General features: G+C 41.7%; 4 protein-coding genes and 2 long non-coding RNA genes across 6 annotated transcripts in view; 3 read left to right on the top strand and 3 right to left on the bottom strand.

Moving 5' to 3' along the window:
* LOC134318339 (uncharacterized) overlaps window positions 1–689 on the top strand; it is a 4,422-nt gene extending 3,733 nt beyond the window's left edge. The window contains exons 4-5 of the mRNA XM_062999207.1: window positions 277–441; window positions 542–689. Of these exons, the coding sequence (XP_062855277.1) occupies window positions 277–441; window positions 542–689 (313 nt within the window). The remainder of the gene's footprint in view (window positions 1–276; window positions 442–541) is intronic.
* A 10,894-nt stretch (window positions 690–11,583) lies between these two features.
* LOC134332407 (uncharacterized) lies at window positions 11,584–16,373 on the top strand. The gene is made up of 2 exons (XR_010015250.1): window positions 11,584–12,439; window positions 16,176–16,373. It is a non-coding gene; the product is annotated as an uncharacterized LOC134332407 (long non-coding RNA).
* An 805-nt stretch (window positions 16,374–17,178) lies between these two features.
* LOC134332328 (zinc finger protein 239-like) lies at window positions 17,179–18,215 on the bottom strand (the record flags this gene model as incomplete). Its single annotated transcript, XM_063013966.1, has 1 exon — window positions 17,179–18,215. A coding segment is annotated over one exon (918 nt), but the record flags the coding sequence as incomplete, so codon positions are not given.
* Window positions 18,216–33,202: 14,987 nt separating this feature from the next.
* LOC134332553 (uncharacterized) lies at window positions 33,203–38,365 on the top strand. The gene is made up of 4 exons (XR_010015267.1): window positions 33,203–33,297; window positions 33,956–34,077; window positions 37,147–37,305; window positions 38,262–38,365. It is a non-coding gene; the product is annotated as an uncharacterized LOC134332553 (long non-coding RNA).
* A 1,832-nt stretch (window positions 38,366–40,197) lies between these two features.
* Window positions 40,198–45,669, bottom strand: LOC134331878 (zinc finger protein 501-like). Its single transcript, XM_063013449.1, has 4 exons — window positions 45,638–45,669; window positions 44,852–44,967; window positions 44,248–44,370; window positions 40,198–42,320 (listed from the first exon to the last, which is right to left on the bottom strand). The coding sequence occupies exons 2-4, from the start codon at window positions 44,955–44,957 to the stop codon at window positions 41,086–41,088; spliced, it is 1,464 nt and encodes a 487-aa protein (XP_062869519.1). The 5' UTR covers window positions 44,958–44,967; window positions 45,638–45,669; the 3' UTR covers window positions 40,198–41,085.
* A 3,120-nt stretch (window positions 45,670–48,789) lies between these two features.
* On the bottom strand, window positions 48,790–52,099 carry LOC134331957 (zinc finger protein 239-like). Its single transcript, XM_063013540.1, has 3 exons — window positions 51,995–52,099; window positions 50,616–50,738; window positions 48,790–49,996 (listed from the first exon to the last, which is right to left on the bottom strand). The coding sequence occupies exons 2-3, from the start codon at window positions 50,704–50,706 to the stop codon at window positions 48,930–48,932; spliced, it is 1,158 nt and encodes a 385-aa protein (XP_062869610.1). The 5' UTR covers window positions 50,707–50,738; window positions 51,995–52,099; the 3' UTR covers window positions 48,790–48,929.
* Window positions 52,100–52,700: the final 601 nt, after the last annotated feature.

The following is a 52,700-nucleotide window of genomic DNA, read 5'->3' as shown; positions in this document are numbered from 1 at the left end:
TAAATAAAATATTATTTTATTTATATTTTCCGCATTTGAGTCCTCCTTCTCCCACGTGACAAATTCAGGTAGGCTCTATAACCACAGGCTACACCTTCTGTTAGGATTCGCTCAGCTCTTATTTTTTTACTTTCATTTTCCCCGCTGGTTTGTTTTTATTCTGTTTGGCGTTTTGTTTTCTCCACTCTCGTTTATTTCCCCGTTAGTCCGGTCGGTTTTTGTTCTTGCTAGTGTTTGCGTTTGTCTTTTCCCTGTCTGGCTCCCTTCTCCCCCTAGCGGCTTGGAGCGGTACTGTTCCCGGAGTTCGCTGCGGAAGCCAGCCAATGGATCGGTGGAGGGCGGACTCTACTCACCTGTGCCTCGTTTTCCATCTCATCAACCACTGCATTTAAACGCCGGCTTTTCCTCTGCTCTTCGCCAGATTGTCTGCTTGCCAACACGGTACACAGATGGCCGACTCCTGTCTTAGCACTCATCTGTGAGTAATTAATGCTGTTTTTCCTTTTCACTATTAACGTGCTTCGTTCCTGTCATCGCCTAGATTTGGTTCCTTTGTTCCTGGCATCCTGGTTCCACCGCTCCTGGTTTCCCAGCATTCCTGCCGCCTCCCGGACTTGATTCCTTCGCTCTTCGTATCCTGGTTCCACCGCTCCTGGTTTCCCAGCGTTCCTGCCACCTCCCGGACTTGATTCCTTCGCTCTTCGTATCCTGGTTCCACCGCTCCTGGTTTCCCAGCGTTCCTGCCGCCTCCCGGACTTGATTCCTTCGCTCTTCGTATCCTGGTTCCACCACTCCTGGCGCCCTGGTTCACCGCTCTTGGCTTCCTGTTCTCCTGTCCACCTCGCAGATCCCCTGCACCATCAGTACCGCTCCTGCCGCCTCCCCTGTGTTCTCAGTCGTCTGTTTTGGTTATTTGTTTTTCTTTCTTTGTTCCGTTACTGGTTAATTAAAGGGGTTTTTGACTACTTCTGGTTTTTGGCCTCTTTTTGCATCTGCCTTTGGGTTCCCCTTAGTCTTGGGTGATTTTGCGACCCATAACAGTACAATCTGGCCACATGGAACCCACAGATGCACAAAGGGGTGAGGACCTTACCGTGGGGATGGTCCTGAGCCGCCACAATCAGATGCTGGAGACACTCAGCCAGCAGCTCACGGACCTGACCCAACAGGTAGCTCGTTTGGGACCTCCTAACCCTGTTCCTTCTGCTGTCCCTCAGGTTCTTGTAGTACCGCCCGTGCCTCCGACGGATCCCGTGGTTCCAGGGGCCCCCGTGGAAACGCCCATTCCTAATCCCGAGCCCTTTTATGGAGACCTGGAGAGGTGCCGAGGTTTTCTGTTTCAGTGTCAGTCCATTTTCCGTCAGCGCCCCACTACGTTCGCCACTGAGGCCAGTATGGTGGCCTTTGTCATTGGTCACCTGAGGGGCAGAGCCCTTACCTGGGCAGAGGCGGTACAGTCACAGACGGACCCTCGAGAGGGCTTGTTTTCTGACTTCCTTGCCCGGTTCAGAACAGTGTTCGACCACCCGGATCATTCGGGGAGCACCTCTGCTCGACTGTTTTCCCTGCGTCAGGGCTCCCGGTCCGTTGCTGAGTATTCCATTGAATTTTGGACTTTGGCCGCCGACTCCGGGTGGAACGAGGAGGCCCTTCGGGAGGCTTTCCAGCGAGGCCTCATCGACTCCCTGAGGGATGAGTTGGCGGTAAGGGAGGATAGTCCCGACCTTCACTCCCTGGTTGCCTTAGCCATCCACCTGGACAACCGCCTCCGTAGCCGGCGCCGTGAAAGGGCAGCTAGACCGGGTCCCGCGCCTCCTTCCCCCATGGTCTTGCCGGGTCCCTCAGAGCCCCCTGGTGACTCTGTTTCAACCCCTTCGCCCCTTATACCACAGCCCGAACCCATGCAGCTGTGGCGTGCCCGGCTAACCCCTGAGGAGCAATGTCTTTATTGCGGTCAGGCGGGCCATATTCTGCGGGCGTGCCCTGCCCGGCCAAAAGAGGGGGCCCGTCAGTAGCTGTGGGGGTACTGGCGGGCGACTCTCAGCAATCCCCACTTCCCAGGCAACTCCACCTCTGCATACAGGCCACCCTCTGTTGGCGTGGTTGCTCGGTCCCTCTCCAGGCCTTAGTAGACTCGGGTGCCGAGGACAACCTGTTAGACGAGGGGCTGGTCGCCCAGGTGGGGTGCACCCTGAAAACCCTTGATCCTCCTATCACTGCGCGCGCCCTAGATGGACGGATCATTGCCCGGGTTACCCACTGTACTACACCTCTGACCCTGATCCTCTCAGGAAACCACCGGGAGACCCTCACCTTCGTCGTGATCAAGGCCCCACAGACCCCCCTAGTCCTGGGCTACCCCTGGTTGGCACGCCACAACCCCCACATCGACTGGGCTCTTGGGCGAGTGGTGGCGTGGAGTGACTTCTGCCATGCCAATTGTCTGGTCTCTGCCAATCCACAGGCTGGGGACAGGGCTAGCACCACCCCTTCTGCAGTATCCGTTGACCTGTCCAACCTTCCCCGGGAGTATCATTTCCTCCGTGATGTTTTTTGCAAGGACCGGGCTCAGTCCCTACCCCCTCATCGACCTTATGACTGCGCCATCGATCTGCTGCCGGACACCCCTCTGCCTACCAGTCGGCTTTATAACCTCTCTCGTGCCGAGAGGAACGCTATGGAGAGCTATATTTCTGAGTCCCTCGCCGCCGGGATCATCCGCCCATCGTCCTCTCCCTTGGGGGCGGGGTTCTTTTTCGTGGAGAAAAAGGACAAGACCCTGCGGCCGTGCATTGATTATAGGGGTCTCAACCAAATCACTGTTAAGAACCGTTACCCCCTGCCGTTAATCTCTTCAGCTTTTGAACCTCTGCAGGGAGCCACGGTATTCACCAAGTTGGACCTGCGCAACGCATATCATCTAGTGCGGATCCGGGAGGGCGACGAGTGGAAGACGGCGTTCAACACCCCACTGGGCCACTTTGAGTACCTGGTGATGCCGTTTGGGCTTTGTAACGCCCCCGGAGTTTTCCAAGCGCTGGTGAACGACGTACTCAGGGACTTCCTCAATCGGTTTGTGTTCGTTTACCTAGATGATATCTAGATCTTTTCCAGATCCCAGGAGGAACACAGAGCACATGTCCGCCAAGTCCTCTTACGGCTCTTAGAGAACAGGTTGTTCGTTAAAGCTGAGAAGTGCGAGTTCCATGTTGACTCAGTGGAGTTCCTCGGGGTCATTCTCGAGAGCGGCCGGGTTAGGGCCGATCCCCATAAGGTCCGTGCGGTGACGGAGTGGCCTTCCCCTACCTCGCGGAAGGAGCTCCAACGATTTCTAGGTTTTGCACATTTCTATCGGCGCTTCATTCGAAACTACAGCCAAGTCGCAGCACCCCTCACTCGCCTTACCTCTACCAAGGTTCCTTTTACCTGGCCCCTGGAGGCCGAGGAAGCCTTCCTCCGGCTCAAGGCCTTATTCACTTCCGCCCCCATCCTCACCCAACCCGACCCCGACAAGCAGTTTGTTGTTGAGGTGGACGCCTCTGATTCCGGGGTAGGGGCAGTGCTCTCCCAGCGGGCAGGGCCCGATAACTGTTTGCACCCTTGTGCCTTCTTCTCCCGTCGCCTTTCTCCAGCTGAGGCCAATTATGACGTCGGTGACCGTGAGCTGCTGGCGGTGAAACTGGCCTTGGAGGAGTGGAGGCACTGGCTGGAGGGGGCCGTTCAGCCCTTTGTCGTCTGGACGGATCACAAAAATTTGTCTTACGTCCAGACGGCAAAGAGGCTGAACTCCAGACAGGCTAGGTGGGCACTATTCTTCGCCCGATTCGACTTCACAATGACCTACCGGCCTGGGTCACGGAACGTAAAACCGGACGCCCTCTCTCGCCAGTTCGCCTCTAAAGAAAGCGTCACCTGTCCTGAAACCATCCTCCCGCCCAGTCGAGTTGTTGGGTTACTCACTTGGGACGTTCACCGCATCGTCACCGAGGCCCAGGCCCAGGCCCCAGACCCCAGGACAGGACCCCAAACCCGCCTCTTCGTCCCGGCCACAGCTCGCACGCCCGTCCTACAATGGGCCCATGAGTCCCGCGTCGCCTGCCATCCTGGAACTGGTCGTACCTTATCCCTCGTGAAAAGACAGTTTTGGTGGCCGTCCATGGAAAGGGACGTCAAGGAGTTCGTGGCCGCCTGCACCACCTGTGCACGCAACAAAGCCTCTCATCAGTCCCCTGCGGGATTATTACAGCCTCTCCCGATCCCGGGTCGCCCATGGTCTCACATCGCCCTACATTTCGTCACTGGTCTACCAGAATCCAACGGGAACACAGTAATCCTAACTACAGTAGACCGGTTCTCCAAGGCTGTGCATTTTGCGGCTCTGTCTAAGCTTCCCACAGCCTTCCAAACGGCCGAGCTCCTGGTTAATTTAGTGTTCCGCATGCACGGGATTCCGATGGACATCGTGTCGGACCGAGGGCCCCAGTTTACCTCCCAGGTGTGGAGGGCCTTCTGCAAGGCGTTGGGCGCGACCATCAGTCTCTCGTCCGGCTTCCATCCGCAGTCCAATGGTCAGGCAGAAAGGACTAATCAGGGCCTGGAATCTGCTTTGCGTTGTATGGCTGCTCGCAATCCCAAGGGCTGGAGCTCCCACCTTGCCTGGGTCGAATATGCCCACAATTCCTTGGTGTCTTCCGCCACAGGTCTATCCCCTTTCGAGGCCTCCCTAGGCTACCAACCACCTTTATTCCCTGAGCAAGAGGCCGATGTGGCAGTCCCCTCCGTTGGGCACCACCTCCGCAGGTGCCGAAGACTGTGGAACACCACCAGGACCTCCCTCCTCCGCACTCGAGACGTCAACCGGCAGTCAGCTGACCGCCATCGAAGACCGGGCCCCTCCTACGCTCCCGGTCAAGCAGTATGGCTGTCTACCGCTCACATCCCCCTGCGTTCCGAATCGAAGAAACTCTCCCCCCGCTACATCGGCCCCTACATCATTTAGAAGATCATAAATCCTACGTCAGTACGATTGAAACTCCCCCGCCACATGCGCATCTACCCCACCTTTCATGTCTCTATATTAAAATAAATGATGTGTTTATATGCATGCATCTGACAAAATAAAAATTCAATAATTTCACATATATGGTGTCTATCTATAGACAAGGAACAGGCTAGACAATAATTACATACACAAACCATTTAATACTAAAATCAAGGCAAAAACAGGGTAAATGAGAACAACAAAAATCTCCATACAAAAGAAATATACTAATGCCCTAGAAAACTTTTGCCTTTTTCAAGTCCTTTGTTTTTTTAATAGTAGTTATTATTAATTTTGCAACTGTATCAAACTGAACATACTATACTTTTCAAACAACATGTATGTATGTAATTATGCAATAACAACATCATCCAACATAAAATGTTTGCATAAAATTACATTTTCTGTTTGTAGGACATGTCAAAAGCTTTTTCTTTGGACCGGGATGTCTTAATTTTGGTGGTACGCACGCTGAGACGCTAGCCTAGTTGTTTGTTTGTAGCCTTTAGCTAAATAGCTTTTTATATACGTATGTTTTAAACATATAATTTATACGTTAATCTTCCGTGTGTTGTTGATTTAGTTTTATTTTGTTTATCGTAAAAAAGCGCTTGTGTTTACTAACGTGAATTCGTGCTGTGTTGGAAACTAGGAAACTTCTGCTACCGGCATCCGAACGAAGCCGGTTTTGTTTGTTTTTTGTACTTCAGCGCGTAAACATCTTCATTATCCAGAATTAAAACCGTTTTCGGTCCGCACGAAGCGCGTTTGTGTTTGGTTGTGTTCTGTATTTCAGCTCTTAAAACACCTTTGTTTGTGGGGAGTTATAACCGTTTCTGTTCGTAGGAAGCGCGTTTATTTGTTTTGTACACCAGCGCATAACACCGTTCTCCTTTAGAATTACAGCCGCTTTTGTCCGAACGAAGCGCGTTTGTGTTGGTTTGGTTGGTGGTTTTTGTATTCCAGCTCATCATCGCCTGTTTCATCCGGAATTAAAGCCGTTCTTCTGTGACTACCAGCAGAAGCGCCGGTGAATCCAACATAAACATCATCTCCAACTCATCTTGTAAAGCTAAGTATATTTCTTTGTTATTATGGCCCCAGCAGGAGCATTATATCCATGTTCCGAGTGTAATATGTTCAGTTATTCCTTCTCCGTGTTTAGTGATAACTTTACATGTGATAAGTGTAGATTAGTTGTTAGTCTGACGGAGAAGATCTCAGTGTTAGAAGGGCGCATTCGGGCGTTAGAACAGACTACTACTAGTGAGTGCTTAGATTCAGCTGTAGCAGTCCCGAATGCCAGCAGTTCAGGTGTAGAACCCCAGACTCTGGCATTAGAGCCCTCACAGCGGGGCGACTGGGTGACGTCTCGGCGACATAGTCGTAGGGCAAAGCACCGACCATCTCAGTTGCACGTGTCAAACAGGTTTTCCCCACTCAGTGAGCCACCCGCTGAGAAGCCTGTTAATGTAAGTGCTCTGGTTATAGGAGATTCTCAGCTCCGACACGTGCGTATTGCAACCCCCATAGAGACACCAGCAACCATAGTCACTTGTATTCCGGGGGCCAGGGCGCCTGACATCAGAGCAAACCTGAAAGTGCTGGCTAATGCTAATCGTAGATTTTCGAAGATTGTTATCCACGTCGGCACTAATGATGTTCGTTTACGGCAGTCTGAGGTTACTAAGAGTAATGTTAAAGAGGTGTGTGAGTTAGCTAGGTCGATGTCTGAGGCAGTAGTGTGCTCTGGCCCCTTACCGATTCGACCCAGTGGCGAAACCTACAGCAGGTTGTTGTCGCTGAACCGCTGGATGTCTAAATGGTGCTCAGAAAACAGCATTGATTTTGTAGATAACTGGTCCACCTTTGAGGCAAGGCCTGGTCTTTTAAAGCGGGATGGTGTCCACCCCACGTGGGAGGGTGCTGCTCGCATTTCTTGCAGCATAGGTGACAGGCTTTACCACCGCGTTAGTGTAGCGGCAGATAGTGTTAAATGACTATCCAGAGCCAAGACCAGGCAGCAGACTAACAGGCCTAACCGACTGTCTGCGAGTCGCCATCGGACGTCACCCGGAATCCTTAGGTCACAAACCATTGAGACTGTGTCTGTTTACCGTGGCAGGTGTAAGCCAAAACAAAATCAAAAAGTATGTCATAATAACTTAATTAAAATTAATCTAACAACTAAGTGTGTGGCAACTTCTGCTTGCTTTGTTGTCATTTCTTTCTGAAACTTTAACATTTTTGCCACTTTATTTGGTGTTGGCTTCAGGTCACTGTTCATTTTGGTCAGTTCCTCATAACTGAGAGTCATCTCTACCCGTGTTATCTCATTCCAGCAGTCAATGACAAACTTTGGTTTTTGCACAAGCTCCTTATGAGATAGCTCTTTAAGAATTTCTGGCAGAGTGGTGGCAGTAACTCTCCTCCTGCATTCATAACTGTTAAGAATTTCCAATAGGTCATCAAAATCAACAGAGGAAAAGTCATCTAGAGCTTGACTTAGCATATCTCGATCTTGGCAGCTCACAAACTGTAGAACGTGTGCATTCAGATCACTGAATACAGTACCAAATAAGACCTCTTCAATAAATGGTGGCGCCAGCTTGATTGGTAAATATTTGCAATCTTGAAATCCTTTGACAAGAATTCGCCCAGCTGCTGTCCATTTTGCAGCATTGAAATCATGCCTAAGGAAAGGTACTTTTAAGGTTGTTTCAAGGGTACACCGTTCATAGAATTCCACCCAAAAGCAACTGTAGACATCCCTTAGAACACCGGACCCAGTACCAGCTTCCACTGAGCTGTCAGGAAGAAGGCGTCTTACCGTCATTGATGTTTCCATAATCTCAGGGTCAGAAAAAGCCTCTATCATCTCGTTGAAACTGTTTGAATAGTGTAAGACCAAAATCCTAGTAGACAAAGCAGAAGGGTGGCTTAGAGGTAACTCATCACGTAGATTAAAGTGTCACTGAGAGAGTCATTGTCTACTGTTTGTTGTGCACCAAAAGAGATCTCAGGATCAGACAAATCTGCAACTATGGCATGTGAACTGACCTCTTCAGAAGCATACTCTGGTTCTACAGACAAAGTGATGGAATCACTGATGACACCAACAATTGTGCTTGCAACATGATCAGTCCTAGCAGGGAGTTGTGTATTCCTTATGGATTGTGTGTCCCCTATTTGTTCAGAAAAAATGAACATGTCTGGCAAGGAGTCTTCAGATTCACCTATCTGATCTTGCAGATCTGGTGTGGACATAGATCTTAGCCTGTTACTATGTGCCAAAAAATCAGGCTCTTGGAAGGCAACTTGATCAGGGTTGTTACCAGATTCTTCAGTCAGCGCTGGTTTTGGTTGAGTTGCTATGTAGAAGCGCAACACAGAGAGTTTGACAGTGTTTAAAATCATTTCAACAGAGATGTCCTTCAGAAGAGGATTTTGCTTGAAGTCCCAAACTTCAAAGTCAAAGTTGGATTCGGGACCTTTGCTAGATGTGCCATCTGGAAAAAATAAGGCCTTTCCTTCTTTTAGTATCTCATAATAGCCTGCTTGAATGTTAATTGAAACTTTTCTTGTCCCTCCACCTTGTTTTGCTCTGACCTGTTTTGTGACTTCATTGTCATTGTGAACCCATCCAATTTCAATAATGCGTGTTGACTGTCTTGCTCGACCCCTTGTCTTTTTTGAGGTTTGTGGTTCCCCTTCACCTTTATCTTTTTTTAGTTTAAGTTTCTCCCTTAGCTTTTCAAAAAGACCTAACTTTCGTTTTGCAGAGGGCGTCTGGTGCCTACAAAAATTAAACAGAGCAATCCTGTCTCCATATGATGGGAGGTAATTGGCCAGTTCTGCATCTTCCATTAGCATGACGACATCTCTGTCAATCTGTAAAAAAGTTAAGAAAAATGTGTGTTAAAAATTGTGACTAATAAGAATTATTCATTAATTCATTGTCTGTTTCACCACCACTTTATTCACCCCAGACAGGTATCCAGTCCATATCAGGGCAGACCTTTAAGAAATTCCTTAAAGGCTGGATTGCAGTGTAAAGAGTTTTAATATTGTCTGCAAAGAAGGATCACATAGACAGAGTCTCACACAGAGGCTCTGTGAATGCGATAACAACTGATAAAATAGATGTCTTTTGATACTGTTGTTGGTGACTGATTTTTGGACATCATATAATGCAGTTGACGCACTTGTTATCATGTACACCATGTACACATCCAGTAATATTGTATTGTAGCAGTATTCTTGGAATATGACTACTGGCAAAAATTTCCTAAGCATTCGTACAATTTAGTAGTAATTGATGGTGTATTAATACTTCTAGTGTAAATTAATATTTTTCTGACACACAAACACACTCAGGCAATTTTAGCAGCTTCAGTAGGCCTGATTGCATGCCTTTGGACTCCTGAAAAAACCCTACATGGACTCAGGGAGAACATATAAACTCCATACAAGGACCCTGTTAGGGTGCATATTTCTGTCAGACCTAACATAGCCAATCATTTAGGATGCTTCTAGGTTACATATGACGTAAATCCTGTTATCCAAAGCAACCCATAGATGTTCAGATATAAATTAAATAACCGTATATTGCAATGACAGTGCAAGAGAGTAATGACAGAGTGGAGTCTGAATGTAATTTCCAACACATATACAGTGGATATAAAAATTATACAAACCAAGTAGATCAGATCAAGATAATTATAACCCTTAATGTAACCTATTATATGTGCAAATCAGTTGAAGATTAAACTTAAATTGTTTACTCGGAAAAATAATAAAAGAAAACAATGAAACAACATTGAAACAATTTGATGGCAACATTATGTTTTAGGATTGTTTTTCTTCTGCTGGAACTGGGGCTTTAGTCAAGGTGGAGTGAGTTATAAACAGTTCAAAATAACAGTCAATTCTGGCACGAAAACATTTAGACCTCTGTTCTGAAACTGAGGATAAAAAGAAATTTCACTTTTCAGCACAACAATGCCTCAAAGCAAACCTTAACATCAACAAAACAAAAGTTTCACCACAAGAAGATCAAAGTTTTGGAGATTTGGTATACTATAGGTATACTATAAATAGATTTGGAGTCTATTTGATAGACTCCTACCCAAAATGAATTAATACAGTTATAAAGGCAAAATGTGCTTTGAAAAAGCATTAATTTAGGGATGTACATATTTATGCAACCATATTAATTTAAGCCACCACCTCTCCACCCCATACATTTTCAGGTTTTTTTTTTTTCAATTAATTGTAAAGATTGTAGGTCCTTTACAAGTGGAAAAAGTGCTGAAATAATTCATTTTGGTCTCACTGTTATATCAGAAAATTCTGGCATTGTAACAGGAGTGTGTAGATTTTTTATAATCACAATACATAAGACATAACTACTAACATGTTCATAATAGAGACTAAACTGTGGATGTAATAGATTACAAGAAGCAGCTGATTACCCTGCATTGTGTTGCCAGTTTAATAAGTGCACCTTTAATATAAGCCATTTTATCATATTTTGTAGGTGTATGATTACAGACTTAGGTGTGATTACATGATTACAGTGTTTAGGTGGTGCAAAATATTTTTAAAAGATTGGTCTTTTTGGGTTCATAAGTAAAGGTTATAGTTCTATATAGAACCATGACCACACAAAGAACCATGTGCATGATTAAATGGTTCTTCGTTTTTTTTTTTTTCAGATGGAAAATACATTTGAAAACAGCACCAAAAAGGGTTCTGCTATCATTACAACGTCAAGCTTGTACCAGCAGAGCAACTCTTTTTGTGCATTATTAAACCATTTTGGTTTTATGTTACAGGTTTGTACGATTATTTAATGCATCTCTAAACCTTATAAATAAACCTACTGACCCAATATTATTATAAACAAAGCACTACCTTTTGCTCTTCCATCAAATGAATTGCATCTTCCGAGACACCTCTATCCCTCAAGAAGGTTAATAAATCTGATAGTTTCTCTGCCATTGGGAACTGCAGAATAAACTACAAATACATGTTGGCAAAGGCTACAAGAAACCTCACAAAATCTCGGATTAATAAAACCACTGACGAGCGTTTTTAAAGGGGAATCTAAAACAGCACGAACAAGGTTTTTAGTGTAGCCTAAAATACTAAAACAACATAGTTTAAAAAAGTTTAGTTGGGTCGTTGTTTTAGTACGAGCGACATTATGCTTTGTTTACGTTTACGTTACTTTCTCTCTCTCTCTCTCTCTCTCTCTCTCTTCGTGACAATTTAAGCGGACAATAGCTGCTCAGGTACGGCGTATAGGGTGACATTTCACTCAGATAAACGTGTGTGGCTTAATTACAGCCTCGCATTAAGTTCATTACAGTAGACCAACTCTGATTATAAACTTACGATTTTGCCTGTGTTATGTGTCACGAGTGACTAAATTGTAGGAGTAGCGTGTTAATTGGTGGCACCTGGGAAGGACGCGACTGTTGGAAAGATGATAGGAACGGGCGGACAGCGGAACGATTAAAAAGAGGACGAGTGGATGCGTCGGGAAGAGTGGACGGGACACAGGAAGCCGGGACGGGAGCTGCACGCGGAGAGCTACAAACGAACAGCGCAGAGACAGGGGGAAGCTACGAGAAACAAATTGTTTGGTGAATTGGAGACGTGTGGACTGGTCGTTCATATTGCTGGTTCAAGGGCGAGGTGCACCGACTTCGAGTGGCACGGGATTGGAGCCAGCAGACGGTGACGCGTGTTTGGGATGAGGAAGGGTGAGAACGCTCGCCCTCCCCAAAGTTAAGTGCTTACTCTCTTATATGCGCGAAGAAATAAGCGCTGTGTTTGTGTAGCGTGTCTCCGTTTCCCGTATTTTAAAGTTTTAAATTTAAACCGCCTTATTCGTGACTTTAAAGGTTTTTTAAATGAATTTTTAGCCTTGGTAGCTTAAGTCTAACGAAGCTTGTACTAGTGGATAGGTTTTTCCTTTACATTGTTTTGTGGTAGTGTGATTTATTATTTGTTTGTTTGATAGATTGGAGAGTGCATTATTAATGAGTTATTTTGCATATGATTTGAGTATATTTGCGTGTTATAAAACTGATCCGATTAGTATAGGCTTTTATGTAGACTCAGGCTTCTATGTGTGTATGTTAGTCCCTGACCTAAGTCGTAGTGTAAGGTGGTAGTTTCCTCTCTGTGTCGTCATTAGGAACGTAAATGTGTTCCCTTCTTTCTCTTTTCTTTGTAGTGGCGGTTTTTATGGAATAAATTGGACTGAGTCTGTCGTGACGTGCAATAGGACTTTTGGACAAGCCCATCTTTTCCTACTCCCCCCCACTGGCAGTTCTAAGACTCAAGGGACCATGATGAACTTGATGTTTTAAGTGTTTTGCTTCTGTGGTAATAAAATTTGTAAACTTTATAAATTCCTGACTGTGCATTACTGACTAATCCGCTGCATCCCCAAGTATAACTATACACCCTTGTGTAAGGTGGCTAGTGGGTTTTTCCAACCACCTGGGTTACATTATGTATTAGGTCCAAAATATGACGCTAATAGTACGCTAATCATTGTTAATGCATTGCTTTAACCGGCTATAACATTAATAGAGCATTAAAAAGTACCAGTTTAAGAACGTACCTCTTGACTGATGGTAATTACAGCAGTCCTCGTCACAACTCGTAGGTGAAACCTAGGATGTGTGCTTGCATTCGCGCTTCTCTGAACTGACAAGCCTACGACGTACTACGACCTACTCTTTGGCCATATTATTTCGACTTTAATCTCAGAATAATGTCGACTTTAATCTCAGAATAATATTTACTTTAATCTCAGAATAATATCGACTTTAATCTCAGAATAATGTCGACTTTAATATCAGATTAATGTCGACTTTAATCTCAGAACAAATAAAAAAAAAAAATTTCCTTAGTGGCCCTAATACGCCGTCGTAGGGGAGAGACACCATATATGTGAAATTATTGAATTTTTATTTTGTCAGATGCATGCATATAAACTAGGGCTGTCGAAGTTAACGCGATAATAACGCATTAACGCAACCTCAATTTAACGCGATTTAAAAAAATAGTGCCGTTAACGCAGATTCTAGTTCATGTTGACACTTGACTGGTAGAACAAACATTTTAATGTCGGACTTGCCACCGTTTTTCATTTGCGGTTTGTTAACATAATGTAACCGATCGTCGTAGTGATGTACTTGCTTAATAAAGAAATAAATACACGCTATATTCACAAGTTGTCGGGAGCAGAACACTTTATTACACTTAATTAACTTCTTCTTCTGTACCGAATACCGGAAAGCTGAGTCAAGCACGGTAGTTCATGAACTATGGAAGCCCCAAAGGGTCAAAACACACTCACTTCGTGTAGAAACGTCCATCAAACCATTGTCACGATACAACCACAGAAAAGTCTGTTACAATAACTACGCCTTATCCCATCTAAAGCACCGCTGATCTACAGTGTTTGCTGATGGAGAAATTCTAACCTACAATCTGACATTTACTGCCTAATATGTGAGTGAATAAACTCCCTTACAGTTTTCTCTTGTCCCAGCAGTTTTTAACATCAGTACATTTAGCATAAAATGTGTTCACCATTTTAATTGTAACATTTCACTTAAAAATCCTTGTTTTCTATAACATTTACACAGATTTTTTTTTAATGCGATTAATCGCGATTAACTATATGAAATTCTGAGATTAATCGCGATTAAAAAATTTAATCGTTTGACAGCCCTAATATAAACACATCATTTATTTTAATATAACTACAGACACAATCTATTAGAAAGTAACTTCAGTTCCGAGAACCCACACTGGCTTGGCTCAACTCATCAGTGGTTCCCCATAGCTGGTGTTGAGAAGCTCAGTTCTAGATATTATCTAGTATTTGATTTCTTAAGAGAATGTACAGTTCAGCTGCATGGTATGCATCAACAGGAGCATCCCAGTCATTTTCATCAATAAGAAGAGCACAAAGCTCAAAGACTGTTTCATCACAGGGGAACTGGGATTTTGGGGTGCATTCCTCTTTGCAAACAGTGACCTCTTCTGGAAGCACATATTTGAGTTTGTCCTCCCCTGCACCATAAATCTGTGGCATGCAGTACATTAAAATTGGGCGTCCTCCTGGAATTCCTGGCCTTGGCCTTATTTGATGGGAGTTCCATGTCCTCACAACTTCGTCTAGTTCCTCCTGCATGAACATAAATATGTAAAACTTAGTTCAACTACTGTCCCAACAAAAAATCTGCACAGAACATTTACCTGCATCAATATATGGGACACTTGTCATTCAAAAAGCCTGTGTTGAGTCATAAGTTTAGTTAAACATATACGTCATTAAAATATTATCAAAACTTTATATTGTCAACATCTTATACCTGTCTTAAATGACCAGTTTACCAAGCACACCTACAATTAGTCACCGTGCCTCGTCTCTTGCTCCAAAATTTATCAGCCAACCCCTAACTTGACCATTAGTGGTAAAAGACTGCTGGTACGATGGGATCGCAGCTGATTTGTTGGTAAAGCTATTTTGGTGGTAGAATATTATCATCACAGCAGTGGCACTAACATAGTAGTGTGTTTTGCTGGTACAACTGAATGTGACAGCAATGTTGCTGGACTTTTTTGTAAGTGTGACTTGTGCCTGGAATTGTCTGCCAACAAAATAATACCTTTTGGTGGTGCTATTACATTAATAAATGGTGTAGATTAATAGACAGATTAATTACAGACTATAGTTGTTTCTGATCAAATGTAGTGAAGGTAGCTTAATAAAAAACAATCTGGCAATACATAACTGATGAATATAAATACAGAAGGTGTAGCCTGTGGCTATAGAGCCTACCTGAATTAGGTTAAGGAAGCAGAACCGTATCAGATTTCTGTCCAAGAAGTCACCGGAAAAATGTCCATCATCTCTGAGCGTCTGGAAAATGTCCATCCAAAACTGTCCACTTTGTTTACGCAGAATGCCCCACCACGATTCTATGCGTTGGTTTGCCGTGCTGCATCCATAAATGAAACTTCTCTTTCCTGCGTAAGGGTCCGAGTGATTTCAGCGTAAAAACATCTGCATTTCCCTCACATGCCCATTCTCAGTACCTGGATCGGCACGCAGGCGCTGAGGGCAGCCTCCAATGCGCGTTACTGTGCTTTTCCAATAACCCGCAATTACTTTTGGGTCGTTATTCGTGTTGTACGCCTCCATCCACATGACATGGCGACTAAATCCGTCAATGCAACCATTTATAGCAATGCCATTTATAGCAATGCCATAAGGCTTTAGTTTATCATACGAGTCCATATGCCATAAAGCGTTGGGGCCTCGGTTGCAGTACTGGCGACGGCGCAGACGCCGAGCGCGCCGGAGTTGCACTCCTTCGGGATCGATCATTTTGATGATCATTCTCATCGTCTCCTGTGAAACTACAAACCCTCTTCGAATAGCACGGAGATGTAACCACCGATATCCGCTTCAACAAAAGAGAAGATTTCCTCTAAGTCCGTCTGGTTCTTTCTTCTAAATAAATGCAGTTTACTGCAAATCCGTTTCAGCATCCTTATGCTAATAACAATCCGGTGCTGTTGTGTCAAGAGATTGAGGATTTCTTTATTCGTAAAACCGATGCGAAAGTATAACTTCACCAAATCATGAACATCACTCATTTTAACACGAGGCGGCTGCTATGGCCATATTATTTCGACTTTAATCTCAGAATAATGTCGACTTTAATCTCAGAATAATATTGACTTTAATCTCAGAACAAATGAAAAAAAATTTTTTTCCTTAGTGGCCCTAATACGCTGTCGTATCCGATTACTTTATTCTGGTAAAGGAAACATTTTAGCTTGTATGCTGTAACTGTAGTTTTCAGGTGACTTGTTTAATAATTTGTTAAACAGCCTATGTGAATAATTGGAGACATCTGATGACAAATTTGGATGAATATTAGTTGTGACAGCTGTTTTGTTAGCTGATTACTCATTTGGTTGGTTGACTAATCAGAATGTTATTCAAAATATTAAATGTTGTAAATGTCTCAGTTAATATTTTGTATTGTGATTACACAGTACCTTGTAATGATATTTTTTGTCTTTCTTTTAGGACAGAGAAACAGACGTTTTATGAGTTTTTGCAACCATCTTTAAGAATGGAAAAGAAAAGTTCAAGGAAGATATATTTTGTACATTTACTGTTAAACTGTTTGTAATCTTGTTTTAATGTATTACTTGTCACAAAAAAAATGTTATTTAAACATTTGTAATATTATACAGTAAAATAAAATGGCTACGTTTGTCTTTATTTTACCCATTTTCTTGATTACACATAATCAACACACATTGTGTGTGTTAAGTATCCTAACACGGTGGGTGTGCAAAAACAGGATGACACATTTACTGTTTAAATTAACACAGTATGTGTCGTCTCTGAGCACGTGTTGAAATTCCACACAGTGTATGTCGTTTTTAACACATTTCTTTTTAGAGTGTGCTTACTTTAATAAATGCATCCCTTAGCTTTGGATATGTACCCAAATTTATTAAAATAAAAAGAACCAGGTGCACATGCTAAACATTACAGCTGCTGCTACATTAACAGGAACACTTGGTGATTACTTTGGGAATGTGGTATTAAAAATGCCACATCTGCCACATCACCCCACTGCTGCGTTCTCTTCACTGGCTTCCTGTAGCTGCACACATTCAGTTTAAAACACTGATGCTCGCCTACAAAGCCAAAAATGGAGCAGCCCCAAGCTACCTTCGAGGCCTAATCAAACCCCGCTCTGTACCACACAACCTCCGAGCCACTAGTCTCGCTCGACTTGAGCCTCCACCCAGGACTAAAGGAAGACAAGCATCAAGGCTCTTCTCTGTTCTAGCACCCAAGTGGTGGAATGAACTTCCTCTGTCTGTCCAAACATCTGAGTCTCTTGCTGTCTTTAAAAAACGATTAAAAACCTTCATCACCTTTTTACTAAACACTTAAGCTGACTTGTACCTATTTACTAACATTTTTTTTTTCCATTTCCAAAAAAAAACAAACAAAAAAAAACAACACTTTGGTTCTAACAGGTTTCAGCAGATTTGTGTTCTTTGACTGTTGTTTACTAAAACTTGAGAAATGAAAAGTTTACTATGGAAGCTCTTCTGTAAGTCGCTCTGGATAAGAGCGTCTGCTGAATGCAGAAAACGTAAATGTAAATGTAAAAATCAAACCCTTCTTTTATTCGGTACAACTGAATGTGTCACACTTGTGTTTCTTAAATGTTGTTAAATAAAAAAAACTCTTCCCACACTGTGAGCACTGATACGGTTTCTCTCCGTTGTGAATGCGCTGGTGTTCTTTGAGATTACTCTGTTGATTAAAACTCCTCCCACATTGTGAGCAATAATACGGTTTCTCTCCAGTGTGAATGCGCTGGTGTATTTTGAGATTACTCTGTTGATTAAAACTTTTTCCACACTGTGAGCACTTATACGGTTTCTCTCCAGTGTGAATGCGCTGGTGTATTTTGAGAAGACTCTGACGATTAAAACTCTTCCCACACTGTGTGCACTGATACGGTTTCTCTCCAGTGTGAATGAGCTGGTGATTTTTGAGAACACTCTGTTTACTAAAATTCTTCCCACACTGTGAGCACTGATACGGCTTTTCTCCAGTGTGAATGCGCTGGTGTATTTTGAGAAGACTCTGACGATTAAAACTCCTCCCACACTGTGAGCACTGATATGGTTTCTCTCCAGTGTGAATGCGCTGGTGTTGTTTAAGATGACACTGTTGATTAAAAGTCTTCCCACACTGTGAGCACTGATACGGTTTTTCTCCAGTGTGAATGCGCTGGTGATTTTTGAGAGCAATCCGTGTAGTAAAACCCTTCCCACACTGTGAGCACTGATATGGTTTCTCTCCAGTGTGAATGTGCTGGTGTATTTTAAGATTACCCAGTGTATTAAAACTCTTCCCACACTGTGAGCACTGATATGGTTTCTCTCCTGTGTGAATACGCTGGTGTTGTTCAAGATGACTCTGTCTATTAAAACTCTTTCCACATTGTGAGCACTGAAACAGTTTCTCTCCAGTGTGGATGCGCTGGTGTTTTTTGAGTTCACTCTGGAACCTGAAGCTCTTCCCACACTGTGAGCAGACGTTTCCTTCTTCCTGTGTGGGACTGAGAGAGGTGTTAATGCTGACAGGACCAGAGGACGTTTGCTGATTACTGGAGCTTCTGGTGGGCGTCACATCCTCATGTTCAGTCTTAATCTTCACCAGAGTCTCATATTTATCATGGTTGCAGCTCTTGATGTGATTGTGGAGGTGATTTTGGGTTGTAGAGGAACGTGGAGACGAGGAGCAGGAGGAATCGTCGTTCATTTCTGAAGCAGAAAGAATAAAATATATTTATATAAATAAACATTGTTTAAAATGTTATGTTTGATACTTAAGGATCCTTCCAGGATGTGGTGGAAACAGGCAAATCAATGAGAGAACCCAACAAAAAAAGCTTTAAAATGTAGCTAAGAAACCCAGTACAACAACCCAGTCCAAAGCACTCCAGACTGAACTGAAGACATCTGGAGTTTCAATCCTTACCGTACACCACACACTAAACAAAGCAGGGTTCTATGGAGGAAGGCCAAGAAGAACCACTGCAATGTATACCAGCATTATGTTTACATCTACCTACAGTGAAACATGGTGGTGGATCCATAATGTTGTGGGGCTGCTTTGCTGTAATCTATCATTATTTACATGACATGTAACTTGTTCTTGTGCAGGAAGTTTAATTATTTCCATGTCCTATCAGGTTTATAAGTCCTCCCTAAAGTGTTTAGTCAGACCTTCCAAAGTCAGGGGCTGTATTATTTGGTATGAAAGCACAACATGAACCTCCAATCATTACACAAACGCCCCCTTTTCTGCTTATATCATGTGTAATGCTAAACGCTTCTCCAAAACTGTTTAAAATTAAACTGATAAATTATCAGTGTTCATAAACTTTTGGTGACTTGTTCTCCTCTAGCCTCTGTGTTGCAACAGAGGTTTTTATTTCAGCACTAGTTAACCACGCCCCTGTTTAAACAGGTTTTATGTCCCCACCAGATCCTATCCTATCTGAGCAGCAGATCTAACAAATGGTGGAGAATGCAAGCAAGTCAGTTCAGGTTGTTGTGGAAGAAAAATTAGATTGTCTGTCACTGAAACTCAAACCTTGAATAAGGGTTTTGTTTATACTGTTTAAGCTACAGAATATGTGAAATGAACACGATGAACTAGAACAGAATATTCCACTTCTGCTTGATAGCAAGTTAACAGTTTAACAACATCATTCCTCTTATCTATATGGGGTTGAACCTCTATCTATAAAAAACATTACAAAGAATGAAAATTTGTCCTTCAGCCTGCATACGCTTTGCTGACTGTTTGGATCCTCTGCAGAGAATAACCTATCATCTTCTTACTAACTTCAGCTCTGACTCTAAGTGTCTTATTATAGTGTAATTTTGGAATTCTGTCACCACAATTTGGCGTTGTCGGCAGGATTCCACACCGTCGTGGAGGGACATCTCTGGGGACTGAGGGACTGATCACCCCTTCTTCCCACCTGGCCTCACCAGTTTGAGCAAAGGAACAAAGGAGGACTCCCGCCTCGGCGTGCTGGAATCCAGAAAAGAATCTATGGTGTGACTTCTGCAAACTCCAAAACGGTGAGCTGATCTTGGTCTGATATTGATAGTTTATTGTAAGTACTGTACTAACGTGTGAAGGGTACTTAGGCTAAATTTAGGTCACTCCTAAATTTACTCGGTCGTTCCGAGACAAACGTTAAAGATGGGTCAAGGAAATTCAAAAGGGGGTAAGGGGAAACCTTTTCCACCTCCCATAGTGCATTGCAGCATTCCACCTTATGGTAAATTAATAGATAATATGAAACAAAGGGAACCAGATAGCTATGATAAAGCCATAGAGTACTGTAAAGATAAGAAACTTAAGAAACAGCCTTGGAAGCCGAGTTGGCACGCCTATGGAAAGTGGAGACAGGAAGCACAAAAGGAGTTAGATAAGAAAGAACAGGCGAGAAAAAACACACACCCTAGAAGGAAAACAGTAACCTGTGGTAAGTTTCTGAATTTACAGAAGGATTCCCTGGATGACTTCATCCCGTTTCCTCCTCCACCACCTCCCGTTCACCACGGACCGGGAGGAGCAGAGGGCGGTGTGGACGAAGAGGAAGGAATGGAGAATGTGGAACGAGAAAGAAGCGCAGGAGGGGAACCTGATTCGCCCCAAATGCAGACACGGAAACAGAAAAGGACTGAAAGCGAATTGAGAAAGATGAAAGAGAAGGAGAAGCACTTGAAACAGGAATTCACTAGGCTGGAAGATAAACAGAATAAGTATAGGCTTCCTGAAGAAGCAGCAACGAGAGGGCTGCCGTCGGCACCTTCCTACGACGAAAGCAGGCACGACCCTTTCCAGATGCCCAACATTCAGGTCATGGGACCCAGTGGTCCGGATTATGTTTTCAGACCATGGACTATGGATGACATCAGAACTGTGTGTGAAGATCTTCCACCCATTTCTGAGGGAGGACCAAAGTTCGTGGGAAAACTGAGACTGTTTGTTGAGGGTTGGAAGCCATCCATCAATGAACTGGCTAGAGCATGTGCATGCAAACTCAAGCTGGACTGGACAAAAGTCCAAGGGCCACTACCTCTTACTACTGATATCTTTTATGATGCCACAGTGGGAGGCAGATTTCAGACTGAGTATACAAACCTGTGCAACAGAATCGAAAAAGGATTTCCAGTTAGACTGGATATCACAAAACTGTCTCAAACCAGACAGATGGAAGGGGAGCCTGTCAACGATTTTCTCCACAGACTTGAGGCTGTGCATGAAGCTCATTGCGGGATTGACAAACCAGAGGATTTTACTGGTCTAGTCCTCTCAGCCTGGGAGAGCCACTTGAAGGAACGATTCCTGAGCGGTTTGAGAATTGAGATTCAGAAAAAAGTGAGAGACGACTGTGTAGAAGCAGAAACTGGAAGACTCCAAACAATCTTGGCATTTGCGGTACGTGTTGAAAAGAGACTGAATGAAAAAAAACAGAGAAGTAAGGAAGACAGAGAAAGAAAAGAGCATCAGCTTCAATGCGCAGTTTTAGAAGCTGCAAAAGGTGGTTTCGGACGTGGCCGAGGTCGAGGTCGAGGAAAGGGAAAACAAAAAGGAAAAGGAAAGTCAGGTCCAGATGGCGAAAAGGATTTCTCAAAGTACAAGTGTTACAACTGCAACCAACTTGGGCACATTGCTAGAAACTGCCCGAAAAAGGACAATGTCCGAGACGAACAATTTGAATTGGTGGAATGAGGGGTACAGGGAACATCACATCCACCAGACACCAAGAATCCGGTAAGACTGTTCTAAATTATCAAATGATACTGACAAAACCCTCTGCTTTGCCCACACTCGAGTTAAGAATTGCAGATCAGATTGTCCCATTTCTAGTAGACAGTGGTGCTACTATTTCTGTGTTAAAAACGGGAGCCCTACAGTCTGAGCCGTGATTATCAGGAAGAAAAACATTTGTAGTAGGAGCGGGTGGGATTCCTTTGAGTGAATCTTTCACTGACGAGCTGCTGTGTTACCATGCAGATAGTAACACGACTCTACAACACGCCTTCCTGCTATCGCCAACCTGTCCTGTAAATCTCTTGGCTAGGGACCTAATGTGTAAGTTAGGGTTAAAATTGTCTTGTACGACAGAGGGAATTGATATAACCACGTGGGGTTTACCCGAAATTTACCCGAAAAAATCCCTTCCAGTTCTACACGCGTCTGGATGGGATGGCGTTTAGAATACTCAAATTTCTGGTTATCCATTCTGTGTGAATTAAAGTCAAATTATGACATTGTTAAGCATGTGAATGATCTGCACTGTACTGCGGGTGTTGAACCTTTTCCTGTTGATATGGAACAAATGTGTTTGTTTCAGAACAGAGATAGTGAGTCAATCTCTGTAAAAACATTGTTCGTGGGTGAACAGTGGGCCGGCTGTACAGTATATCTAGCGCCTGATCAGAATAATTGGTTCAAAGGGGATGTGCCTCACATTTCTCTACCAAAGGAAAAACATACACAGTGGAAAGACATGCTGCCTAAAAATGTCTGATTGGCAGCCTTGTGAATTTGATAACTGGGAATATTCAGAAAGCTCTAAAGTACACAAAGTGCTTGTAGATCAAAATTTCTCAGCACAGGCTGAGGTTTCTCTTTTGTCACAGCATGTAAATTTAGTAAATCAAGCTGATTTCTTGGATTCAATCAAACCATGGCTGTGGTCAAAAGATAAATATGACGTAGGTCTCATGAAGGGTGCACCCGAGTTAGTCATATCACCCAAAGGTGATTACAGACCATGCACTGTCCAATATCCTCTAAAGAAAGAGGCCCTTGAAGGTATAACCCCTGTCTTCAACAGTTTGTTGGAGAGAGGGATTATAGTAGAATGTCCAGACTCACCTTGTCGCTCTCCTATCTGGCCAGTAAAAAAAACCCATTATCCCGGGGAAACCTGCTCAGTGGAGATTCGTGCAAGACTTGCAAGCAGTAAACAAGGCCATTCATGCTCGAGCACCAGAAGTTCCAAATCCACACACCATTTTGAGTCAAGTCCCTGAAACCTCAAAATGGTTTTCTGTGATCGATCTTGCAAACGCGTTTTCAGTCTGAAAGTGCACAAAGACTCTCAATTTTGATTTGCTTTTTCTTTTCACGGGAAACTATATACGTTTACTCGTGTTCCACAGTGGTATGCTGAGTCCCCATCGTTCTTCAATGCTGCACTGAAAGATAACCTGTCTAAGTTTTCTTTCTCAGGCTGCAGCGTTCTTCTACAATATGTTGATGATTTATTGATCTGTTCGCCTGACACCTGTGTGACTGATACTATCTCTTTGCTTCATTTTTTAGCCCAGAATGGACACAGAGTGGACAAAGACAAGATGCAGCTTGTGCAATCAACAGTCACATACTTGGGTCACACTCTGTCAGAAAAAGGGAAGTCTTTAAGTGCTAAGAGAATTTCTGCTATTGTACACCGAGACCAACCACAAAGAAGCAATTACTTTCATTTCTCGGTATGACAGGATACTGTACAATGTGGATACCACATTATGCGCAGGTGTCTTCACCGCTGCATCATATGGCACACAAAAATAATTTAGTGGTTTCTTCTAAAGTCCAGTGGACTCCCGAAGGGGAGGAGTCGTTTGTAAATCTAAAAATAGCTCTACAAAACTCTCCTGTCCTGGCTTTGCCAAACCCTGAGAAACCGTTTGAACAATTTGTGGACGAAAAACAAGGATATATGACTTCTGTTCTGTTACAGGAACATGGAAACAAACTGAGGCCTGTGGCTTATTTTAGTGGTAAACTCGACACAGTGGCTCAAGGCTACCCATATTGTTTACGATAGCTGAAAAGGCTATCATATCTTCTAGAGAGATAGTGGGTTATGCTGACATTACCCTTCATGTTCCGCACGCAGTATCTATGATTCTGTTAGAGAAACAGACATCTCATCTTAGTGCAGCAAGATGGCTGCGTTATCACACGCTTCTGACAGAAATGCCAAATGTGACAGTAAAACGATGCACTGTTCTGAACCCAGCTACTCTCCTTCCCACAGAACAGGAAGGCGAACCCCATGACTGTCTGCACACATTGGATCTTGTCTGTTCACCTAGGCCTGATTTAAAAGATGTGCCCCTCGATAATGCTGATTTAATCCTGTATGTTGATGGATCTAGCTACAAGGATCCCATGGGCGTGACTAAAACTGGTTTTGCTGTTGTGACTTTGACTGACTCTTTGATTACAGGTAGCCTGCCTTCTTCTTACTCTGCACAAGCAGCTGAGCTTGTAGCTCTCACGGAGGCGTGTAAATTTGCAGCAGGCCATACCGTAACCATTTACACAGACTCCAGGTACAGTTTTGGGGTTGTTCACAGATTTGGGACATTGTGGAAGCAAAGAAACTTCCTAACGTCATCAGGTAAAGCGATTGCACACCACACTCGTGTCAGCTCTTCTGGATGCCGTTTTACTACCTAAACAAGTTGCAGTGGTACATGTTCGTGCACACACAAACGGCTCGTCCCCTGAAGCACAGGGCAATGCACGAGCTGATGCAGCTGCAAAAAAAGCTGCTAGAGACCCGACTTACTTTTCAATACAAGCCACAGTCATTGAACCTGAGGACGTGACTGCTGATGAGATTCAACAGGCTAGAACAGCCAAGGATGTAAAAGCCTGGCGTAGTTCGGGGTGTACGTTTAATGGGAAGATTTGGAAAGGCCCTGATAATAAGCCATGTCTACCTTCCTATTACTTTCCTTATTTTGCGAAAATGGCCCATGGTGTGGACCATTGTTCGAGGGGAGGAATGGTAGATGCAGTTAAACAACAATGGTTTGTTAAAGGCTTCTCAAATTACTCACAAACTTTGTCAAAAAAGTGTTTAACCTGCCTGAAGGTAAATTCAGCAGGTGCAGTTCAAAAAACCCACACACACGGACATCCAGAACCTGATATGCCATTTGATCACTTACAAATGGATCTCATTGAATTGACACCATGTCAGAAAAAGAAGTATGTGCTTGTGATCGTTGACATGTTCTCCAAATGGGTGGAAGCGTACCCAACAACTCATCAGGACACACTAACGGTAGCAAAAATCATGATGAGAGAGATTATTCCTAGATTTGGTATTCCTAGGAAAATATCCTCGGACAATGGACCCTCCTTTGTGGGAAAAATCCTGACACACATTAGTGATGTAATTGGCATGCCATTGCACAAACACTGCGCTTATCATCCACAGAGCGCAGGTTTGGTAGAGAGAACAAATGGCACAATTAAACAAAAATTGATTAAGGTCTGTCAGGAGACAGGGTTAAATTGGGTTGAAGCCCTTCCATTAGTCTGTATGAGTTTGAGACAGAGAGTGTCATCAAGAACAAAACCCTCGCCGTTTGAAATAATGTTCGGACGGCCACCAAACACGGGATGTGCTCCCAAAAGGGACACATTAGCCCTAGAAGACGATCACATGCAAAGATATTGTGCAATGCTGTGTTCTGTGTTGTCTGATGTGCACAGGAGGGTGAAGGAGTCTTTACCTAGTCCGGCAGTGATGGGACACACTGTACAACCAGGAGACTGGATCCTGACTAAGGTCTACAAGAGGGCTAACTGGAAAGCTGATCGCTGGCAAGGACCATTCCAGGTGTTGTTGGTTACTCACACTGCAGTAAAGATTGCTGAGAGGGACACCCAGTCTGGGTGGTACACTTCTTTGGGGCTTCTCCACACCGTAACTCTCCCAGATGTGGGGAAAACAGTAAAGGTGGACTCATCAGAGAACAATACGTTTCACATTGTCCACAGGCCAAGATTTGCGCTCCTTGCACCATTGAAACCGACGTCTGGCATTGGCACGAGTGACCAAAGGTTTGGCTATAGCAGCCCGGCCGTGTATATTGACCCTGTGGAGCTCCCGACGGACAGTTCTGGTGGAAACAGGAGAGTTGAGGTGCACATTTAATTCTGCCGTGATTTGGGCAGCCGTGGTTTTATGTTTTTTGGATACAATCCGGGTTAGCACCCGAACATCCCTTTCAGACAGCTTCCTCTTGCGTCCACAGTTAATCCTGTTGGATGTGGTTTGTCCTTCTTGGTGGTATGCTGACATTACCCTGGATACCGTGGCCCTTGATACATCACAAAGACTTGCTGTCTTGGTCACAGATGCGCCAGCAAGACGTGCACCAACAATTTGTCCTCTTTTGAACTCTGGTATGTCACCCATAATGTTGTGTGCATTGCAATATTTTGAGCAAAACTGTGCTCTTACCCTGCTAATTGAACCTTCACACTCTGCTCTTACTGGTGCAATGTGCAATTAATGAAGATTGGCCACAAGACTGGTCCAATTTAGCCATGAAACCTCCCACACTAAAATGACAGATGTTTCAGTTATTTTGAACCCCTGTAGATTCTGTGTCGATTTGACTCTGTTATTGTAAGTCAGACAGTAAAAACAGAATGTATTGAGTCTTTCTCAAGGACAAACAACTAAACCTAAGTTGTATCTTGATTTATATATTGTAAATACTGCTTGTACTTTTGAAGTGAAGGTGACTGATTAGTTCTGATTTACATCTTGCTATCAACACTTGCTTGAATAATATACATGCAGATGATGCTCAGGTTATGCGTTTACAATCAGGCATAACTGACACGAGTGTGGAGTACTTTCAGAAGCATGTGTGAGAATTAGAAGGTGCTGGAGCATTTCCTGTTAAGTGTACTAATCCCTCTGCTGTGTCTGTTTCTTGTGTGCAGGATGCTTCATGGGAAACAATCAGGAGGAATGGTAGAAAGGGATTTTTTTTTTATGTGGAAAAACTTGGTCATTATGAACGTGAGTGTTATAAAAACAGTGTGAACAGGGTACAGGTTCTGAATATGGTAAACAGTACCAGCAGGGCAAAGGTAAAAACAAGAATGGCAAACAAAAGGGCACAGCAGTCTCCTCCTTCAAACAACCCTCAGTGGACTCCTGGTCCCACCCAGTGGGCTCCTATGCTAATGATGGTATACCAGGTCAATCCCAAAGCTCCTCCTAATTCATGATAAAGATGCCCACACACCAGAGACCCTGAGGTGCAAATAGATTGATCCTGCTAGACTACCACCCTGTCTGACAAGTTTTCTACTTCACCTTTATTGTCTTTACAGGTAGAGGATGAAGTTTATGACTTTCTTGTGGACACTGGTGCCACATGTTGTTCCTTAAGTAGTCGTCAGTACAATAGTCCAGTCTCTAACAACAAATTAAGGTCTGTGGATATAGAAGGGGTCTCAACCAACTGTCCACCTTCTGTTATCTGTTGATACGGTTTTACAACCATTTCCTTTACTCATCGATTTGTGGTAATTACTAACTTACTTTTTAATTTGGGATGCGATTTAATGCATAAACTGGGCGTCACTATTTCCTTATTCTGAGTAACACTAATTCTGAGGCTTGTGTTTTCTCTGTTTCAAACTATCATCCACAGTTACAGGATGTACAATGCTCTTATGCTCGTTCCTATTTCATTGTAGACCACCCACAAGAACGAGGCCGGTCTTATTCCGTGTAATCATTTAAAGACACAGGAGCCAGTATTTGTAAAACAATATCCCCTGTCTGTTGATAAGGAGAGCGGAATACAACCTTCCATCTTATCATGTTTAGCTCAGGGCATCATTGTTCCTGCTGTTTCTGCCTATAACAGACCTGTGAACCCAGTTTTAAAGGCAGATGTAATCACAATACTTCTTACCTGTCTCTTACTAACGGTACACAGTTGTTGATATTTGCTTTTTTCTCTATTCCTGTACATCCTGACACACAACCTATCTTTGCTTTTACCTTTAAAAATTCCCAATCCACATGGACCCACATGCCACAAGGATTCGTTGTCAGTCCAGCAGTTTTCTCTGCTGTGGTCAGACATGCTTTGGAAGGCCTTATCTTACCTGTGGGCTCTACACTTATCAACTATGCTGACGACCTGCTGGTTGCTGCCAAGGATGAAGACACCTACTATCAAGCATCCCCACTACTTCTTCAGCACCTAGCACCAAGTGGATTTAAGGTATCACTACACAAACTACAGTATTGCAAAGACTCTGTTCAATATCTTGGCTTTACTCTCAACAAAGGCTGTAGAGGTCTCTCCAATGCAAGAATGTTGCTGAATGTTATCAGCAACATCCCTAAGCCAAAGACTGTACGTACGATGCTCAGTTTTCTGGGACTGGTGAATTACTGTAGGCAGTGGGTTCCTGATATTTCATACTACGATCAAATTCTACGTGTTCCACATGAAATTCTTAGCATTAAATTGCTGTCCTGACCCTGACCACTTCTAGTATTAGGCCAGATTTGTCACCTACTTCTCACCAAATATTACCAAATATTGTGGTTGAGGCTTCTTCTCTCCCTTACAAGTCTGAACAGGCAGCTGAACTTGTAGCATTGACACGAGCCTGCATCATTTTCTTTGGACAGGACCATTTTCACAGACTCAAGGTAGGCGTATGGGGTTGCACATGATTTTGGGAAAATGTGGTCAGAAAGAGAATTTATTTCTGCTGATAGTAAGCTCATTGCCAATTCACAGTTATTTTAACCTGTCCAATTCTGAAATTGCCAAAGGTAACGCTCTAGCTGATGCTACAGACAAACAGGCTGCTCAAGGTCTGATGGTTACAGACAATCTCTCCTTTCCTTCTACTGATGTGTTTACCCCAATGGAGCATCCACTCTTGACACACTTTTTGGATATTGCCTACCTGCAGGCACATCCTATGCAAAATGACTTGACCTTTTGGGCCAAACATAACTGCTCTCCTGGCCCTGATTGCATTATTCGTAATTCTAAGTCGCGTATTGCATTACCTTCCTCTGTTATGCCATTTCTCGTGCAACACTTTCATGGAGTGTTGCACGTGTCGAAGAGGGGAGAAGTAGGGCTGATCAAACAGCAGTTCATCCACATATTTGCTTGTAAGTTTAGGTCTTACAGGTACTTGTGCCAGAACAATACAACCACGGGCGGTAAACATGATTTCTTAGAACAGCCTTTACCAGAACAGTCTTTTACACACTTACAACTGTGGACAGCTGAAGTATTGAGCCTATTCATAGTTCATAGTAAATAAACAACGATTTAATCATTCTGTCTCGAGGAGTGACAGTCCAGTGTTTAGTCTCTATGTTAATGGTTTAACGCCTGCAGCATCTGTGAATTTCAATATTTGGGTGCAACTTTTTCAAAACCGTATCTTATTTAGTTTGCTCAGTAGAAGTGTTTCCTTATCTCATTAGTAGCTTGTGGGTGAGCCTTTTATGCCTTATGTGACACCACATGTATATTATTTGGCCTCATTGGCTGGGTTATAGTAGTGTTGGTTGTTTTCCTACAGTTGAGTTGCATGTGTCCCAATCTTATTGCCATCTCTTCCGTATGTAAATTCTTACTGTTGCTCTGATGTCTGTTGCTGGGATGGGGCATTCCATAATTCTAGTTTCAAGAGTCTTTGTTTCGTCACTCCATCAGATCAGAGGTATTTTTTACTGGAATCTGAATCCCTTGGCATTGATTGTTGACTACCATCTCAGCTGCAACAGGTTTATTTCACTTAGATCCTTCTATGTAACTGAGGATGTTGAAAGGATATTTATTTATTGTTCTCAGAAATTGCTGTTAGTATGTGAGCGGGTGGTCACTGCTTTTTTGGTGAGCTGTGATACCCAGGAATATTCTCACTTTCCTGAGATCCCATGGTGGGATGGCACGGTTGTTCTTTCTTTTCATTGTTTGCAGAATCAGCTTGTTTATGTTGCTGGGTGGTAGAAATTTGGGTTATTGTGCTCCTCCACTTGTTTGGGTACTGAGGTAATTACAGCTTCTCTTTTTGAAGCTGGAATATTTACAGACTCCCACATGCTGCTGAAGTGTTTTATGGTGATGGTGGAGAAGGTAGTAGTAAAATGGTGATGGTGGTGGGGTAGGTAGTAGTAGTGGTTGTAGTAAAAATGGTGGTGGTGTTAGTAATAGTTGTAGTGACAGTGGAAGTAATAATAGTTGTGATTGGAATCTTAGTAGTTTTAGTGGTGGCAGGGGTAATGGTAGTGGTAATAGTTGTGGTGGTTATGGTGGAGGTATTAGTAGTGTTGGTTATGGTGGAGGTACTAGTAGCAGGACTAGTGATACAATTTAAATTCCTGGAGAAAAAATAAGGTCACAAAATAAAACTTTATTAAATGAAAATGTCATTTTGCTCAAGATAAAAAAAAAAAAGTCTTACTAAGTTCATCTGTATCTTCAGGTTCTTCCTTCTTTACAGGCTTCATCTGGAAACCTCCACACTGTTGGTCCACTGAGGAGAAGAGTTCCATGACTTGTTCCACAGGGATTAAAGATCCTTCACCTGAAATTCCATCAACATGTGAAGAAGAACGTCAACAACTGGAGGAAATGTAAAATTGTGGGTTTGGTTTTCCAATCACAAATAAATCCTAGTTAGATTTGAACCTTAAATCCAGACTGGAGTGGAGCAGCACTTCTCCACAGGACAGTACGGTACAGTACAGGTTCTAATCCCACTATCCACATTCTCTTATTATTTCTACTGATTAGTGACCCCAATACTAACCACACTGTACTGTACCACACTGTACTGTACTACACTGCACTGTACCACACTGTACTGTACCATACTGTACTGTACTGTACCACACTGTACTGTACTACACTGCACTGTACCACACTGTACTGTACCATACTGTACTGTACCATACTGTACTGTACCACACTGTACTGTACCATACTGTACTGTACCGTACTGTACCACACTGTACTGTACCACACTGTACTGTACCACACTGTACTGTACTACACTGCACTGTACCACACTGTACTGTACCATACTGTACTGTACCATACTCAGGGCTCTAGAGTGCGACCTAATTTCTCAATGGTGCGACTAAAAAAAATCTCAGGTCGCACCGGTGCGACCAGGCATCCAAGGAAAAAAAAAACAACAGACACACATTAGGCCAATAACATGGTCTAAACCAATCAGAGATAGTGAAGGGCGGGACAATATTCTAGCGGCGATATGTAAGCAACATTCAGCTCAGCCAATCAGAATGCAGCACCAGGTTTATACATGTGCGTTCGGATGTTCTGCAGTTAGTTTAGTTTTGTATGAGACTCGCCGGATGTCCCCAGAATGGAAGTTCGGTTTCTGGAGCTAGGCGGTCTAAAGTGTTGTAATGCTCACCGAAGTCCTGACTAAACAGTTAAAGTGACTCTACCCTGTCGTGTGCCTTCATTCCCACACCTCCACCACCGCACAGCAAAAGACCCGTTACATCCCCACCGGACAGCGGCTAGGTGAGCGATAAAGTGCGACGATAGCGAAAGTAAAAACACGACAATATTTTCGTTAATAAAATATAAAAATAACTAAAAGACCATAATATATTAGAGTACATGTAGTCAAAATACACAGTGAGTGCACCGCAAGCATTAAAGCAGATAATATAATGCACTGCATTTAAGATTACACACTAACACTCTAGAGCCCCATACACACACACACACACACACACAAACCCACACATATATATACATATAATTTTAAATATACACACATATAGATATACACACATACATACACATTTACTCTATTATTATTTTTATAATTTTTATAAAAAATTATTGCTATAATTAGACTATAATACTATAATTAACTGTAAAGAGCATGGGAAGACCATGGCCGGCAATAGTGTATTTGTGACTGGTTCTAATACATTTTAAATTGAAAGGCTGAAAAAACCCAATGCATCTATAAAACACATTACATGCGGCGATAAATGCACTGCCCGAGTGTCCCCCTCTCACCACTGCCTTTCAGCGGCAGGCAGTAGCAAACAGATCATCAGACGAGGCCATGTTGACCAGATTGTTAGTTAATTACAAGTCAATATTGCCTGTATGAACAGTGATAAAAAAAAAGAAAAAAAAAAGTGAACCTGTAAAACTGCGGTGTTAAACGCGATGCAGTCGAAAATTTGGGTGCACCTAACTTTTGTGCTGGTGCACCCAAGAACAAAAGTTAGGCGCACCAGTGCAACCAGTGCAAAAAAATAGTCTAGAGCCCTGATACTGTACTGTACTACACTGTACTGTACCACACTGTACTGTACCATACTGTACTGTACCACACTGTACTGTACCATACTGTACTGTACCACACTATACTGTTCCACACTGTACTGTACCATACTGTACTGTACCACACTGTACTGTACCATACTGTACTGTACCACACTGTACTGTACCATACTGTACTGTACCACACTATACTGTTCCACACTGTACTGTACTGTACCACACTGTACTGTACCACACTGTACTGTACCATACTGTACTGTACCACACTATACTGTTCCACACTGTACTGTACCACACTGTACTGTACTGTACCACACTGTACTGTACTGTACCACACTGTCTGGTGGAGAAATGGCTCATTGCTCCATATTTACTTACAGAAGAAATCATCGTCCTCATCTTCATCTTCTTCCTTTTTTATTGGTTTCTTCTGGAATCCTTCATGTTGTAGATCCTCCGGGGTGACGTGTCCCTCTTCTGCTGACTGCATTATTAAAGATCTAATACAAAGATAGATAGATGTACTTATTTCTCCTTTAAGGAATATTCTGCCTAATTCTTTTAGACTCTTTTAATTGGCTATTGTTTATTCTGTGAGGCTCTAAACACGGTGAGAACGTTACAACTATTGTGGGCAGCATCTGGCAGAAAAGATCTCCAATAGAACTTCTTACATCTTCAGTAAAATAAAGATTGAAGAGAATGAACACATCACACATTCTTCTTTTTACTGGGTTTGAGCTTTGTACCATTTGTCTGAATAACTAAATGTAAAATAATAAATGTGTTTTAAATCATTGATGGATTTATCTAAAACTACTTACAATCAATCACATTTATAGCAATTATAACAGAGAACAAAGAACTGAACTGGTAGCTCAGTGGTGGAGATACTGGTCTAGTAATTGCTTACTGGTTCTATCCACACTCTTCTAAGTTACCACTGTTTACATTGTTTGATTGGATTAAAACATCATCGAAAGTCACTTTGGGTAAAAATGTCCACTAAATATCATAAATGTAAATAAAAATAGAACTCGATGTGTTTCTATAAAAATGTTAGATTTAGTTCTGATAAACTGATTCAATTTGCTGGATCGGTTCAAATGAATCGGTTCATCAGTACTGAATCATGTGAGATGCTAACAGTTAGCGGAGAAGCTAGTAGTTTGTGTGAAAAGGAAGTTAAAGCTCCTCAAATCCTCACAGTGATATTTTATTATAAACTCTAGTTTTGTTATTAATTAGAATGTAGTTAATAATTAAAGTGTAATAAATAAATAAATAAATCAATATTTTACTTACAGATGATTCACTTCAGTACAAACACACCAGCTGCTGCAGCTTCTTCTTCTTCTTCTGTTTGAATTGAGGTGGTTGATCTACAACGTTCAGGTTTATTAGCGCCCCTACTGGACTGCAGTGTAAGTACTGATAGTAACTCCTTCATTCAGCTTTATTAAGCCTGATCAAGGTCGTGGTGATCTTTTTATTTTAATTTACTTTATTTATGCTAACACAATTCAGTGTGGTCAGTCATATTGAGAACATTAACATTTACCTCAGACATAATGGCAGATAACTAATAATGGTTTTTATTGAGCTACAATGACAGAATTTAGACTTAGCATGTATGCTAACACAATTCAGTGTGGTCAGACACACTAGTAACAGTAACATTTAAGAGGCTGTAATTCTAGTGTGTTTATTTGATATGAAGTTTCACAAGTTATTCAGGTCATTTAGGGTTTGTTTTAGGGCGTCCAAACACAACAGAACTCGTATGTTTACAGTTGAAGGAACTAAGTAGACAGGATCTTAAAGTTTACCTTAAAACCCTCAACATCAAGTTGAAAGCTTAACTGTAAACTGAAGAAGTCACAGTAACTGTTATTTAATGTTTTTTAAGTTTGTGGCATTGTCTCCTAATTACTCAATACTGATTATGATTAAATACAGCTGCTGACATCTTTGTGTTCATATAAATAGGACTAGTTTGACTGTATCCATTAAGTACATGGAACAGTGGTCTCTTTTTAAAGGTTTATAAAAGAGTCCCAAACTGTTTTCTTCTGCTGACAGAACACTTCATCAGGGCAACCACCAACAAACTGGTCTGCCATGAGTTAGAAGCTGCTGAAACATGGCTGACACTGTCCACAATCAAGCAAGCTTTACATCATCATGGACTCAGATGTTATTAGGTAAGAAAGTAGCTGCAGCTTTAAATTGGCACCTTAAAGCTGGACTGAAGCTGGTTGTGGGTCAGATAGTCTCTTCAGTTGTGATAAATATAAGGATCATTTCTGTAATGCACTTCGGGATCTTGTCCTGTCTTGATCATCCTCCTCTATCACACCAACCACCTGCATTCCTCCCTCACCACATCCTAAAACCTCTTCTTTGGTGTTCGTCTCCTACTCCTGCCTGGTGGCTCCATGCTCACAACTCTTCTCCTCATAACTTTTATTTCTCCTCTGAACATCTCAAACTCACCTTACTAATTTTGTCTCTGAAATATCCTTCCTGTGCTGTACCTCTATTAAACTTGTTCTTCATCTCTGCAGCATCTTCATCTCTGCCACCTCAAACTCCATCTTCTGTATTTTAGTCAGTGCCACTGCCTCCAAGTCCTACACCGTACCAGGCCTCACCAGTCATGTAGTCTGCTCCAGTGTGATTTCAGCAATCTGAAAGAGCCTGACGCCTTCACCAGCCAGAAACGTATGCTTAGCCTAAGTCTGTGTGCTAGCACCGCTACAGTTAGGCTAAAGCATTTTTATTTTATAGCCACATTTATAGAGAAGTGACACTAATAACAGCAACATCGAATAATTCTTTATTAAAATAAAACTCATGTTATTACTTTTACATGTAGAATTTTAAAGGAAAACTTTCACTCACTCACAAGAAGGATTTATATCAGTCAGTCCACATACTGGTATGTTTTTGGGAGGTGTGAGGAAACCATGCTAAGCCACTGTACCACCCGACTGCAGAGACTGTGGGTTCATTTATTAAAATAAACAGAAACAGGTGCACATGCTAAACATTACAGCTGCTGCTACATTAACAGGAACACTTGGTGATTACTTTGGGAATGTGGTATTAGAAATCAAACCCTTCGTTTATTTGGTACAATTGAATGTGTCACACTTGTGTTTCTTAAATGTTAATAAATAAGCAAAGCAGTTCCCACACTGTGAGCAACAATACGGTTTCTCTCCAGAGTGAATGCGCTGGTGCATGTTAAGATTACCCTGTGTATTAAAACTCTTTTCACACTGTGAGCACTGATACGGTTTCTCTCCAGTGTGAATGCGCTGGTGTGTTTTGAGACTACTCTGTTGTTTAAAACTCTTCCCACACTGTGAGCACTGATACGGTTTCTCTCCAGTGTGAATGCGCTGGTGTTCTTTAAGATAACCCTTTCTATTAAAACTTTTCTCACACTGTGTGCACTGATATGATTTCTCTCCAGTGTGAATGCGCTGGTGTTGTTTAAGATGACTATTTGTATTAAAACTCCTCCCACACCGTGAGCACTGATACGGTTTTTCTCCAGTGTGAATGCGCTGGTGTTGTTTAAGATTACTCTGTGTATTAAAACTCCTCCCACACTGTGAGCACTCATATGGTTTTTCTCCAGTGTGAATGCGCTGGTGGGTTGTGAGAATATGCTGTGCAGTAAAACTCTTCCCACACTGGGAACAATAATACGGTTTTTCTCCAGTGTGAATGCGCTGGTGTTGTTTAAAAAGACTCTGTTGATTAAAACTCTTCCCACACTGTGAGCACTGATAAGGTTTCTCTCCAGTGTGAATGCGCTGGTGGATTTTAAGATTACTCTGTTGATTAAAACTCTTCCCACACTGTGAGCACTGATAAGGTTTCTCTCCAGTGTGAATGCGCTGGTGGATTTTAAGATTACTCTGATCATTAAAACTCTTCCCACACTGTGAGCACTGATACGGTTTCTCTCCAGTGTGAATGAGCTGGTGTTGTTTAAGATTACTCCGAGTATTAAAACCCCTCCCACACTGTGAGCACTGATGATAGGGTTTCTCTCCAGTGTGAATGCGCTGGTGATTTTTGAGAACACTCTTTATATAAAAACTCTTCCCACACTGTGAGCACTGATAGGGTTTCTCTCCAGTGTGAATGCGCTGGTGATTTTTGAAAACACTCTTTATATAAAAACTCTTCCCACACTGTAAACACTGATACGGTTTCTCTCCAGTGTGAATGCGCTGGTGTATTTTGAGATCACGCTGGAACCTGAAGCTCTTCCCACACTGTGAGCAGACGTTTCCTTCTTTCTGTGTGGGACTGAGAGAGGTGTTAATGCTGACAGTACCAGAGGACGTTTGCTGATTACTGGAGCTTCTGGTGGGCATCAGATCCTCATGTTCAGTCTTAATCTTCACCAGAGTCTCATATTTATCGTCATTGCAGCTCTTGATGTGATTGTGGAGGTGATTTTGGGTTGTAGAGGAACGTGGACACGAGGAGCAGGAGGAATCATCGTTCAGTTCTGAAGCAGAAAGAATCAAATATATTTATATAAATAAACATTGTTAGTAAATGTTAAAAAGGAAACACATTTTTCACCCAAACTGAGATCCTGTGTTAAAGTCCTGTAACCTGATTCATCCTGAATTATTAACACACACAGTTAAACACAGTTGTGGTGAATATTATCATCACCCTCGTATATTAAATATTTCATTTAAAATTACGTGTTTACTGAAACTACTTGGACACAAAAACAAAATCAGACTAACCTGTGATTCATTACAAATTAGAAATGAATTAATCTGTCCCTTGTCACCGATCACATGACTTTAATTAGCCTACAAATTAAAGTTTTTATGCTTAAACTAGCCAGTTTCATTCGCTGTTCCTTCTTTACGATGGCAGGAAATATGATGCAAAGCTAACAGCAGAGTGCAAGTTTCAGCTATAAACAGAAAATTGTGATGGTGGTGGTGTTAGTAGTAGTTGTAGTGGTGGCAGGGGTAATAGTTGTGGTACTAGTAGTGTTGGTTATGGTGGAGGTACTAGTAGTGTTGGTTATGGTGGTGGTACTAGTAGTGTTGGTTATGGTGGAGGTACTAGTAGTGTTGGTTATGGTGGAGGTACTAGTAGCAGGACTAGTGATACAATTTAAATTCCTGGAGAAAAAATAAGGTCACAAAATAAAACTTTATTAAATAAAATTGTGATTCTGCTGAAGATAAAAAAAGTCTTACTGAGTTCATTTGTATCTTCAGGTTCTTCCTTCTTTACAGGCTTCATCTGGAAACCTCCACACTGTTGGTCCACTGGAGAGAAGAGTTCCATGACTTGTTCCACAGGGATTGAAGATACTTCACCTGAAATTCCATCAACATGTGAAGAAGAAACTCAACAACTGGAGGAAATGTAAAATTGTGGGTTTGGTTTTCCAATCACAAATAAATCCTAGTTAGATTTAAACCTTAAATCCAGACTGCAGTGGAGCAGCACTTCTCCACAGGACAATACGGTACAGTACAGGTTCTAATCCCACTATCCACATTCTCTTATTATTTCTACTGATTAGTGACTCCAATACTAACCACACTGTACTGTACCATACTGTACTGTACCACACTGTACTGTACCATACTGTACTGTACTGTACTGTACCACACTGTACTGTACCACACTGTACTGTACCACACTGTACTGTACCCTGCTGTACTGTACCAAACTGTACTGTACCTCACTGTACTGTACCTCACTGTACTATACCACACTGTACTGTACCTCACTGTACTGTACCATACTGTACTGTACCACACTGCACCTCACTGTACTGCACCACACTGTACTGTACCACGCTGTACTGGACCATACTGTACTGTACCACACTGTACTGTACTACACTGTACTGTACCTCACTGTACTGTACCACACTGTACTGTACTACACTGTACTGTACCACGCTGTACTGGACCATACTGTACTGTACAACAATGTACTGTACCACACTGCACTGTACCTCACTGTACTATACCACACTGTACTGTACTACACTGTACTGTACCACGCTGTACTGGACCATACTGTACTGTACAACAATGTACTGTACCACACTGCACTGTACCTCACTGTACTATACCACACTGTACTGTACAACACTGTACTGTACAACACTGTACTGTACAACAATGTACTGTACCACACTGCACTGTACCACACTGTACTGTACCTCACTGTACTGTACCACGCTGTACTGTACCTCACTGTACTGTATCATACTGTAATGTACCACACTGTACTGTACCACACTGTACTGTACCACTCTGTACTGTACCACACTGTCTGGTGGAGAAATGGCTCATTGCTCCATATTTACTTACAGAAGAAATCATCGTCCTCATCTTCATCTTCTTCCTTTTTTATTGGTTTCTTCTGGAATCCTTCATGTTGTAGATCCTCCGGGGTGACGTGTCCCTCTTCTGCTGACTGCATTATTAAAGATCTAATACAAAGATAGATAGATGTACTTATTTCTTCTTTAAGGAATATTCTGCCTAATTCTTTTAGACTCTTTTAATTGGCTATTGTTTATTCTGTGAGGCTCTAAACACGGTGAGAACGTTACAACTATTGTTTGCCAAAAAAGACCTCCAGTAGAACTTCTTAGATCTTGTTGGAATGAGTCTGGAACTAAATGGATTTAGATGGTGCTTAATCTTAAATCAGAACATTCTGGATCTGTGTAAACGTCCCTGTTCTGTCTCTCAGTCAACAAAGCCTCATGTGTTGGTCTCCTGATGGTCACTTTTGATCTGCTGGATCATTGGAAAATCTCAACTTTAAAACATATTCAGGTTTGTTTAATCACTTTTTGTTTATTACATGATTCCATGTACAGTATATACACCGATCAGCCATAACAATAAAACCACCTCCTGGTTTCTACACACACTGTCCATTTTATCCGCTCCACTTACCATATACAAGCACTTTGTAGTTCTACAATTACTGACTGTAGTCCATCTATTTCTCTACATATCATATTAGCCTGCTTTCATTCTGTTCTTCAATGATCAGGACCACCACAGAGCAGGTATTATTCAGGTGGTGGATGATTCTCAGCACTGCAGTGACACTGACATGGTGCTGGTATGAGTGGATCAGACACAGCAGCACTGCTGGAGTTTTTAAACACCGTGTCCACTCACTGTCCACTCTATTAGACGCTCATCTTCTAGACCTTCTTCAGTGCTCACAGGACGCTGCCCACGGGGTGCTGTTGGCTGGATGTTTTTGGTTGGTAGACTATTCTCAGTCCAGCAGTGACAGTGAGGTGTTTAAAAACTCCAGCAGCGCTGCTGTGTCTGATCCACTCATACCAGCACAACACACACTAACATACCACCACCATGTCAGTGTCACTGCAATGCAGACAATGATCCACCACCTAAATAATACCTGCTCTGTGGTGGTCCTAACCATTGAAGAACAGGGTGAAAGGGGGTAACAAAGCATGTAGAGAAACAGATGCACTACAGTCAGTAATTGTAGAACTACAAAGTGCTTGTATATGGTAAGTGGAGCTGATAAAATGGACAGTGAGTGTAGAAACAAGGAGGTGGTTTTATTGTTATGGCTGATCGGTGTATATATATATATATATATATATATATATATATATATATATATATATATATATATAATATAACTATAACCAGTGCGTCTGTGAGGTTTTTTTAAGGCAAATTAGCTTAATCTGTGTGCACTCAAACTTCAAGTTAAGAAGTACTGAGTGAGTTACGAATGGGTCAACCTACAAAAATGTTTAAGTACTACAGTATGTTAGTTACAAAGAGTTTCAGGAAATGCACTCATGGTAGCTGAGTGGTGGTTCTAGCCACACTCTTCTAAGTTACCACTGTTTACATTGTTTGGTTGGATTAAAACATCATCGAAAGTCACTTTGGGTAAAAATGTCCACTAAATATCATAAATGTAAATAAAAATAGAACTCGATGTGTTTCTATAAAAATGTTAGATTTAGTTCTGTTAAACTGATTCATTTAACTAGATCGGTTCAAATGAATCGGCTCATCAGTACTGAATCATGTGAGATGCTAACAGTTAGCGGAGAAGCTAGTAGTTTGTGTGAAAAGGAAATTAAAGCTCCTCAAATCCTCACAGTGATATTTTATTATAAACTCTAGTTTCGTTATTAATTAGAATGTAGTTAATAATGAAAGTGTAATAAATAAGTAAATACATATTTTACTTACAGACGATTCACTTCAGTACAAACACACCAGCTTGAGGCGATCGATTTACAATGTTCAGGTTTATTAGCGCCCCTACTGGACTGCAGTGTAAGTACAGATAACCACATCATTTATTCATTCAGCTTTATTAAGACTGATCAAGGACCTCTTATAATTATTATTTACTATATTTAATCAGAAATAATCACATATTTTACTGTGTTATATGCTGTGGTTCATCCTGTAACAAGCTCTGTAGTTTAAACCCTGATGAAAAATTCAGCCTAGAGAAGATCATGATGCTAACTGGTGAACCAGCTTAACCATCAGTATAACAATCACTACCTGGTAAAATAATCACTCATCCTGCTCAGGTTTTCGGTGGATCTGTTCAGCTCAGTCTGGTAAAACACTGGGTGTAAATGTTTAAAACAGAATGGTGCAGGAACTCAGTGCTTGTTACTGTATTTGAACGTTCTAAGCTGCTGGAGTTTGTTATTTTCAGATGCGGATCTTTTAATTTACCACGAGAATTCACCTCCGTGCTTACACACCCAGTGTCCATCCTTGTCATTCTGAGAGTTGTAGCATCTTCATCTCTGCCACCTCCAACTCCCTCACTTCAACTTACTTCAGTTTGATTTCAGAAATCTGAAAGAGCACCGCTGCTAAGAAAAGGAATTTTTACATGTAGAATTTTAAAGGAAAACTTTCACTCACTCACAAGAAGGATTTATATCAGTCAGTCCACATACTGGTATGTTTTTGGGAGGTGTGAGGAAACCCTGCTAAGCCACTGTACCACCCAAGTGCAGAGACTGTGGGTTCATTTATTAAAATAAAAAGAAACAGGTTCACATTACAACAGGTAAACATTACAGCTGCTGCTACATTAACAGGAACACTTGGTGATTACTTTGGGAATGTGGTATTAAAAATCAAACTGTTAGTTTATTTGGTACAATTGAATGTGTCACACTTGTGTTTCTTAATTGTTGTTAAATGAGCAAAACTCTTCCCACACTGTGAGCACTGATACGGTTTCTCTACAGTGTGAATGCGCTGGTGGGTTTTGAGACTACTCTGTGTATTAAAACTTCTCCCACACTGTGAGCACTGAAACGGTTTCTCCTCAGTGTGAATGCGCTGGTGGGTTTTGAGATAACTCTGTTGATTAAAACTCTTCCCACAATGTGAGCACTGATATGGTTTCTCTCCAGTGTGAATGCGCTGGTGTTTTTTGAGATCACTCTGTTGATTAAAACTCTTTTCACACTGTGAGCACTGATACGGTTTCTCTCCAGTGTGAATGCGCTGGTGGATTTTGAGATAACTCTGTGTATTAAAACTCTTCCGACACTGTAAGCACTGATATGGTTTCTCTCCAGTGTGAATGCGCTGGTGTTCTTTAAGATAACTCGGTCTATTAAAACTCTTTCCACAGTGTGCACATTGATATGGTTTCTCTCCAGTGTGAATGCGCTGGTGTTTGTTGAGATAACTCTGTGTATTAAAACTCTTCCCACACTGTGAGCACTGATACGGTTTTTCTCCAGTGTGAATGTGCTGGTGGGTTTTGAGATGACTCTGTTGATTGAAGCTCTTTCCACACTGTGAGCACTGATACGGTTTCTCGCCAGTGTGAATGCGCTGGTGTTTGTTGAGATTACTCTGTGTATTAAAACTCTTCCCACACTGTGAGCACTGATACGGTTTTTCTCCAGTGTGAATGCGCTGGTGCATTTTAAGAAGACTCTGTTGATTAAAACCCTTCCCACAAAGTGGGCACTGATACGGTTTCTCTCCAGTGTGAATGAGCTGGTGTTTGTTGAGATTACTCTGTTGATTAAAACTCTTCCCACACTGTGAGCACTGATACGGTTTCTCTCCAGTGTGAATGCGCTGGTGGATTTTGAGAGCACGCTGGAACCTGAAGCTCTTCCCACACTGTGAGCAAACGTTTCCTTCTTCCTGTGTGGGACTGAGAGAGGTGTTAATGCTGACAGTACCAGAGGACGTTTGCTGATTACTGGAGCTTCTGGTGGGCGTCAGATCCTCATGTTCAGTCTTAATCTTCACCAGAGTCTCATATTTATTATCACTGCAGCTCTTGATGTGATTGTGGAGGTGATTTTGGGTTGTAGAGGAACGTGGACACGAGGAGCAGGAGGAATCCTTGTTCAGTTCTGAAGCAGAAAGAATCAAATATATTTCTATAAATAAACATTGTTAGTAAATGTTAAAAAGGAAACACATTTTTCACCTAGAAATGAAATATGCTACAAGACCTCGGCATCCCGACTTCAACAGTTCAAAATGTTATGTTTGCTACTTAAGGAACCTTCCAGGTTGTGGTGGAAATAGGAAAATCAATGAGAAAACCCAACGAAAAGTGACTCCTGCATAAGTCACCCCACACTTCCCAGCTGAGATAAAGAAGTAGGTCTAGTTGACGTATCATGAGGTCTATGGCCGAGTATGTTCCGTGTTCATGGCTGCAGATATGTATTTAACCTATTGTTTAACAAACAGCAAATTTCCTTTGGGATCAATAAAGTGTTATCTCTCTCTTACCTTATCTTCTGGACCCTGGTCTTCAATCGTCCATCCTCTGCTCTTGACCTCACAGTCACCCCACTTTACCTCTCTGACCATCACTTTGTGTCCTTCTCTCTCTACCTCCCAACCCTTTCTACTTCCAACCACACTTACACTCTTACAACACGCCCTAATCTTCACTCTCTATCTTCCTTCTCGCTGATCTCCAACATCCTAACTTCATTACCTAACCCTGACATGCTTGCTACCGTTCCACTCAACTCTGCTACTAATACTTCACTTTCTTCTCTTTCAACTTTTCTTGATCAGCTCTGTTCTCTTTCCCTCAAACGAGGAAAACCTTCTCACACTGCTCCTTGGCTTTCAGATGCATTGCGCAGCAACAGAAGAGAATTAAGCTCAGGTCATTCCCCTTCTTAAGAAACTTACACTAGACACCACAAACATTAACAACTACAGACCTGTGTCAGTTCTACAGAAACAGCTTTTGTGGCAGTTACTGAGAAACTTCATGCAGCCAAACCGTCATCGGTCCTCATTCTTCTTGACCTCTCTGCAGCCGTCGACACAGTGAATCACAGCATTCTCCTGTCTACTCTCTCCAACCTTGAAGTAACTTGTTCGGCATGGCAATGGATGGCCTCCTACCTGATGTAGATGCAGAGATGATACTCAACTCATTCACTTACACACTAACGCTCTTACTCATCTCTATCAGGGTTTCAGCAGATTTTCATTCTTGGACAGTTGTTTGCTTAAACTAGAGTAAGGTAATGTTTACTATGGAAGCTCTTTTATAAGTCGATAAGAGCATCTCCTAAATGCCGTAAATGTTAGCAGTAACTCCACACCTTTTTTGTGGTAGTTTAGAAACTAACTGGATATTGTACATTGTGCATAAAGGCAGGTAAAGAGGGGTTCAATTTGTGCTGCCACGAACACAGTTCAGGTGTATTATGGAATAAGTATAAGGACCACGGTGGACAGAGTGGACTCATTCCTTCTGAGTACTACAAGAGCTTATACAGCACATACATCTCTAGAATAGGCTTCAGGTTTAGTTAGAGAAAGTGAGATAGAATGTTAAAAAAGAAACAGAACCAGATCAGAACAACTCTGTGGTTAGCGTTATCTGCAGAAATAGAGATGTATAAGTTTCAAAATGGTATGCTCAGCTTAACGATAAAAAAGTTTAGCGCCATGAGCATATGGACACCTAAAAATAACCTAATAAAAAGCCGTATTTTCCTTGTTTCAAAACAAAGCAGTTAAGTACTGGTGGTGGTGATAGTGGAGCTAGTCGTAGTAGTAGTGATGGTGGTTGTAGCATTTGTTGTGGTGGCAGGGGTAATGTGAGTGGTAGTAGTCGTGCTGGTTATGGTGGTGGTACTAGTAGTGTTGGTTATGGTGGAGGTACTAGTAGTGTTGGTTATGGTGGAGGTACTAGTAGCAGGACTAGTGAAACAATTTAAATTCCTGGAGAAAAAATAAGGTCACAAAATAAAACTTTATTAAATAAAAATGTGATTTTGCTGAAGATAAAAAAAGTCTTACTGAGTTCATTTGTATCTTCAGTTTCTTCCTTTTTCACAGGCTTCATCTGGAAACCTCCACACTGTTGGTCCACTGAGGAGAAGAGTTCCATGACTTGTTCCACAGGGATTAAAGATCCTTCACCTGAAATTCCATCAACATGTGAAGAAGAAACTCAACAACTGGAGGAAATGTAAAATTGTGGGTTTGGTTTTCCAATCACAAATAAATCCTAGTTAGATTTAAACCTTAAATCCAGACTGGAGTGGAGCAGCACTTCTCCACAGGACAGTACGGTACAGTACAGGTTCTAATCCCACTATCCACATTCTCTTATTATTTCTACTGATTAGTGACTCCAATACTAACCACACTGTACTGTACCACACTGCACGGCACTGTACCACACTGTACTGTACCATACTGTACTGTACTGTACTGTACCACACTGTACTGCACCACACTGTAATGTACCACACTGTACCATACTGTACCACACTGTACTGCACCACACTGTACTGCACCACACTGTACTGTACCATACTGTACCATACTGTACTGTACCCCACTGTACTGTACCACACTGTCTGGTGGAGAAATGGCTCATTGCTCCATATTTACTTACAGAAGAAATCATCGTCCTCATCTTCTTCCATTTTTATTATTTTAATCTGGAATCCTTCATGTTGTAGATCCTCCGGGGTGACGTGTCCCTCTTCTGCTGACTGCATTATTAAAGATCTAATACAAAGATAGATAGATGTGCTTATTTCTCCTTTAAGGAATATTCTGCCTAATTCTTTTAGACTCTTTTAATTGGCTATTGTTTATTCTGTGAGGCTCTAAACACGGTGAGAACGTTACAACTATTGTGGGCAGCATCTGGCAGAAAAGACCTCCAATAGAACTTCTTAGATCTTGTTGGAATGAGTCTGGAGCTAAATGGATTCAGATGGTGCTTAATCGTATTAAAAACATCTATTTAAAACATATTCAGGTTTGTTTCATGACTTTTTGTTTATTCCATGATTCCATGTGTGTTCCTTCATAGTTTTGATGTCTTCAATATGAATCTACAATGTAGAAAATAATAAAAGAACTTCTGACTGGTACTGTGTGAGGGTTCCATTAACGTGGAGGCGTCTCATTAATAGAAAAGCTGATGGAACGCAGAGCTAAACACCTCTGGAGCACATTTCTGGAGTCTGTTACAGCATCAAATTCTAAATATGTTTCTATTTACAAACTACAATGAAGTTAATCAGTGAAACATTGGAAATCTTTTCTTTGTGTGAAAAGGCAGTTAAAGCTCCTCAAATCATCACAGTGATATTTTATTATGAACTCTAGTTCTGTTATTAATTAGAATGTAGTTAATAATTAAAGTGTAATAAATAAATATTTTACTTACAGATGATTCACTTCAGTAGAAACACACCAGCTGCTGCCGCTTTTTCTTCTTCTTCTTCTGTTTGAATTGAGGTGGTTAATCCACAACGTTCAGGTTTATTAGCGCCCCTACTGGACTGCAGTGTAAGTACTGATACTAACTCATTCATTCAGCTTTATTAAGCCTGATCAAGGTCGTGGGTTCACCTCCTTACAGGCTCAAAAAAGAGAGACCACATCACCCCAGTCTCTGCATCTCTCCAATGGTTTCCTGTAAGTTATTTTACTCAATTAAGTCCTTAAATGGATCTGTGAAGTCTTACATTGGAAACTTGCTCCAACCCTATCGTTCATTCATATTATTGAAATGTTTAAAAACAATGAAACTCAAATAAAGATTGGAAAGGATTTGCATATTTCTTCCTCATAATATCATTGAACAGTTCAAGGAATCAGTAAGAATTTTACTGCGTAAAGGCCAAGGGTACAAGCTTTAGCTGAACGCCCATGATCTTCCATCCCTCAGACGGCACTGCATCAAGAACCGCCACTCAACAATAACTGTTATAGACACATGGGCAAGGGATTACTTTGGCAAACCTTTATCAAGCTCTACAATATGGAGTTACTTCACAAATGCCACGTAAAAGTTTACTGTGTGAAAAAGAAGCCTTAATGATGGTCTAAATATATGTGTCAGACCCTGGTGTGATTTCCCTGTTAGTGCGGTTCAGTACAGTGAATCTGAAGCTTCCTTACAAACTTAGGTGCACCAGATAAGTGGAGCACAACACAAGACATGATGTGAGAGAAAAGTGGAGGTGCATTAATCTGAACACTGGCTCTCAAAATCAATACATACATGCAGCATGTGTGATTGTTCTTACTTATTTTGGTTCAATGACAGAATTTAGACTTAACATGTATGCTAACACAATTCAGTGTGGTCAGCCATATTACAAACATTAACATTTACCTCAGATATGATGACAGATATCTAATAATGGTTTTTATTGAACTACAATGACAGAATTTAAACTTAACATGTATGCTAAAACAATTCAGTGTGATCAGCCATACTACAAACATTAACATTTACCTCAGATATGATGACAGATATCTAATAATGGTTTTTATTGAACTACAATGACAGAATTTAGACTTAGCATGTATGCTAACACAATTCAGTGTGGTCAGTCATATTGAGAACATTAACATTTACCTCAGATATGATGACAGATAACTAATAATGTTTTTTATTGAGCTACAATAACAGAATTTAGACTTAGCATGTATGCTAACACAATTCAGTGTGGTCAGACATATTGAGAACATTAACATTTACCTCAGATATGATGGCAGATAACTAATAATGTTTTTTATTGAGCTACAATAACAGAATTTAGACTTAGCATGTATGCTAACACAATTCAGTGTGGTCAGACATATTGAGAACATTAACATTTACCTCAGATATGATGACAGATAACTAATAATGGTTTTTATTGAGCTACAATTTCAGAATTTAGACTTAGCATGTATGCTAACACATTTCAGTGTGGTCAGTTATATTGAGAACATTAACATTTACCTCAGATATGATGACAGATAACTAATAATGTTTTTTATTTAGCTACAATGTCAGAATTTAGACTTAGCATGTATGCTAACACAATTCAGTGTGGTCAGTCATATTGAGAACATTAACATTTACCTCAGATATGATGACATAACTAATAATGGGTTTTATTGAGCTACGATGACAGAATTTAGGCATCCTCGTACATTCCACCATTTTGTTAAACAATCTACTTAAATACTCCACAGCCATCTTTCCTAAACATCTCCATGTCTTCACTGGTACGTCATCTGAGCCAACTGCCTTTCCACTCTTCATTTTCTTTTTAGCTCTCCTCACTTCCTCCTTGCTAATCTAAGACACTCTCTGGCTCACTATCTGTACGTTCTCCAACCTTCTCTCTCCACTTTTGTTCATTCATCATCATCTCAATAAACTCTTTCCATCTTCTCAGAACACTGTCCTCATTTATCAGCACATTCCCGTCTGCATCCTTTATTATTCTAACCTGCTGTAAATCCTTTCCAGCTCTGTTCCACTGTCTGGCAAATCCCTTCAATCACCTTCCTTAGTCTCCAGCTTCATATTCAGCTAGCCATACATCCTTTACTTAGCCTTTTACCACTCCTCACTTTGCCTAACTCCACATCTCCTTGTTCTTCTGTCGATTCTCTTTGCCTTTCTGAAGATACCAGTTATTTTTTTGGCAAGTTAATTATTATTTCTTTGAACTTTCACCTCCAAGTCTCTTTTTCTTTCTTCCAAGTATTTTACTAGGTGATTCCCTTACCACTTTATTGGTTATGATGTTTTTATTTGCATGAAAACAGTATTAATAAAAAAATTTGATCAGGATTTAGACACTTCGATAGTATCAAAACTGCATTAATTAGGGCAATTACTGAAACTTCTGGTGGGCATCAGATTCTCAAGTTAAGTCTCAAATTTCACCAGGGTACCATATCTGTCATTGTTGAAGCTCTTGATGTGATTTTGGGTTGTATAAGAAAGTGGACACAAGGAGCAGGATAAATCGTTGTTCATCATTAGACAAAAGCTAAAAGGACAAAGGAGATTCCAAAAGCCCTCTTTCAGAGCCACAAAAATGCGTTACCCAGTTTAAACAAATCAGGGAAGAAAGGAAAGGAAACGTGTAGAAGAGAAGTTGAGAAGAAAAGAAGCTTTAACCTTCTGAGATCCACCTAATTAAATTTAAACCTCTAGAACAACTCGGTTTAGTCTTCGTCTTCCCAAGTCTAAGTTCTCTGTAGGTTGCAGTTTCAAGCTGGTCACTACAGTTAGAAGTCCTTTCAGGTGTCCTACAGTAGAGTTTTACTCCAGTTTGATTTCAGCAATCTGAAAGAGCCTGACACATTCACCAGCCAGAAACATATGCTTAGCCTAAGTCTGTGTGCTAGCACCGCTGCTACTCGGGATATTAAAGATCATTTAAAAGTGAGAAGAAAAGGAACTTTTACATGTAGAATTTTAAAGGAAAACTTTCACTCACTCACAAGAAGGATTTTGTATCAGTCAGTCCACATACTGGTATGTTTTTGGGAGGTGTGAGGAAACCCTGCTAAGCCACTGTTCCACCCGACTGCAGAGACTGTGGGTTCATTTATTAAAATAAACAGAAACAGGTGCACATGCTAAACATTACAGCTGTTGCTACATTAACAGGAACACTTGGTGATTACTTTGGGAATGTGGTATTAAAAATCAAACCCTTCGTTTATTCGGTACAATTGAATGTGTCACACTTGTGTTTCTTAACTGTTTTTAAATGAGCAAAACTTTTTCCACACTGTGAACAATTATACGGTTTCTCTCCAGTGTGAGTGCGCTGGTGTTCTTTAAGATTACTCTGTTGAATAAAACTCTTCCCACACTGTAAGCAAAAATATGGTTTCTCTCCGGTGTGAATACGCTGGTGGGTTGTGAGAACACTCTGTGTATAAAAACTCTTCCCACACTGTAAGCACTGATATGGTTTCTCTTCACTGTGAATGTGCTGGTGTTGTTTGAGATGATTCTGTCTATTAAAGCTTTTTCCACACTGTAAGCACTGATACGGTTTTTCTCCAGTGTGAATACGCTGGTGTATTTTGAGAACACTCTGTTTATTAAAACTCTTTTCACACTGTGAGCACTGATACGGTTTCTCTCCAGTGTGAATGTGCTGGTGTATTCTGAGAACACTCTGTTGATTAAAACTTTTCCCACATTGTGAGCACTGATACGGTTTCTCTCCAGTGTGAATGCGCTGGTGGGTTTTGAGATCACTCTGTGTATTAAAACTCTTCCCACACTGTGAGCACTGATATGGTTTCTCTCCAGTGTGAATGCGCTGGTGATTATTAAGCACACTCTGACGATTGAAACTCTTCCCACACTGTGAGCACTGATATGGTTTCTCTCCAGTGTGAATGCGCTGGTGTCGTTTAAGAACATTCTGTGCAGTAAAGCTCTTCCCACACTGTGAACACTGATATGGTTTCTCTCCAGTGTGAATGCGCTGGTGTCGTTTGAGTTCACTCTGGAACCTGAAGCTCTTCCCACACTCTGAGCAGACGTTTCCTTCTTCCTGTGTGGGACTGAGAGAGGTGTTAATGCTGACAGTACCAGAGGACGTTTGCTGATTACTGGAGCTTCTGGTGGGCATCAGATTCTCATGTTCAGTCTCAGATTTTACCAGAGCCTCATATTTATCATGGTTGCAGCTCTTGATGTGATTGTGGAGGTGATTTTGGGTTGTAGAGGAACGTGGACACGAGGAGCAGCAGAAATCCTTGTTCAGTTCTGAAGCAGAAAGAATCAAATATATTTCTATAAATAAACATTGTTAGTAAATGTTAAAAAGGAAACACATTTTTCACCCAAACTGAGATCCTGTGTTAAAGTCCTGTAACCTGATTCATCCTGAATTATTAATTTCCTGCTCACATAAAAGTAATGAAACTCAGAACAAATCTTTATTAGTAGTAGTGACAGTGGTAGTGGTATTAGTGTTGGTTATGGTGGAGGTACTAGTAGTGTTGGTTATGGTGGAGGTACTAGTATTGTTGGTTATGGTGGAGATACTAGTAGTGTTGGTTATGGTGGAGATACTAGTAGTGTTGGTTATGGTGGTGGTACTAGTAGTGTTGGTTATGGTGGAGGAACTAGTAGTGTTGGTTATGGTGGAGGTAGTAGTTGTGTTGGTTATGGTGGAGGTACTAGTAGTGTTGGTTATGGTGGAGGTACTAGTAGTGTTGGTTATGGTGAAGGTACTAGTAGTGTTGGTTATGGTGGAGGGACTAGTAGCAGGACCCCTAACCCTAACCCTGAAACAATTTAAATTCCTGGAGAAAAAATAAGTTCACAAAATAAAACTTTATTAAATAAAAATGTGATTTTGCTGAAGATAAAAAAGTCTTACTGAGTTCATCTGTATCTTCAGGTTCTTCCTTCTTCACAGGCTTCATCTGGAAACCTCCACACTGTTGGTCCACTGGGGAGAAGAGTTCCATGACTTGTTCCACAGGGATTAAAGATCCTTCACCTGAAATTCCATCAACATGTGAAGAAGAAACTCAACAACTGGAGGAAATGTAAAATTGTAGGTTTGGTTTTCCAATCACAAATAAATTCTAGTTAGATTTAAACCTTAAATCCAGACTGGAGTGGAGCAGCACTTCTCCACAGGACAGTACGGTACAGTACAGGTTCTAATCCCACTATCCACATTCTCTCATTATTTCTACTGATTAGTGACCCCAGTACTAACCACACTGTACTGTACCATACTGTACTGTACCATACTGTACTGTACCACACTGTACTGTACCATACTGTACTGTACCACACTGCACTGTACCACACTGTACTGTACTACACTGTACTGTACCATACTGTACTGTACTACACTGTACTGTACCATACTGTACTGTACCACACTGTACTGTACCACACTGTATTGCACCATACTGTACTGTACCATACTGTACTGTACCACACTGCACTGTACCCCACTGTACTGTACTACACTGTACTGTACCATACTGTACTGTACCACACTGTACTGTACTACACTGCACTGTACCATACTGTACTGTACCATACTGTACTGTACCACACTGTACTGTACCACACTGCACTGTACCCCACTGTACTGTACTACACTGTACTGTACCATACTGTACCACACTGTACTGTACTACACTGCACTGTACCATACTGTACTGTACCCCACTGTACTGTACCATTTTGTACTGTACCACACTGTACTGTACCACACTGTATTGCACCATACTGTACTGTACCACACTGTACTGTACTACACTGCACTGTACCATACTGTACTGTACCCCACTGTACTGTACCATACTGTATTGCACCATACTGTACTGCAACATACTGTACTGCAACATACTGTACTGCACCACACTGTACTGCACCATACTGTACTGCACCATACTGTACTGCACCACACTGTACTGCACCACACTGTACTGCACCATACTGTACTGCACCACACTGTACTGCACCACACTGTACTGTACCACACTGTACTGCACCATACTGTACTGTACCACACTGCACTGTACCACACTGTACTGCACTGTAACACACTGTACTGTACCACACTGTACTGTACCACACTGTACTGCACTGTACTGTACCATACTGTACTGTACCACACTGTACTGTACCACACTGTACTGTACCATACTGTACTGTATCACACTGTACTGTATCACACTGTACTGTACCACACTGTGTGGTGGAGAAATGGCTCATTGCTCCATATTTACTTACAGAAGAAATCATCGTCCTCATCTTCATCTTCTTCCTTTTTTATTGGTTTCTTCTGGAATCCTTCATGTTGTAGATCCTCCGGGGTGACGTGTCCCTCTTCTGCTGACTGCATTATTAAAGATCTAATACAAAGATAGATAGATGTACTTATTTCTCCTTTAAGGAATATTCTGCCTAATTCTTTTAGACTCTTTTAATTGGCTATTGTTTATTCTGTGAGGCTCTAAACACGGTGAGAACGTTACAACTATTGTGGGCAGCATCTGGCAGAAAAGACCTCCAATAGAACTTCTTACATCTTCAGTGAAATAAAGATTGAAGAGAATGAACACATCACACATTCTTCTTTTTACTGGGTTTGAGCTTTGTACCATTTGTCTGAATAACTAAATGTAAAATAATAAATGTGTTTTAAATCATTGATGGATTTATCTAAAACTACTTACAATCAATCACATTTATAGCAATTATAACAGAGAACAAAGAACTGAACTGGTAGCTCAGTGGTGGAGATACTGGTCTAGTAATTGCTTACTGGTTCTATCCACACTCTTCTAAGTTACCACTGTTTACATTGTTTGATTGGATTAAAACATCATCGCAAGTCACTTTGGGTAAAAATGTCCACTAAATATCATAAATGTGAATAAAAATAGAACTCGATGTGTTTCTATAAAAATGTTAGATTTAGTTCTGATCAACTGAT

This window comes from Trichomycterus rosablanca, chromosome 1, assembly GCF_030014385.1.
Source record: "Trichomycterus rosablanca isolate fTriRos1 chromosome 1, fTriRos1.hap1, whole genome shotgun sequence".
Taxonomy (NCBI): Eukaryota; Metazoa; Chordata; class Actinopteri; order Siluriformes; family Trichomycteridae; genus Trichomycterus; species Trichomycterus rosablanca.
The sequence above is the reverse complement of the archived record's forward strand: the minus strand, read 5'-3'. Positions and strand labels throughout refer to the sequence as shown.

Coding starts and splice junctions, on each gene's coding strand:
- LOC134331878 (XM_063013449.1), bottom strand. CDS start 44,957: ATGCAGTCAGCAGAAGAGGGACACGTCACCCCGGAGGATCTACAACAT. Junction 44,371..44,851: donor TGAGGACGATGATTTCTTCT/GTAAGTAAATAT, acceptor ATGGAATTTCAG/GTGAAGGATCTTTAATCCCT. Junction 42,321..44,247: donor TGAAGATACAAATGAACTCA/GTAAGACTTTTT, acceptor TTTCTGCTTCAG/AACTGAACAAGGATTCCTCC.
- LOC134331957 (XM_063013540.1), bottom strand. CDS start 50,706: ATGGAACTCTTCTCCCCAGTGGACCAACAGTGTGGAGGTTTCCAGATG. Junction 49,997..50,615: donor TGAAGATACAGATGAACTCA/GTAAGACTTTTT, acceptor TTTCTGCTTCAG/AACTGAACAAGGATTTCTGC.